Here is a 72,089-nt window from a genome sequence, read left to right as displayed (position 1 = left end):
TTCTTCCCAGTCTGCCTCCTGCTCACAAAAATTTAGAGGTCCAAATGTTCATTTAAGTTTTGGATTCTCTCTGTCCCCTTGAGTCCAACTTAGTAAAAGTTCTAAAACTTTGTAGGTTTCTTACATAATACTTCAAATCCACTCCATTAGGCAAAACCATACCCATGGATCTCTTCTGTACATAGTCTTCTCCACCTTGACTACTTTGGATGCTCTTGTAGGACAACACTCTCAAGATTGTTAGAGTTCCTATTGTTAGAATCCAGAGAGTATCTGTCAGGTACAGACTTAAGACTCTTAAGCCCCTGTCCAGGTGAAAGTATCTACAGGGCACTGCCTTAGATTTTGTAAGGACAGAATGAAGGCTTTTACAGTCACATCCGTGGCTACATTTTAACCTTTGCCCTAAAACCCTTCTTAACTTTAAGTTCAGTTTTCTGGCTAAACAGATGGTCATGGGCCCTCTACATATCCTCCAAATTTTAGTAGAAAACTAAATAGTTTGTTCTTTAGTTCATCTCTCTCCATTAGCAGTTTATCATAGACAGGGAACAGATGCCAAGTAGCCTTTTCAATACTCTACCTGGAAATCCCTTTAGCTAAGTTATCAAGTTCATTAGCTATATTCCCTATTTTCCACATTATCACAGGGATGGCTGCAGTGTCTTTCTAAAGATATCAGAGAAACTATGTTTGCCCTGTAGGTATAGTAAAAATTGTTCTGGAACTATAACACTGACATGGTGTCAGTGCCCCCAAATGAAATTCCAGCACATTTTCCCCTGGTTATGTAATCAGGTATGGATGCCAGACATCCTTAAAGATCAAATCTAGATAGCAGAGATTTAAATAATCACTAAATTTCTCATGGAATTATAGATGGCTTTAAACTTTTCCTTGAATTCAAAATTATAAAATATATTGACCTTTTCATTGGCCACCTGATTAAGAAAGGATACCTCAGAGTGACTATGGAATCTATTGTGCATATAGGTACTACTGTATGAGGAGTTTAGATCTAATCATTGAACATATCATTGTTCTTTGTCTTCCAGTTTACTTTTAACTGTGATTTGTTGGGTTTAGCCAGCTCAGCTTTTTTTTTTTTTTTTTTTTTTTTTTTTTTGCTGTATACGGGCTTCTCACTGTTGTGATCTCTCCCATTGCGGAGCACAGGCTCCGACGCGCAGGCTCAGCAGCCATGGCCCACGGGCCCAGCTGCTCCGCGGCATGTGGGATCCTCCCGGATCCGGGCATGAACCCGTGTCCCCTGCATCGGCAGGCAGACTCTCAACCACTGCGCCACCAGGGAAGCCTCAGCTCAGCTTTTTAATTCATGCTAGACTCTTATAAAAATATTCCCCCCTCATTTATTCTGTATTTTAACTAACACAAACATCTTTCCAATATTCTTCTAATCAACCTCGTGTTACTTCTCTCACATTGCTGGCTTTATTCTATTTTTGAACAAAAAGTATTTGACTCTGCCCTTAGCTACCCTTTGCATACGCTTAACTTAAAACTTTCAGTCACTTATGGTCATCACTTAAAAACAAACTTCATTATCGATAAGAAACTCATCCAGTTTAAAAGTGCAAAACACTTTTCTGCTTCATTTTATTATGGGGGCACATGCTTCTGGTTAGGCTCCAGGACTGATTTTTATAACCATGAGAAACTGTACATTAAAAAAAAAAATCTGTCAATAAGATTCAATGACGTGGGGCCTCCCTGGTGGCGCAGTGGTTGAGAGTCCGCCTGCCGATGCAGGGGATACGGGTTCGTGCCCCGGTCTGGGAGGATCCCATATGCCGCGGAGCGGCTGGGCCCGTGAGCCATGGCCGCTGGGCCTGCGCATCCGGAGCCTGTGCTCCGCAACGGGAGAGGCCACAACAGTGAGAGGCCCGCATACCGCAAAAAAAAAAAAAGAGAAAAAAAAAAAAAAGATTCAATGACGTGGTTAACAAATTACTTACTCTCCAAATATAAGTGTGTTCCCACTTCATGAGAAAGACAAAGGAAAAATGAGAATGAAAGAAGTGAGAAGAAGAGAGAAGTATAAGAGAAATGAGAATTTTGAGAGTAAGAGAAATAAGAATGAAACTACAGTCACCAATCTTATGTTAGTAGGTGACCACAGAGTAGCATGAGTGAGAAGTCAATTTTAGGACACTCCTTTTTGCACATAAAAATGGTGCTGGCATGGACAAAACAAATATCTTGTAGGAAAGTCAGTCATTGGAAAGAATAGATTGCTGTAATCACCTATTAGCTTGCTTCCCTGCCTCCATTCTTTAGTCCTACTGTCCCACTATAGCTGATGGTAGTGTGATCCTCATTATACAAAGACCATGCATGCCATTCTCCTGGTAAAAATACATCATAACTCCCCAACTATCCTCAAGAAAATATCTAAAGGGTTTATTAAGACTTTGGGGGTCTGCATAATCTACTCCCCAGCCCCCTCCACTGCCACTTCCTCTCCAGTCTGATCTTGAACTACCTGGCTTTTTGAACTCCACACTCCTAATCCTGTCCCAAAAAAGCAAAAGTGACCTATTTTCAGTTCACTTAAAACATGTTCATGCTTTCTTCTTTGGTGCTTTGGCATAAGCTGTTCTCTTAGCCTGGAAGCCTGCCGTCTACCTCCCGTACCTGTACTCATGCCCTTTCACTTTGTTAACCCCATCTCTTCTATCACGTCCATGTGTGAACACCGTACCTGATCTTCCACCCTGTCATACTCTATTGCTATTGCCATTTTCACTGTCTATAGCCCCAATAATTAGATTCCTCTGATTAGAGTACTATGATCTTAACTGTCTGTTCACTACTATATAATACCAGGCACAGAAAATGTTCTCAATGCATATTTTCTGACTGAATGGATGGATAAATGAAAAAAAAAAGTCAATGAAAGAATAAAAGCTTGGGGGAAAGAACGTACTACTGGTAAGACATAATTACAAACAAGGGTAAAATTTAAACTAAAAAAATATATTGAAAACATATTTCCTAAGATGACCTCATTTTTTAGTAACTATGACACATTTTTAATTTATAGCTAAGTAGTATGAAATACATTTTCTGTTAAATTTTATATAAATATTGTCTACCTTAGTGAACACTTTCAAGTCTTGAACTCGGGACTTGGTGATCCTGCAATTGCCAGTGATATCACCTGATACAGTCACAGCCCTGCATAGAGTAAGTACTCAATACTCGTTTCAACATTTAAAAGTAATCTGTTATATGTGTATCTAAAGGCTTGCTATTTGTTTGTATACATAGAATATAGGCTCTTCTAGCTCCATTTATGTTTATGCTTGATGACCTCTTAGATTTATAAAGTACATATTATATTCTCTGAGTTGTCACAAAAAGAAATACATGCTATCAGACTTTGGTTGTAGAATGTGTTACCTCAGGACTTCCATTAGGTCACTGGAGTTTGAGCAGCTGTTAATCATAGTTATGATGGCAGTGACTGTGTTTTTTTCTCTATATTCCTAATAGCTAGCACAGTGCCTGGCACTGAGCATATGCCCAATGTTTAATAAATGAAAGAATTCCCTGGGGGTAAGGACATTCTAATAAAATGGACACTTTTTACCCAAATAACACAATAGCAAAATTGAAGATATAGGCTTATACTGCACTAAAAATTGATTACAATAACCTCCTGATTGGTATTCCTGCTTCTACTATTATTGTCCAACACACACCCCAACTCCCATCATTTGTTCGCAAAGTGGCCAGGGGGATTTTTGAAAAAAGATCTATTATACCCCAGCCCTTTGTCATACAAAACTCTCCAAAGACCTCTCATCACACACCCGGGTGTCTGCAGGTTCCTTCATGATCTGACCCCTCTGAACTCAACTCTTTTGCATACCTAAGTCACTCCTTTCTTTTATTCAAAGTGCATATTATAGACTAAAACACAATGATATTTTAATCTGTATTTATTGCCTTTCTTCCCCACTACTACGTACACTCCATGACAAAAGGACCTTGTCTGACTTGGCGAATGCTGTGTCCTTAATACCTGGAAGCAACTGGCACATAGTAAGCATTCAAGAAATATATGTTAAATCAGTGAATGAATAATTCAAAGCATACAACTGAAATGCAGGTATTTGAAGTGATAACATACATGCTTACGCTCAATACAGATAAGAAAATTGGGAAAACCCTGCCTATTATAATATTAGGCAAATAGGATATCATTACACACGATATTTATGATTTCTCATAAGTACAGTAAAATACTAATATTAGAAATTTTGTTGCATTTACTAAAACAAAACAACTATACTTGTTTAAATGATCTTAACTATATGAGTGGTGGAGGACAGTCACTACACGTAAACAAAATAGACAAGTGAAATGTAATCTCATTCAACAGTAAACATTTGCATCAGTCCTCACATCCACAGGCTGTCATCGAGAGTAAACAATTTAGCCTTTTGGAGCCTTAGTTTTTTCATATGCAAAAGGAAAGTAATAGAAGTATCTTTCCCCATAGAATGGTTCAGTAGATTAAATGAGATAATGCATTTTAAATTGATTGGCGCATAAAGCCTAGAACATACTCAGTGAACAATAAACATTAAGTATCAGCATCATCAGTATTATTATACTAATCAATAAATATTGCAAACAATAAATACTGTTTGCCAGTGAGATATTCTGTGATTAAAAAATTAACTATTTATGAAATTTCATTACGATGAAGTTAGTAGGGATATAACACTTTTTTTTTTTTTAGTATACATGGACTTTTTTTGTTTAGGTATTGATAAACATGAATGGAAAAATAATGGACTTTAAAAACATTTTTGTTAAACAGTATTTTTCATGAAATACAGTTTGTTGCAATTAGGTTTGTCATTTATTTAAATCATAAACCATTAACAGCCACAAGTTAAGAGTATATGATTAAAGCAGAATAAATTCGAATAAAATTTCTTAGCATGAAGTTGCATTGTTTATGAAATTGGCTCCAAGAATATTAAAATATATATTTAATATGTTAAGTATAATTCATGTTAACTAGTTATTTGTATACCCGAAGTTACTTATCGGTCATACTCAGTATTCCCTTCAGAGGCCAAAGGTCAAAAATCTTCCAGATTTAATGCAAAATGTCAGAAAGAGGATGTGCATTATAATATGGCTAAATATATAATTATTGATAAGGAACTTTAGTCTATGCCGAAAACAACCTCTTGACTGAAGCTGTGGAAAACTGAAGCAGCTTCTCATTTGGTGGTAATTAACCAATTAAACGATAAATACAATTTTCAGTGGGAAAGGATTATTTTAACTCAAAAAATTTGCCTTGCTTTTTGTTGAAAGAATTTTATGCATTCTCCACTAAAAGTGATAATAAATTTAATTGTCAATAATACAAATGGGAATAACAATAATAAAAGTACAGTTAATATGTACATAGTAGTTTCTAGTGTAAAATATTTTCATATTATTTCAGGTATAATTATCAAATAAGTAGTCATATTTTTCCAAAAGATAATCTTGAAAGGAAAAACTATCACTCTAGGATATGTGAATGCTAACTGTCAAACTGATATAGCTTAAGGATGATGGAGGGCATGATCCAGACTGAGATCACTGTTATCAAATGTTCAGAAGAAGACATGAAGTATTCTTTTAATTTAAATGTCAAGGCATCCCAATTCAAATTTTTTTAAAAGTGAGAAAAATAAACCTATAATAAGATAGAAAAAAAATTCAATATGCCTCAGGAATACTCAGTAGTAACTCAGGAAAATCTGGAGAAAAAATTAAGCAATTTTCTTAGTGGTTATTAAAATGTACGCTAATTCTAAAACTCCAGGAGATTGGACCTGCTTAGAATAAATACATAAAACAACTGAAAGGAATAGAAAGCTCAGAAGTAGAAACAAGTATATGGTAAAGATGAATTTTCAAATCAAATAGGAAATTAAGATTCTTCAATAAATAGTATTTGGCAACTAATTATCCATTTAGGAAAACAAAATTAAAAAATAAAATAAAATTAGGTACCCCTTCGCTGCTAAGTTTTATATCAAAATTAATTCTAGAAATATAAAAAATGACAACAGAAATTTTAATAAGAGTTCATAGTAAAGTCTCATGCCTGTTGAAATGCATTTTGAGGATGGCAGAGATTTTCATGCTCACAGTACCTATACAAGTAGCCAGTAAGCACATCATTAGTCATTAGGGAAATACAAATTAAAATCACAGTGAGATACCACTTCACAAACACTAAGATGGCTAGAATAAAAAGGATGAATAATAACAAATGCTGGCAAGAATGTGTAAAACTTGGAGCCCTCATACACTGTTGGTAGGAATGTAAAATGGTGCAGCCAATGAAAAAAGCAGTTTTCAGCCATTCTTCAGAAAGTTAAAGATGGAATTAACATATGACCCAACAATTCCACTTGTGGAATCCAAAATATACATCCATACAAAAACTTGTATACAAATGTTCATTAATAGAAAAAAGTGAAAACACTCCAAATGTCTGGATAAACAAAAAATGGCATATTTATGCAGTGGATCATAATTTAGTCATAAAAACTAATGAAAATACAGCATACAATAGAGATGAACCTTGAAAAGATTATGCTAAGTGAAAGAAGATAAACACAAAAGAGCACATACTGTATGATCACATTTATATGAAATACCCAGAATAAGCAAATCGATAGAGACAGAAGTAGATTGGGGGTTGTCAGTGGGTGGCGTAGGGGAGATGAGGGAGGGGCTAGTAATGAGTATGGGGTTTTACATGGGGGTGATGTACCGTTCTGAAATGAGACAGTGTTGGTTGCACAACTCCATGAATAAACTAAAACCCACTAAACTGCACACTGCAAAAGAGTAGATTTTATGTTATTTGTTTTATATTTCAATTTTTTTAATTGAGAATGATGTCATGGTCTTTTTCATGAACAGGAGGTAGCTAGTGGAATTTAAAAGCTGTTTGGTTCCAAGGAAAATAAACAAGATTGAAGTTCAATAATCATGCTTTCTAATTTCTCTCTCTTCATCTGAGCCTTCTTAAAAAGGAACTACTCTAAGTGAATAGGGTCATTAGGGAAAACTGTGCAATTAACACCCTGGATAAAGGCACTCAGCTAAAGAGGCAAGAGGTAGCTCATATGCAAACCACTGACCACTCACTAAACTGTTGGCTCTGGCATGTTGGTTTCACCTGCCCAAAGTAAGGGTGCTGTTTTCTAATTTGCATAAAGGTGCTATATGGCTTGGCATTAACACTAATAAAAACAATGGAGAAAAGGAGATATCTGCTATTTCAATATCATTCAAATTTATAGTTCAATGTTAAGAGAACTATTATAATTATGAAAATTGCATGGCAATCTCAGGCAAGTCATCCTAAAAAAAAAAATTTTTTTTTTTGGCTGCACTCGTGGCTTGTGGGATCTTAGTTCCTCGACCAGAGATTGAACCCAGGGCCAGGGCAGTGAAAGAGCCAAGTCCTAACCACTGGATCGCCAGGGAACTCCCCATCCTGAAAACAGTTGATGCAAATATATGCATGTCCTTCTATAATACCATATTTAGCACTAATTCATTAAAATTAATTATGTTAATGAAATAGGTCAGAAAAAATGGCAAAGGAAACTAAGTGGATATATTAACAGGTATCAAAGATAATCTGCTTTCAGCATTCTTGAAATGTTTGCTACAAGTAATATCCATTTCTGTATAAAGTAATATCCATTTCCTGTAAATACATAGAAAAATTAAATATGTAATAATTTATAAATTATAAGTTGGGCATGTGCACAGAAGTGATAGGATGTTCCAGGAGACAAAATACATTGCAAAGTATCAAGTAATAAAATATATTTTAGGTACAATAGTTGATGAAATATGTCTGGCATGTCTTACACAATCTTTAGATTAAGACTAAAAATTTACCACTTTAGCCATTCATAATGAATTTCATCTTTATACAAATTGTATTTAGTTAATACACACTAGTATTGGTATTCTCACTTTTTCATCTTTAAGTAAAATCAGGGGTGAAATGTGAAAACAACATTCAACAATTATTCAACAATTTTACTAGTGTGTCAGTGACCCACATAAAATGATGTCAACTAAAATCGAACTGCTGGCTGCCGATCCTTGGAACAGGCCAAAACACTTACATGTTTTCTACAGAAGTTACCATGGGTTATAAAAAACAACTTGGGGTGTCAATCTGTAATGTATAAAAGAGTGAATTATTCAACTGTCAAAGCAAATATTACCCTCTAAATATTTTCTGATCCATATACAACGAAAAACAAAACTACAACTTTGCATAGATAACTTCTGTTGAAACTGGAGTAGGGACAAAATTTGTTCTACAGTTACATTCTGATAAGTATTTGAGAGATTTATGAACTTCAAAAAAGTTGATTCAATGTTAAAATTATGATGTGGATTCAGGGTAGTAAAGAAAAAAATAAGGCTGCGTTATTTAATTGAACAAGCCCCAAATAAAAAACATTACAAAGGTCTAATTGCCATATATATACTAACAAAATCACTGCTACTTAACAGTCCTGACACACTGGCAGTTGGATTTTTTTTTTTTTTTTTTTTGCGGTACGCGGGCCTCTCACTGTTGTGGCCTCTCCCGTTGCGCAGCACAGGCTCCGGACGCGCAGGCTCAGCGGCCATGGCTCACGGGCCCAGCCGCTCTGCGGCATGTGGGATCTTCCCGGACCGGGGCACGAACCCGTGTCCCCTGCATCGGCAGGCGGACTCTCAACCACTGCGCCACCAGGGAAGCCCCAGTTGAATATTTTTATTTTTATTTTTTGGTACGCGGGCCTCTCACTGTTGTGGCCTCTCCCGTTGCGCAGCACAGGCTCCGGACGCGCAGGCTCAGCGGCCATGGCTCACGGGCCCAGCCGCTCCGCGGCATGTGGGATCTTCCCGGACCGGGGCACGAACCCGTGTCCCCTGCATCGGCAGGCGGACTCTCAACCACTGCGCCACCAGGGAAGCCCCAGTTGGATATTTTTATTTTTATTTTTTGGTACGCGGGCCTCTCACTGTTGTGGCCTCTCCCGTTGCGCAGCACAGGCTCCGGACGCGCAGGCTCAGTAGCCATGGCTCACAGGCCCAGCCGCTCCGCGGCATGTGGGACCTTCCCGGACCGGGGCATGAACCCGTATCCCCTGCATCAGCAGGCGGACTCTCAACCACTGCGCCACCAGGGAAGCTCCAGTTGGATATTTTTAAAGCAAATATTGTGTGTAAAAAAAAAAAGATAATAGGATAATTACTTTCCTAAAACATAACTTTAATTAATTATTCTACCTGCAAATTTAAAAATTCATTACATGCCATCTTCTCCATTTCAATTTTGCATCAACAAGATGTAACTGGTAACAACCAAAGTAGAAAGTTTACATGGTGTCCTCACACAACCCTAACCAAAAGCTGTTAGTGTTAAAAGCGAGAACACTTGAATCTTAGAGTTGGGTGCTCTGATTTTTATGTATGCCAAAGTATCTTGGCATGGTTGCTTTAGTTTCCATAGAGAACAGAAATGTATTCTTTTGGGAAAATATTTTTCCTACTTTCCCACAATTTGTATTGCCAAGCAAGGAATGTCAACAATCACCATTTTTCTGGCATTTAATAATGGTGACTAACTAATACAATGAGTGTTTTTTGAAACTAAGATGTTATTTGAAAAGGAATATTTTTAGTATAGCAATATTAATAGCCTGTGAAGTTTTTTTCATCCAGTTTCCAGCATTTGAACAGATGATGTTACCAACAATAAGGAGAGAAATTAGAAATTAGTGTAAGACATTGTGATAACTAACTGAATAATCTAGAAATACGAATGTGGTTTGAGTATACTTCTGGTCAAATAAGAGAAAATATTTCAATATCTATTTATGAAAAATATCTTATAAGTTTCTATATGATTTGCATTAGAGGCAACTTAGAATTACTTAAAGAAAGCACCATAAGGAAATAATTCCAAAAGAGAAATAAGCATGAACTAAAAAAGAGTGTTATACTGACATGTAACGTACACATACGGAACCTTGATGGCACACTGTCCCATGATGTCTATGGACAATAATTCCGAAATTCTGTCAAATGCAGACAGACGTAATTCTGGAGAATATTTTTAGATACATTTTGAAAAAATAATTCTCCTGTTCAAATAAAAAGGCAAGGATTGCACTTTAAAAATTAAACACATTTCAGATTACTACAGTAATTCACAATTACTGTAATATACTTTTAATGTGCCATATGCATTGTAAATCTTCTAGAAAAAGGTACAGTAAGAAGCATTTCCCAAATATATAATAAAAACAATTTAGGATACTTGTGTTCTACAAGCATATTAAAAAAAAAATTCCCTTAAAATGTCCGCTTCTGAAAATGATGATAGTTCTCATTTTACAGAAGAAAAACTAAAATACAAAGGATAACTATTCCATTTATGAATGAGCAAATTATGAAAATGAATCATAATTTAAAGGTTTATTATCTTCTTATAAGAAATATAAAATACTTATCTGGGCTAAGATACATACTTCTTGAATATTATGTAATTTTAACTTTCCCTCTCTTACGAACCCTTAAAATTTAGACATAAAATCATAAAAAGTGCAAATGAAAACAACAAACTTCAATATAAAGGGGAAGCTTTATATTAGCCACCAAAAAAGGAATACTATTAACCAAAAAGGTTAAGTATTTCAGATGTCATTTGAAGTCCTTTAGGATTTAAATATGTTAGATAATTTCAATACCTTACCTAGGATTTCTGTGAATTCCCAAGGACTTAAACTCTCCTGGTCATTTCTTTTTTTTTTTCCCCATCATTTAACACTGATAAGGAGCACAGAACAAAATTTTTAAAATTGCTGCTCACCACAAGGAAATTGTATGTCTTGTAAAGTTGAAGGGACAAAAGGAAGGTACAATATGGTGCCAGTCTGCAAACAACTTAAAATAGATTATTGGACACATCTACTTTTTTTTTTTTTTTTTTTTTTTTCTGTACGCGGGCCTCTCACTGTTGTGGCCTCTCCCGTTGCGGAGCACAGGCTCCGGACGCACAGGCTCAGCGGCCATGGCTCACAGGCCCAGCCGCTCCGCGGCATATGGGATCCTCCCAGACCGGGGCACGAACCCGTATCCCCTGCATCGGCAGGCGGACTCTCAACCACTGCGCCACCAGGGAGGCCCTGGACACATCTACTTTGTAAGGTTCTTAGACCATACCCACCACTTCAAATACCTCACTGCCATACCTCTCTGAGAACATATCTCAACACTTGCTTTATACGATCCCCTTCTATTTTTCTGCTCAACTCCTATTAACTTCCAATTCAGAGTTGGTCCTTGAAAGCCAACAACAGAGGGCCTCATTTTAATATGACTTTTTTTTATAGTAGTTTTAGGTTCACAGGAAAATGGAGTGGAGAGTACAGAGATTTCTCATTATACCTCCTACCCCTACACATGCCCAGCCTCCCTCATTATTAACATCCCTCATCAGAGCAGTATCAATACATTTGCTGCAATTGATAAGCCTACATTGAAATGTCATTACCTCCCAAATCCATAGTTTATACAGGTTTCAATCTTGGTGTTGTTCACTCTATATGTTTTGACAACTGTATAATAATATGCATCCACCATTATAGTATCACATAGAGTAGTTTCACTGCCCTAAAATCCTGTATGCACCACCTATACATCCCTCCATATCCCCCAACCCCAAGGGCCTCATTTTTATGACCAAATACATCCATTACATATGTTCCTAAATAAAGACAGTCTACTCCTTGTACAAATGCACTTCTAATATTATTAGAGTAAATCCTGAAGTAGACAACATACCAAATGTAACTAACATTAGATAAAACATAAGATATAAAACATAAGATACACCCCCCACCACTCCAAACACATAACAATTATATAAAATTGTAATTTAAATGATTTGCAGATTTCTATTACTTCCAAATACAATGGATTAACAAGGACCAAACATAATCCTACCACAAAACACAAGTATAAAATGAGAAAAAAGATATGTCAACTGCTTTCTGATACTAGATAAAAGATGGAGCAGGACTGTGATTTCTGAGAGTTGTAGGTATCTTCCATTATACATGAAATAAAATAACATTATTTGGAGATAGACTGCAGTAAGTTAATGTTTTCTACCTAATAAACCAATATTAAACATATGATAGGGTCATAAAACTACCCAGTTAATACAAAAGAAGGCAGTAAAAGAGCAGAGAAGAAACAACGAATGGATGGAAAACAGAAAATTGGTAAATTTAAATCTAATACTACTGGGACTTCCCTGGTGGCGCAGTGGTTGAGAATCTGCCTGCAAATGCGGGGGACACAGGTTTGAGCACTGGTCCAGGAAGATCTCATATGCCATACAGCAACTAAGCCCGTGCGCCACAACTACTGAAGCCTGCACACTTAGAACCCATGCTCTGCAGTAAGAGAAGCCACCGCAATGAGAAGCCCGTGCACCGCAACGAAGAGTGCCCCCCGCACTGCAACTAGAGAAAGCCCGTGCAGAGCAACGAACACCCACGCAGCCAAAAATAAATAAACAAATAAATTAAATCTAATGCCACTCTTTAAGTGTAAATTGCTAAGATACTTTCATTAAAATGCATAAATTTAGTAGGCAAAAAATATCAAAACCCAACCAAGTGCTTCCAACAAGAAACCCATTTTAAGTTAAAATTTAAATAACTTAAAAGTAAAAGGATGGGAAAAGATAACAGTACAATAAGCCTAAGAAAGTATGAACAGCTAGAATATCAGAAAAGCAGACTTAAAAAAGGAATAGCACTAGGATAAAAAGAAACATTTTATAAAGGGTTAGCTCAGCAAGACCATGTAACAACTGTAAATGAATATGCAACCAATAAGACATTTTCAAAAGAACAAAAACTGACTAAACTGAAAGGAAAAATAAACTAATCCAAAATTGTATTTTAAATTTTAACACTCTCAGTAATGGATAGATAAGTAGACAATAAATAAATAAATAACAAGATTATTGAACATTTGAACAACACAAACAGTTGATCTAATTGATATTTATAGAACAATCTACTCAGCAGTAGCATAAAAATATTCTTATCTCAAGTTCATATGGAAATTTCACCAAGATAGAACACGTACGGGACATTGAAACATCTCTCAACATATTTAAAAAGATTAAAATAATACACATAACAATCTGCCCGAAACATAATTAATTTAGAAACCAAGACTACAAAATATCTGGAAAACTGGCAAACTTTGGAAATTAATCACTATCTTTTTAAGTAGCCCACAGTCAAAGGAGAAATAATGTGAAAAGTCAAAAAATATTTCAAAATGAATAAATATTAATATGAAAAATGTGTAGTATGTGTTTTAAGTAGTGCTTCCTTAGAAATTTAAACTTTATTTTTTAAAACATTTCAAATAAATACCCAAAGTTTTCACTTTAACAAACTAGAAAAAGAAGTGAAATAAAACTTAAAGTAAATAGGAGGAAATAATAAAATGAAAGCAGAAACAATAAAATGGAACACCAAAAAATGATAAGGAGAGTTAATGAAACCATAAGCTGGTCCATTATAATAATCAACAAATTTGATAAACCTCTAGATGGAATTTTTAAAATACACAAAGAAGACACTAATTACAAATGACAGGAATAAAATGAGGGCAATATTATAACTTCTAGACATCTTACAATGACAATAAAGGAATATTATGAAACACTTTATGCCAATACATCTGTGACTTAAGTAAAATGAACAAACTCCTTGAAGGACAAAATGTACCATGTCTATAATTTGGAAAACTCAATATGGGTAAGATCTGTTCTCCTCATTTAAGTACAGGTTAAATACAATCCCGATCAAAATCACAGCAGTTTTTAAAATACTTCGTAGATATCGATAAAGTGATTCTAAAAATTATACGAAAAGGAAAAAAAATTGAATAGCCAAACAATTCTGAAAAAGAACAAAATTATAGGTCTCATAATATCAAGTAGTGAAGACTATGTGATAGTGGAAAAAGGAAAGGTTCAGTGGGTGGAAAATAAGAGAGATCCTACAAATAGACCATACGAATACTGTCAGCTGATATCTGACAAAGCTGCAAAGGCAAGTCAATGGTGAATGAATAGACATTACAGCAAATGTTGCTGAAAGAGCTGAACAATCATATTTTAAAATTTTTATTATTTTTAATATATAATTAAAATGGTATGACTACAGGTAAACTACACGTATCAGATAAGCAGAGGAAAAAATAAAATACACCAAAATATCCTATAATCCTAACTCCCATCGGTTTTAACATTTTGGAATATATTCCTTCAGATTTCCTCTCCATGAAATATTGATGTATGTATGTATGTATGCACATTCTTATCTTTATATAGGGGTATCTATCTACTATCCATCTATCCATGTATCTATTTTTATATTCATTCATCCACCTATATGTCCTTTATCCATCCATCCATCCATGTACTTATCTTTACCATGTATTTACTATGTATAAATGTTTACTATATATATAGTAGAAACATATAAATTACTCTATATAGTTTAATATATAGTAAATACATATGTATATATTTAGGTAATGTGTTTTCATATCAGTAAATATACATCTTAGCATTGTTTTAATGGCTGTGTAAATTTTTTTATTGATATATTTTTCATTAAATTTGTATACATTTAAGGTGCACAACACAATGATGTGATAGACATGTATTAGTAAAATGATTATGACTGCCAAGCTAATTAACATACCATCTACTCACATAGTTATCATTTTTGTGTATAATGAGTGCACCTGAAATTTGTTCTTTTAGCATACTGCCAGTGTTCAATGCAGTATTCAGCATAGTCCTCATGACTGTATATTAGATTCCTAGACTTCTTTATCCTACATAACTGCAACTTTGTACCCTTTGACCAACACCTCTCCATTTCCACCCCTCCCTCCAGGCCCTGGCAACCACTTTTTTTATCCTCTTCTTCTATGAGTTCGACATTTTTTTTAAATTAAGTGATACCATGCAATATTTGTCTTTGTCTGACTTATTTCACTTAGCATAATGCTCTACAAGTTCATTCATGTCACATATGACTGGATTTCCTTTTTTAAAACTGAGGCATAATTGGCTATAACATTATATTACCTTCAGGTGTACAACATAATGATTTGATATTTATATATATTCTGAAATGATCACTACAGTAAGTCTAGTTAACGTCTATCACCATATATATTTACAAATTTTTTTTCCCTTGTGATGAGAACTTTTAAGATCTACTCTCTTAGCAATCTTCAAATATGCAATACATGCATGCTGTACCTCACATCTCTGTGACTTACTCATTTTACAAATGGAAGCTTGTAACCCTTCACCTATTTCGTCCACCCCCTGCCTCTAGCAACCACCAGTATTTCCTTGTTTTTAGTATAATATTTCACTGTGTTTATATACCACAATTTCTTTATCCATTCATCCACTGACAGACATTTAAATTGTTTCTATGTCTTGACTATTGTGAATAATGCTGCAATGAACATAGGAGTACAGATAGCAAGAGAATGGTTTTGTTTCCTTTGGATATATATCAGGAAATGGGACTGCTGGATTGTATGATAGTTCTCTTTTTAATTAATTTAATTAATTAAATTTATTGAGGAACCTCCATATTGTTTTCCATCGTGGCTATACCAACTTACATTCCCACCAACAATGCCCAAGGGTTCCTTTTCCCCACATTCTCACCAGCATTTATCTTTTGTCTTTTTGATAACAGCCATCCTAGACAGTTGTGAGATATCTCATTATGATTTTGATTTGCATTTCCCTGATTATTAGTGATGGTGAATACCTTTTCATGTGCCTATTAGCCATTTACATGTCTTCTTTGGAAAAATGTCTCATTTTTCAACTGGTTTGTTTTCTTGTTGTTGAGTTCCTTAAATATTTTGGATAGTAACCCCTTATCAGATGTATTTTTTACAAGTATTTTCTCCCATTCCATAGACTGTCTCCTCACTCACTGATATTTTTTCTTGGCTATGCAGAAGGTTTTTAGTTTGATGCAGTCCCACTTGTCTATTTTTGCTTTTGTAGCCTGTACTTTTGGGAGGTATAGATTTCTATTGTTTGTTTTAAAATTGCAAATATTCTATTTCATGGTCTAGAACAAAATCAAACAATATATCCTAATTTATAGTAAAATGTTAAATAATCCCTTTACACAGTCTCATGACCTAAGGGTAACGATTACTAACACTCGGTTATTTATTTTTCTAGACCCTATATGATATTTAGGAAAACACACATATATGCTTATATGCATGTATACTGTGTCAGAAAATTGCAATATGTAAAGTTTAAATGTATACATAATTTAGTATTATAAAAGTGAAATAGCACTTTCTCTTTCAATTTTCCTAAGCCCAATTTAAAGTTCTACCAATGATTTTATCCCAATTTTCTTAAACGATTTTTGTCTACTGAACTCTATAGCAGTAACTGGTGACATCACTTGTTTTTCCTTTTGGGGTATGTGGCCTTACAATGTTTTTTGTTTGTTTTGTTTTTGATGCACAGGACTTGCTTCTTCAACGACATTCTTTATTTTTTGAGGACAAAAATGTTTCATAGCTTAACAATTAGTAAAAGACATTGAAAATTAATTGTAAGCTTTCAAGAACATTTATTAATGGCACTAGGAAGTGTTTTTAAATTTAAACTCGCATAAAAATGTAAAGTAACTTTTTTCATAAATTGGTCACAAATCAATGTGAATATAGGAGTATTGGATGATAGCATAATTATTGAAACAATGGATAACTACTTACTGGCCATCTACCTACTTATTTCTAGCCAACAAAATATATGTGTTTCATATAAAAGGTATGTTAGCTGGAAACAATGGGAAAATTTTGCAAATATTTAAGAAAGAGTTTAACACAGAGCATCAAATCAGCCAAAGATCAGTCAAAGTCAGCCAACAATCATTTTAATCAGTCATTCATCAGTTTAAAAATTTTAACTCATTCACACAGTTAACTTTTCCCAGCAAGGAAAAATTTTTCTTTTTTTTAAACAAGAAATGGCTTACCCTATCCTATAGGAAAATTTAATCAAGGTAACTTTGGAAGGAGGTTGAAGCAGTGTGAATTTGAATCTTTCAGCACATAAAATGGTAGAATAAAATTCAGAGTACATTTCTAGTCATCACAGCTTATTTCATTTCTGTCCCTACACAAACACAGGTCGTGAGTTTTCTTTTATGACAGATACATAAGATTCCTAGCATGACAACAGTTCCCAGTCACTCTAATGAGGTGTTTGATATCAGGGAAAACTGAAAACTAGAGACAAAATGGAAAGAAAAAAGATTCTGACATCCTTATGGCTAGATGCTGGACAGTCTCATCTGAATAGAGGAGACACGTTCCCTAAAAGATTACTTGGATACAACCTCAAATTATGGAGAATTCTTCAATGAACAATATAAAAGCCCTATTTCTTTAACAACCAGCTATACAGAAAGAGTAAAAACAACAACAATAATGAAAAACAATGAAAGGAAAATAATAATTTTAAATCGTCTAGAAGACAATGTATTTTATCATTTTACCATCTCTGTCTCCCATAATGATGTTATTCTTAACAACTGAAACTAAAGAAATGGTCTGTAATAAAAAAACACCAGGTTCAGCAGGAACATTTAATTGATTTTCATCCTTGCAAATGTATTTTCAACAGTCTTGTGATTCAGAGATACAATTAGAATGCTTATCTTTCATTCTTTCAAAAAGAAGGTCATATTTCTGGCAGAGAGGAACTGTAATGATTTTGCTTTTAATTTTTTTATTTTTTGTATCTATAGTATGTTTCACCTCCTACTGACATCTAATTGAAAATAAGACTCTTTTTGGAATGCATTATGAGCCAGAAAATTGGTTGGAATATGGATCTTCATTGATAATTGCTTCATTCAAGAATGGTCAAAACTTTGTATCTATATAAAAACATCTTTGATATGAAAAATTCACTGCAGAATGCCACTTAGAAAATTAATACATGCTGTGGAAGGAATTTATGCAAGATGGTTAAGATGATAATCTTGTAGTATCTCATTATTTTGTTAATTCTATATCTATGGCTTCTCTGTAAGATTCTTCTCAAAGTTAAAAACACAACATATTAAAATTGAATTCTTCCCTCTATGCATAAATATGAAAAAGCTTCAGAAAATGAATAACTTTCATACTACATAAAATACATTTCCTCACATAGACTGCTCATAAATTGAAGAGAGCCAAAGACAATTCTTTCTAGTAACTTCTAAACTGCCCTTGATATGCCCTTCAGCCCTTGATATGCTAAAAAAAATACTAATTGATTTTAAAGAGAAAAGTAAAGGTTCTTGAAGACAAATAATTAAAACAACAGATTTTTACAAAAGCATCACATCCAGAGAGAACCTAAACTTGTATCAAACTAAATAATCAAGAGAGTGTGTGAGATTATAAATGTTTTTTTTTTAGTACTATAAGGAAAATTTTTACCTTTAACAGAATCTCTTCATGAACTAAGGTGAGAAATTCAAAAAGAAAGACAAGAGAACTAGGGCATGGTATGTATATTGGGGAATGCAGTAAAGTACCAGAATGTTGGAGTTTAGATGGAGAACAAAAGAAAATTACAGGAGATACGTATTTGGAAGATGAAAAAAAGAAAGTATTCAATTGTATATCATGTATGTTGGAGCATTTTGGGTGAAACTAACTTTATGACTAGGTGGTAGATTGTCTCATTTCAACAGATGGGTCACATTCCTCTAGTGAGCATTTGATTAATAGTGGGGACAAGGAAAAGGGCTAATATCACCAATTCTGTTGGATTGTGCAATAAATCTGAGGAAGGTGAATAGAAAGTAAAGACTTTAAAGGAAGAAAGTAAAGATTTTAAAGGAAGAAACAGGGCTTCCCTGGTGGCGCAGTGGTTAAGAGTCCGTCTGCCGATGCAGGGGACATGGGTTCGTGCCCTGGTTCGGGAAGATCCCACATGCCGCGGAGTGGCTGGGCCCGTGAGCCATGGTCGCTGAGCCTGCTCGTCCAGAGCCTGTGCTCCGCAACGGGAGAGGCCACAACAGTGAGAGGCCCGCGTACCCCCCCCCCCAAAAAAAAAAAAAAAGGAAGGAACAAAATGGTCAATCACATATATTTTTGCCTATATGAAAACATAAAAGAATTACTTGGTAAAATTTTAGATTAATAAAAGATTTTAACAAGATTGCTAGAAATATGAGTTATATAAATATAAACTGCATCTCCATACAATACAATAAATACTAGAAAATGATACTTTAGAATATATTTTTAATTTCACAAAGCATATGTGTGTTGCTGTGTAATTGAGAGTAGCAAATATATACTTATGAAAATATATATTCTTACAAAATACACATCTGTTTATTTATTTACACATGCTATATATAATATTATATATTATGCATTATATATCATATATATTATATATCATATAATATACAAGAGTTGTTGATTTTGGCCTGAGGTGGAATAGGAATGGGGACAAACAGGTCACCTAATGGATTCAGACTTTCAAAAGTATGGGGTGCACAAACCAGCTTTACAATAAATGCTAAAGGAACTTCTCTAGGCAGGAAACACAAGAGAAGGAAAACACCTACAAAAACAAACCCAAAACAATTAAGAAAATGGTAATGGGAACATACATACAATTACCTTAAATGTAAATGAATTAAATGCCCCAACCAAAAGACATAGACTGGCTCAACGGATACAAAAACTAGACCCATATGTATGCTGTCTACAAGAGCCTCACTTCAGACCTAAGGACACATACAGACTGAAAGTGAGGGGATGGAAAAAGGTACTCCATGCAAATGGAAATCAGAAGAAAGCTGGAGTAGCAATTCTCATATCAGACAAAATAGACTTTAAAACAAAGATTATTACAAGAGATGAAGAAAGACACTACATAATGATCAAGGGATCAATCCAACAAAAAGATATAACAAACACCCAACATAGTAGCACCTCAATACATAATAAGGCAAATGCTAACAGCCATAAAAGGGGAAATACACAGTAACACAATAACAGTAGGGGACTTTAACACCTGACTTTCATCAATGGACAGACCATCCAAAATGAAAATAAATAAGGAAACACAAGCTTTAAATGACACATTAAACAAGATGGACTTAATTGTTATATATAGGACATTCCACCCAAAACAACAGAATACACTTACTTCTCAAGTGATCATGGAACATTCTCCAGGACAGATCATATCTTGGATCACAAATCAAGTCTTGGTAAATTTAAGAAAATTGAAATTGTATCAAGTATCTTTTCTGACCAAAACGTTATGAGACTAGGTATCAATTACAGGAAAAAAATCTGTAAAAAAATACAAACACATAGAGGCTAAACAATACACTACTAAATAACCAAGAGATCACTGAAGAAATCAAAGAGGAAATTAAAAAATACCTAGAAACAAATGACAATGAAAACATAACGACCCAAAACCTATGGGATGCAGCAAAAGCAGTTCTAAGAGGGAGGTTTATAGCAATACAATCCTACCTTAAGAAACAAGAAACATCTCAAATAAACAACCTAACCTTACACTTAAAGCAATTAGAGAAAGAACAAAAAACCCCAAAGTTAGCAGAAGGAAAGGAATCATAAAGATCAGAGCAGAACTAAATGAAATAGAAACAAAGAAAACAATAGCAAAGATCAATAAAACTAAAAGCTGGTTCTTTGAGAAGATAAACAAAATTGATAAACCATTAGCCAGACTCATCAAAAAAAAAAAGGGAGATGACTCAAATCAATAGAATTAGAAATGAAAAAGGAGAAGTAACAACTGACGCTCCAGAAATACAAAGAATCATGAGAGATTACTACAAGCAACTCTATCCCAATAAAATGGACAATCTGGAAGAAATGGACAAATTCTTAGAAAAGCACAACCTACTGAGACTGAAGCAGGAAGAAATAGAAAATATGAACAGACCAATCAAAAGCACTAAAATTGAAACTGTGATTAAAAATCTTCCAACAAACAAAAGCACAGGACCAGATGGCTTCACAGGCAAATTCTATCAAGCATTTAGAGAACAGCTAACACCTATCCTTCTCAAACTTCCAAAATATAGCAGAGGGAGGAACACTCCCAAACTCATTCTATTAGGCCACCATCACCCTGATACCAAAAACAGATAAAGATGTCACAAAAAAGGAAAACTACAGACCAATATCACTGATGAACACAGATGTAAATATCCTCAACAAAATACTAGCAAACAGAACCCAACAGCACATTAAAAGGATCATACACCATGATCAAGTGGGTTTTATCCCAGAAATGCAAGGATTCTTCAATATACACAAATCAATCAATGTGATACACCATTTTAACAAACTGAAGGATAAAAACCATATGATCATCTCAACCAAAGCAGAAAAAGCTTTTACAATATTCAACAGCCATTTATGAAAAAAACTCTCCAGAAAGTAGGCATAGATGGACCTTACCTCAACATAATAAAGGGCATATATGTTAAACCCACAGCCAACATCGTTCTCAATGGTGAAAAACTGAAACCATTTCCTCTAAAATCAGGAACAAGACAAGGATGCCCACTCTCACCATTATTATTCGACATACTTTTGGAAGTTTTAGCCATAGCAATCAGAGAAAAAAAAAAGAAAGAAAAGGAATCCAAATTGGAAAAGAAGAAATAAAGCTGCAGTGTTTGCAGATGACATGCTACTATACATAGAGAATCCTGAAGATGCTACCAGAAAACTACTAGAGCTAATCAATGAATTTGGTAAAGTAGCAGGATACAAAATTAATGCACAGTAATCTCTTGCATTCCTATATAATAACAATGAAAAATCTGAAAGAGAAATTAAGGAAACACTCCCACTCACCATTGCAAAAAAAGAATAAAATACCTAGGAATAAACCTACCTAAGGAGACCAAAAGCCTGTATGCAGAAAACTATAAGACACTGATGAAAGAAATTAAAGATGATATAAACAGATGGAGAGATACACCATGTTCTTGGATTGGAAGAATCAATATTGTGAAAATGACTATACTATCCAAAGCAATCTACAGATCAAATGCAATCCCTATCAAACTACCAATGGCATTTTTCACAGAACTACAACAAAAAATTTCACAATTTGTATGGAAACACAAAAGACTCCGAATACACAATGCAATCTTGAGAAAGAAAAACAGAGCTGAAGGAATCAGGTTCCCTGACTTCAGACTATACTACAAAGCTACAGTAATCAAGACAGTATGGTACTGGCACAAAAAAAGAAATATAGATCAATGGAACAGGATAGAAAGGCCAGAGATAAACCCACGCACATATGGTCACCTTATCTTTGATAAAGGAGACAAGAATATACAATAGAGAAAAGACAGACTCTTCAATAAGTGGTGCTGAGAAACCTGGACAGCTTCATGTAAAAGAATGAAATTAGAACACTTCCTAACACCATCTCTAAATAGATTAAAGACCTAAATGTAAGGCCAGACACTATAAAACTCTTAAAGGAAAACATAGGAAGAACACTCTAAGACATAAATCACAGAAAGATTCTATTTGATTCACCTCCTAGAGAAATGGAAATAAAAACAAACAAAAAAAACCAAATGGGTCCTAATGAAACTTAAAAGATTTTGCACACCAAAGGAATCCATAAACAAGACAAAAAGACAACCCTCAGAATGGGAGAAAATATTTGCAAACAAAACAGCTGACAAAGGATTAAAGCCCAAAATATACAAGTAGCTCAATGTCAAAAATACAAACAACCCAGTCCAAAAATGGGCAGAAGATCTAAACAGACATTTCTACAAAGAAGATATACAGATTGCCAAAAAACACATTAAAGGATGCTCAGCATCACTAATCATTAGAGAATTGCAAATCAAAACTACAATGAGGTATCACCTCACACAGGTTAGAATGACCGTCATCAAAAAATCTACAAAACAATAAATGCTGGTGAGGGTGTGGAGAAAAGGGAACCCTCTTGCACTGCTGGTGGGAAGGTAAATTGATACAGCCACTATGCTGAACAGTATGGAGGTTCCTTAAAAATCTAAAAATAGAACTACCATATTACCCAGCAATCCCACTACTGGGCATATACCCTGAAAAAACCATAATTCAAAAAGAGTCATGAACCACAATGTTCACTGCAGCACTATTTACAATAACCAGGACATGGAAGCAACCTAAGTGTCCATCGACAGATGAATGGATAAAGAAGATGTGGCACATATATACAATTGAATATTACGCAGCCATAAAAAGAAATGAAACTGAGTTATCTGTAGTGAGGTGGATGGACCTACAGTCTGTCATACAGAGTGAAGTAAGTCAGAAAGTGAAAAGAAAGAATGTATGCTAACACATATATATGGACTCTAAAAAAAAAAAAACTGGTTATAATGAACCTAGGGGCAGGAGAGAAAGACACAGCTGTAGAGAATGGACTAGAGGACTTGGGGAGGGGGAATGGTAAGCTGGGACGAAGTGAGAGAGTAGCATTGACACATATACACTATCAAATGTAAAATAGATAGCTAGCGGGAATCAGGTACATGCACACGGAGATCAACTCAGTGCTTTGTGACCACCTAGAGGAGTGGGATAGGGAGGGTGGGAGGGAGATGCAGGAGGGAGGGAATATAGGGATATATGTATACATATAGCTGATTCACTTAGTCACACAGCAGAAACTAACACAACATTGTAAAGCAATTATACTCCAATAAAGATGTTAAAGAAAAAAAAAGTAGGTGGTGCAGGCCTGCCATGATTTCAGTTTGGTTAGAAATGATTTCCTATACACACTACTATCTATAAGATTGATAACTAATAAGGACCTACTGCATAGCACAGTGAATGCTACTCAATACTCTGTAATGACCTATATGGGAAAAGAATCTAAAGAAGAGTTGATATATGTGTATCTATTACAGATTCACTTTGCTGTACAGCAGAAACTAACACAACACTGTAAGTCAACTATACACCAATGAAAATTAATTTTAAAATAAATAAATCTATTGACAAAAAAAAGAAGTGATTTCCTAGATAAAAGGTTTTTCTGAGTGTATCATTAAGGCAAGACAAACTATATATAACTGAATAAACGACAGAGATGATTCTTCTTACCACTATGGCTGCTCTGTTGCTGTTCTCTTCTGTGTGTGTGTGTGTTTTTTTAATCTGAGATTCACTTTGATTAACAGAAAACTAAGAGTATAACCAAAATACTACCTCATAAGAAACTTGAGACGGAAATAGGAATGTTCAATAGAATAAATAACAAGAAGCTTACATTAGTAATTAGGCCATCTAGATTCTAATCTCTGTATTGGTTATCTATAATATTGAAAGGTCTATGGCCAGCATTTAAATAGTATATGGATGCTAGTTCATCTTTCAAAAGCAGGCAGAGGTATTTTAATTGAATCTGGCTAATATTTTGAGAAGACTACAGCAAAGTAAGAGTCAAACATGGAGATAAAAATACAAGGTTATTGTGAATAATCCACTGAAGATGATGGTACTCAGCCCAGAGTGAAGGCAGTAGAGACAGCAAGAAATGGTCAGAATCTGGAGGTAGTGGAGACAATGGATCTTGGCTGGATTGAATATGGATGTGAGAGAAAAAGAGAAGTTAAAGGTAGCTCTAAAAGTTTTGACCTGAGCCACTGGAAGGATGGTGTTATCAACAGAATGGCAGCTGAGAGCAAGACTGCCTAATGCCAACCGATTGCATAATTTAGAACCTTGGCTCTGCCACACACCATGTGATTTTGGACAAGTTACTTAACTTTTTTGTGCCACCTTTTCCTTATAGGTGAAAAGGAGTTGGTCATATTATTACTATATAAAGTTGTTGAATCAGTAAGTGAGAGAATTTATGTAAAGTATTTAGAACAGTAGGTGGTACATAATAAACCCTCAATAAATTATATTTTCTATTATTCTTTGAAATCCAGCCTGAGAATAAAGACTTTGGCTAATATCTTTATGTAGACAGAGAGGTAGTACTACAGTCAGATAGGAAGTTCTGATGTCACAGTCCACAGGCTAAGGATCACTACATTTGTGCAAAATCAAGCCATTGAATGTACTTCCTGCTTAATTAGATCCCATGTTTGCTCAACCAAATGAGTACTTGGCTGCCATGAAATTTGCCTCCAAATGGACTATGACTAATGGATACCAAAATGGATGGTTTAGTGGCAGCGTTTAGTCTCAATCAATGTATCTAACATGGAATCTTTTGAGTTTCCACTCCTGTGTTTAAAAACAAAATAGGTTAAATTGTTGCATGATGGTGGACTCCAGTTGGACAAACTTGGTTTCCGTTTATGTCTTCACCACTCACTCACTGTGTGACATTCAGTTCCCTCATTTATGAATGGACATAAGAGTGTTAATAATCCCATGGAATTATTCAGTGGACTAAATGGAATGATGAATGTAAATCACATCATAGTGCTAAGGGTATAGTAATTGCTCAGTAAGTGTTAACTTTTATTATAATGATGATAAAATTCTGATGATGATAAATGGAGTCAAGCTGCACAGTCATTTATGAATTGGTAATCAAAAAATGACAAAAGGTTATTTGCTATAACATTCTCTAAGTTCTACTAACTTTTAAAAGTTCAACAAATAGAGAACATTATTCATGAGTGTTTAATAATGGAATCAGGTGCCACAACCCTCACATAGATAAAATATTTTAGGTTTTTATATGGCTCCCAGACAACACACCTCCTGTTACTTTTTCCCCATTCTTTTTCTAAGAAGAATAACATATTAAGTTTTATGTATATGTTAGAATCCTTTAGGACTACTTAATCTCTTTTTGAAGCACTGTAGAAAGTAATGAGATCCCCAAAGAAAGCCTGAGGGCCTCTAAATAACCAGAAAGGAACAGCTAATCTCTTACAACCAAGCCTTGTAAAATAGCAATTTGTTCATTAATGACAGAAATAAAGCATTTTCACTGGAGGATTAATCCTCATCTTCCATAAAACAAAATCACCTTCTGCTTACATGTGAAAAGAAACACAGACTGAGCTATAGTTAGTGGAGTATATCTTGCATAATACACCAGCATTAACAGTGCTGTTTTAAAAAAAAAAAAAGAAAGAAGGAAAGAAAATCTCATTAGCACCTTATATTATGGAGCATTTAAGGTAATCAGCAAAGGAAGGGGGTCTTTCGGTGCAATTAGTGGCTGTTAAATTTAGAGAAAATTAGAGGGGCTATTCTCTTTCCAGTTCCCAGTCAACTTTGCATCAAACGGGCTAAATTTTTTAAGGGCTGGTTCATTAAGAAACAATCAAAGCAGCTGTAGTTCTCCATGTTAAAATAAGAGCCAGCATATTTTATGCCTCTAGGCAACCCAGTGGGACACTAAGGGGATGTTTCCCAGCATAGCAATATTTTTCTTTTTTTTTTACCCCTGAATGCCTGCAGGACTAGGTTCCTGAAACAGTAAATATTTGTATCATACTTTGTACTTGAATTATACTTTCTTTATTTTTTCTCACTTTATACACTTCATATTTGTGCAAGACTTTATATTTTACAAAGAGGCCTACAATCATTTCCTTGGGCTACTACTTACAACAATCAAATGGGGAAATTAAGTGCTGTATTAAACCTGTTTTAAAGATGGAGGGCTTCCCTTGTGGTGCAGTGGTTGAGAATCTGCCTGCCAATGCAGGGGACATGGGTTCGAGCCCTGGGCTGGGAAGATCCCACATGCCGCGGAGCCACTAAGCCCGTGAGCCACAACCACTGAGCCTGCGTGCCACAACTACCAAAGCCCATGCACCTAGAGCCCGTGCTCTGCAACAAGAGAAGCCACCGCAATGAGAAGCTTGCACACCACAACAAAGAGTAGCCCCTGCTCGCTGCAACTAGAGAAAGCCCACGCGCAGCAATGAAGACCCAACACAGCCAAAAATAAATAAATAAAATAAATAAATTTATAAAAAAGGATGGAAATGCCTAAATCTATCCAACTATTTATTTATCTCCCTACATACCTATCTACCCATCTATCATCTATATTTATCTAATATTTATCATCTATCAATATCTATCCAACCATCCATCCATCCATTTTTTACATCTATCTATCTATCAATATCTATCTACCTATCAATCTATCTATGACATTAGGTTACTTGTGAAATTATGTAGAGGAACAATTTGATTTTCAAGATCCATTTGTTAAATCTACTATACAAAGTTCCCTGAACCTTACAAAGTGGAAAAGTTGTGAGATAAAGATTATAAGGTATTGGGTTTCACTCTCTAAAAGGTTTTCATTATTCTTTTCATGATCTCCCAGTCTATTTTTAAACACTATATATAAAGAAATTAAATGCTGAGCTTCAGTCCAAGATGGTGGGATAGGAGGATCCTAAACTCACCACTTCCCCTGGACACAGTGAATGTGTTCATACACATTGAGAAATTCTCTCTGAAAGAAACCCAGAAACTAACTGAGTGACTCTTACACTTTGGATGAACAAGAAAATATCCATCCACATTGGGGAGGTCTTGGTACATGTTCAACTATTGGGAGTGACTAAACAAAGAGTGTGGCTTGAATAATCACAAAGATTTTGAGAGACAACAAAGAGCTCGGGCCAGGAAGGATGATAAGTTTCATTTCCTACACAAGACCGCTCCATCAAGACTGGGAAGGTGGCTGCTTTATCTACTGAACAGAAGCCAACAGAGGGACAAAAGGAGAATGAGTAAATACAGGAATATGTTGCAAACAAAACAAGATAAAATTCCAGAAACAGACCTTAATGAAACAGAGATAAGTGATTTACCTGGTAAAGAGTTCAAAATAATGGTTATAAAAATGCTCACCAAAGTCAGTAGAAAAATGGGTGAATAAGGGGAGAATTTCAACAAAGAGAGAGAAAAATATAAGAAAGTACTCAACAGAAATCATAGAGCTGAATAATACAATAACTGAGCTAAAAAAAACTTAAAATAGAGGGTTCCTCAGCAGACTAGTTGAAGCAGAAGAAAGGATCAGTGAAATTGAAAGCACGGCAGTAGAATGAGTCCAATCAGAGTAGCAAAAAGAAAAAAATAATGAAAAAGAGATAAGATAGCTTAAAGGACTTATGAGACACAATCAAATGAACCAATATTAAAATTATAGGGGTCACCAAGAGAAAGTTCCAGCATGTTTATTTAAAGATGTAGTGGTTAAAATCTTCCTTAACCTGGAGCTAGAAACAGACATCCTGATCCAGCAAGCTAAGAGAATGACAAAGAAGATAGACTGAAAGAGAACACACAGAGACATATTACAATGAAATCGTCAGAAGTTAAAGATTAGGAGAGAGGGCTTCCCTGGTGGCGCAGTGGTTGAGAGTCCGCCTGCCGATGCAGGGGACACGGGTTCGTGCCCCAGTCCGGGAGGATCCCACATGCCGCAGAGCAGCTGGGCCCGTGAGCCATGGCCACTGAGCCTGCGCGTCCGGAGCCTGTGCTCCGCAACGGAAGAGGCCACAGCAGTGAGAGGCCCATGTACCGCAAAAAAAAAAAAAAAAAAAAAGATTAGGAGAGAATCTTAAAAGAAGAGAAAAAAAAATCATTACATACAAGGGAATGCCCATAAGACTCTCAGCAAATATTTCACCAGAAATTTTGCAGTCCAGAAGGGAGTGGCATAATATGGCACTTTAGTGGCAAAGTGCTAAAAAAAAAAAAACCCAAAACAAAAAACTGCCAAACAAGAACACTCTATCCAGAAAAGTTGTCCTTCAGAATTGAAAGAGAGAAGTTTTCCAGACAAGCTTTTGCTTATGTGAAAAACTCTTTAGCTCTCATCATCACTGTAATAGAATTATAAGAAATGTCAAAGGGACTTCTTAAGCTGAAACCAAAGGATGCTAATTAGTAACAGGAAAACATATGAAAGTATGAATCTCATAGGTATAAATAAATATGTAGTTAAATTCAGAAACCTTGAATCTTGTAATGGTAGTGAATAAATCACTTATTAATTTACCATAAAGGTTAAATAACAAAAGAAGTAAAAATAACTATAACTACAATAATTTGTTAATAGATACATAAGGTAAAAATATCTAAATTGAAACATCAACAACATAAAAACATGTGGGAAGAGGAGAATAAGATTCAGCATGCATTGAAAGATAAATTATCGTTAGTTTAAAGTAGACTGTTTTAAATACAATATGTTTTATGAGAGTCTTATTCTAACCACAAAGCAAAACCTATACCAGATACACTAAAGATCAAGAGAAAGGAACCTAAGAATATCACCAAAGGAAGATTATCAAATGAAAAAGGAAGAAAGCAAGAGAGGAAGAAAAAGAAAGAAAAATAAAAGGAATTACAAAACAACCAGAAAAAAAAATTAACAAAATGCTAATAGTAAGTCCACACCTGTCAACAATTACTTTAAATGGAAATGGACTATATTCTCCAGTCAAAAGACAGAGTGGCTGAATGGTTAAAACAAAAGACCCATCTATGTGCTGCCCACAAGAGACTCACTTCAGCTGTAAAGAAACAGATGGAAAGTGAAGGGGTAGAAAAAGATATTCCATGAAAATGGAAACTAAAAGAAAGCAGAGGCAGCTCTACTTATATCAGACAAAATAGACTTTAAGTCAAAACCTAAATAAGAGACCAGAAGATCATTATAATGACAAAGGGGTCAAGTAAACAAAAGGATATAGCATTTGTAAATATTTATACATCTAACATAGGAGGGCTTAAATAAACTAAGCGAAGGGAGAAATAGAGTAACAGAAGACTTTTTCCCAAAACAAACATACAAATGGCCAACAGTTACATAAAATGTGACTCAACAACACTAATTATCAGGGAAACACAAATCAAAACCACAAGTTGTTGTTTCACACCTGGTGGAACAGCTATCATCAAAGAACAAGAAATAACAAGTGTTGGTTACGGTGTGGAAAAATAGGAACCCTTTTGCACTGTTGGTGGGAATGTAAATTAGTGCAGACACTGTGGAAAAAGAATGGAGGTTTCTTAAGAATTAAAATAAAACTACCATATGATCCAGTAATCACATTTCTGGGTATATATCCAGAGGAAATTAAAAACAGGATATCAAGGAAACATCTGCACTGCCATGTTCACTGCAGCATTATCCATAACAGCTAATATATGGAAACAAACTAAGTGTCCATCAACAGGTGAATGGATAAAGAATATGTGAGTTATATATCATATCACTTATACACACACATACACACACACACGCACACCCACAAATGAACATTACTCAGCCAGGATAAAAGAAGGAAATCCTTTTGTTTGTGACAATGTGGATAGACCTTGAGGGCATTATACTAAGTGAAATAAGGGAGAAAAAGACAAATTCTGCATGATATCACTTACATGTGGTATCTACAGAAGCAGGGTGGTTGTTAGGGGTAGAGGGTAGAGGGTAGAGGAAATGATTGAAGGTGGTCAGAAGTACAAACTTTCAACTATAAGATGAATAAGTTCTGAGGATCTAATGTAAAACATAGTGACTACAGTTGATAATAGTGTATGGTATATTTAAAACTCACTAAGATAGTAGATCTTAAATATTCTTATCAAAAAAAAAGAAGCATAAATATGTGAGGTGAACAATGTGCTTGATAATTAACTAGAAGGAGGAAATTCTTTCACAATGTAAATGTATATAAAATCACCATGATGGGGGGCTTCCCTGGTGGTGCAGTGGTTGAGACTCTGCCTGCCAATGCAGGAGACACGGGTTCATGCCCCGGTCTGGGAAGATCCCACATGCCACGAAGCGGCTGGGCCCGTGAGCCATGGCCACTGAGCCTATGCATCCGGAGCCTGTGCTCCGCAACAGGAGAGGCCACAACAGTGAGAGGCCCGCGTACAGCAAAAAAAAAAAAATGACCATGATGTATACTTTAAATATCATACAATTTTATATGCCAATGATAGATACCTCAATAAAGCTGAAATAAAAAGAAAATAAATTATATGCTCCTCTTGTCCTTTCATGTTGAGCCATATAAAACAATTGCTTTAATTGAAAGATATAATTTCAGCTTTCTAAACCCTTGTCTCTGAAATCATATAAGTTGAAATGTAGTCACATATGTGTAACTGATGTATGAACTGTAAATTACTTAAATATAATCTTATATTTTATCTGTGCAGATTATTATTGATAACTAGCTGTTTGGCTTTCCACACATGAAACATAAATGCTGTACAGGCATTTTGGGGAAGAGGCAAGCAGGTTCATGGGAGGCCATATAGACTATTTCTAATAATTATAGGATTTGGTTAAAACCAAATTTATTGATTCTGAAAATTAGAAGCTTGGGCTGAGAAAGTACAATCATAGTAACATTTATTATTGCTCGTGAAGTTATAGACAAAGAATTCTGTAGACTGAACAGAACTAAGTATACTGGGCCTTAAAAGTTTGAAAAAAACTGACCATCTCCAAAAAAGAAACTGACACTCAAATAAACTGACACATTTATAAATGTATAGATATTAGCATAGTGATTATTGCAACTTCATATTACAATCTAAAATATATCACCGACATTTTGAAGATTTAAGAAAGCCATACCGTACAGGTTTCCCAAGAAAACAACAAAACTAAAAATTCATACAATGAGAAATAGACCTTGAAGACTTCTAAAATAGCATGACATAAAAGGCAACTGGAAGGCAAATGTTAGCATTTCCAATGAATTATTCAACATATATAGTACTGGGACAATTGACTTCCATTTGTATAATAATAAACTTAGATCACTCCTCATACTGTAACACTACTTTAAAAAACATGAAAAGAGAAACACAGAAATATTCTAAAATTATTTTAAAAAATAATCTTAGGGCCTCCCTGGTGGCGCAGTGGTTGAGAGTCCGCCTGCCGATGCAGGGGATACGGGTTCGTGCCCCGGTCTGGGAGGATCCCATATGCCGCGGAGCGGCTGGGCCCGTGAGCCATGGCCGCTGGGCCTGCGCGTCCGGAGCCTGTGCTCCGCAGCGGGGGAGGCCACAACAGTGAGAGGCCCGCATACCGCAAAAAAAAAAAAAAAAAAAAAAAAAAAAAAATAATAATAATCTTAGCTTGCAGTTTGTGCTCATAGGGCAGCTAAAACTCCTGTAGAAAATCTACCGTTTCTCTGGCAGAAGGAAGAAACAAAACAAAATATAACATAGTTGAGAGAAACCATAGCCACTGGAGAGTAGGGGGAAATAATGGTAAGGAGAGGGCCAGAGATGTGGAGTTCTAAACCTTGCATATAGGTCTGCACAGTTCTGGACTTGACCCTGGTCTCTGGATGTGCAGTGATAACACAAAGCAGCACAGGTAAAGATAAAATAATTTAACCAAAATTGGAGCTAATGCCCAAGAGACAGAATTTGGAATTTATTCTTCTGTATGTTGTTAATCAAGAACCCAATTTTATCTTTTTCTTTTTTTTTTTTAAATGGCTATCCAGTTGTCCCCACACCATTTACTAAGAAGATTATGTTTACCTCTTTGATTTGACATGCCACCTCTATCATTTACCATATTTCTATATGTATGTGGATCTATTTCTGGGGTTTCTGTTCTACTCCACTTGTCATCTGTCTATTCGGGCTTCAGTACCACTCTGTCTTTATTATGAAACTTTACAGTATGTTTTAAAGTTTTACAGGACTACTACCCCTTTGGAATTTCTTTTTTCTTTTTCAGTAATTTCCTGGCTCTTTTTGCATTTTATTTTTCCATATAAAGTTTAGTAACAACTCCTTTAGTTCTATAAAAACGTCTGCTGGTATTTTTATTAGCATCACCCTAAATAAATGAATTAACATAGAAGAACTAACATACTGATGATATTGAGCCATCTTAATTACAAACAGGCAATGTCTACTCATTTGTTCAAATCTAATATTGTGTTGTTCAGAAGTATTTTAAACATTTCCTTGTAAAGGCTTTGCACATTTCTTATTAAGTTTATCCCTAAGCATTTGACCATCTTTGTTGTTACTGTAAATGGGCTTTTTCTCTACCGTTACATCTAATAACTAGTTATTATAAGAAGGCTATTGAGTTCTATATATTAATTTTATGCCATATTACCTGCCTGAATTATTTCATTGATTGATTTACTTTTATTGCTGGATCACTATGGTTTTTCAGATATACTAATATATCATCTGACAGTAGCTATAGTTTTTCTTCTTAATTAATAATCATACAACTCTAACCACGGTCCATTTATTTGCATTGGGTCATATCTCTAAGACAATGTTGAATGGTTATGGAATTATTGGACATCTTTGCCTTGATCCTAATTTTAAAAGTTCATCTAACTATTTTTTGATTAAGTGAGATCCTGGCTTTAGGACTAAGATTATGTTGTATTATGTTAATAGTTTCTGTCAACCACTATATTCCTGAGTGCTTTTTTTAGGAATAAGTGTTATATTTGTATGATAATTTTCAACATCTATGCAGATCACTATGATTTTTTCCTTAAATAAAACTATTAAAACCATGTATGATCGTACTGAATTCCCTAACAGTGTATTAAATTTAAACTTTTAGGATAAATCTCTTTTGTTAATGATATATTATTAGCTTAATGTAGCAGTGGATTCTTTTTTAAAAGATTTTATTTAGTACTTTTGCATCTATATTCAAAAATGATACACATCTGTTGTTTTCTTTTTTGTACTGGTTTTGTCAAATTTAGATAATAATGTTATACTTGCTTCAAAAAAAGAAATTAGGAAAGTTTCCTTTATTTTGAAACTCTGAACAATTTACAGCATAATGAGGTATAGTAGGTTTGGTGGAATTTCTCTGTGAAAACATTTGGTATTCATTTTGTGCAGTAATAGGGTTCTCCAGAGAAACAGAACCCCAATAAGGTGTGTGTGTGTGTGTGTGTGTGTGTGTGTATGTATGTATGTATATATAGATATATGTAGAGAAAGAGAGAAAGATAGGGGGAGAGAGATTATAATAATTGTGAAGACTGGCATCTCAGGCTCTCATGTTGAAGACTCAAGGAAGAGTTGACGCTGCAGTTTAAGTACAAAGGCCATTGCTGGCAGAATTGTCTTTCTCTTTCTTTGCTGGTGGAGGTGGGTGGGAGAAGGTCAGCTTTTTTTCTGTGAAGAACTTTAACTGATTGGATAAAGCCCACCTACAGTATGGAGGGTAATTCACTTTACTCAAAGTCCACTTATGTAAATGTTAATCTCATCTAAAAAATACTTTTACAGAAACATCTAGAATAATGTTTGACTGAATATCTGGTACTGTGACCTAGTTGAGTTGATATGCAAAATTAACTATCACAGTCTTTTTTGGTGGAATAGTTTCTTGGTAACATTTTTTTCTTCCTTGGAAGGTGGTATGTTCAAACTTCATATCTATGGTGGGGTCAAACTAGGTTTTCAAATGTATTTATGTACAAATTTACAAAGTGTTTTCTTATGACTTTTTTTTAAAATGTCTTTTGTTTCAATGGTTATTTCCCTAGCATCTTTATACATTTGATTTTTCTCCTTTTTTCTAATTGATCAAATTGTTGTTTAATTAATTTTCCCTGTAAATTAGGGTTTTGATTCAGGAATTAAATCTACTATGGGGAATTCCCTGGTGGTCCAGTGGTTAGGGCTCTGCACTCTCACTGCCGAGGGCACTGGTTCAATCCCTGGTCAGGGAACTAATATCCCACAAGCTGTGCGGTATGGCCAAAAAAAAAAAAAAAAAAAAAATCTACTATGTTCTACTATGTTTCTAATCTCTATACCATTTATTTCTAATTTTATCTTTATTATTTCATACTTCATAATGTCTTTTGACTTACTTTGCTGATTTTCTAGGTTTTCTGTACCTGGACTTTACTTCATTTATTTTCACTCTTTTATATTTATTGATTCAAGTGTTTATACTATGAGTCTTCCTCAGATCACTGCCTTAATCATATTCCATACATTTGTATATAAAGGCTTCTATTTATTATAATTTTAGGCAATTCTTTAAGGTTTTTATTTCCTCTTCCACAAACGTTTAATAGGAAGAGAAAGGAACTGTTGATTTATTATGCTATAAATCTCTAGTTTCATTTAATTTTATTAAATTAGAGCATATCCTTTGTAGTATGTTTACATTATTCAGTTTATTAGGATTTTTGTAACGGTATTATGAGGAGGGTATACAATATCATATATTTCCTTAAGATCCATGTTCTTGATTATATTGATTAAATCTTCTAGATTCTAACTTATTTTTTGTCCAGGATATCTCTTGGATTGAGACTGGAAAATTAAAGTAACCCATCATTAGTGTACTTCAATCTATGCTTTATCTTCTATAGTTTTGCTTCAAAAGATAATCACTGATATTTGGCACACAGATATTCACTTCATTGTGAATTGTGGCTTTTTAGCACTACAAAATTCTTTATCATGTTTAATGCTTTTAGGACTGACTTGTACTTTGATTTAAGGATTACAACACCTGCTTTCTTATCGATTCCATTTGTCTAGAATACTTTTTTCCAATTATTTATTTTTAGCCTTACTGAATTACTTTGTTTAGGTGTATCTCTAACATGCAGTTGTTTTTTCTTTGTGAACCAAGCTGAAAATCTTTTTTTTTAATTTTTTTTTTAATGGTTAGGTTAAGTACAAAACTATAATTCCATTTTCTGGACTTTGAGTAATTTATAAGAACCCCTGTTTACTGATTTCCTCTTCTTCTAGGAGTAAAGTTCCTTTGTGTTTTTATCATTTTGTGGTGAGAGGAGGTGTTAAGTATCCACCAATATCTTGGTTGTCTGTTATCTCACAGGATTCTAAATTTTCCCCCTTTGCTGTGCTTTTCAGCTTCATCACGTAACTGATAAGGGGGCCTTTTCTTTTTCTTTTTTTTTTTTTTTGACTATTCTCCTCTAGCTGCCCCTTTAAAAATTGGCACTCAAATCACACATATCAGAGTCTCTTTGTAGTTAATGTTTTTCCACTTCACATCCTGTCCATGATACCATCACTTTTTATATCACATTCTACACTTCTTACATTTGCCATTTCCCACTTGGAATGTTAAACTTCATCACAAGCACAAAAACCAAACTGCAGTATGTCTGCCTGTCCCACTCCATCATTTTGTTGTTTTATCATATACAGGCATACCTTGGAGATACTGAGGGTCTGGTTCCAGACCCCACAGTAAAGTGAGTCACACAACTTTTTTTGGTTTCCAGTGCATATAAAAGTTATGTTTACACTATACTGTAGTCTATTAAATGTGCAATAGCATTATGTCCAAAAAAAATCAACATAGGAAATGTAGATGGCCCACAGGCACATGAAAAGATGCTCAACATTGCTAATCATCACAGAAATGCAAATCAAAACTACAATAAGATATCACCTCACACCTGTCAAGATGGCTATCATCAAAAAAACACAAATAACAAATGTTGACAAGGATGTGGAGAAAAAAGAACCCTCGTACACTGTTGGTGGGAATGTAAATTGGTGCAGCCACTGTGAAAAACAGTATGGAAGTGTCTCAAAAAAACTAAAAATAGAACTACCATATGACCCAGCAATTCCACTCCTGGGTATATAAAAAACTGAAAACACTAATTTGAAAAGATGCATGCACCCCAATGTTCATTATTTACAATTGCCAAGATATGGAAGCAACCTAAGTGTCCATCAAGAGATGAATGGATAAAGAAGATGCAATATATATATATATATATATATATATATATATATATATATAATAGAATATTACTTAGCCATAAAAAAGAATAAAATTTTGCCATTTGCAACAACATGGATGCACCTGGAAGGTATTAGGCTAAATGAAATAAGTCAGAGAAAAAGAAAGACAAATACTGTCAGATATTATTGACATATGGAATCTAAAAAAAAAAAACAACACCTTAATTAAAAAAAACTTTATCACTAAAAAATGCTAGCCATCCCTTGGACCTTCGACAAGTCATAACAATAACTTCATAGGTCACTGATCACAGATCACAATAACAAACATAATTTAATAATAATGAGAACATCTGAAATATTGTGAGGATTACCAAAATGTGACAGAGACAGGAAGTGAGCAAATTCTATTGAAAAACTGGCACCCATACTTGCTTGATGCAGGGTTGGCACAAACTTTCAATTTGTAAAAAAAACGTAGTATATTCAAAGCACGATAAAACAAGGTATTCCTATATTTTGTTTCTATGTATATTATAAAAGCCACCTTTTGATTTTATTACTTTGGCTTTAAACAGCTTGTTGTTTTTTAGGGAAACTTATAAGTCAGAAAAATAGTAAAATGTTTTCTTTTACATTTCCTTGTGCTCCTTATTGCTTATAATACAGCTTTCCATCTGTTAACATTTGCTTTCAGCTTGAAGAATATCCTTTTGCATTTCTTGTAGTGCATTTCTGTTAGCAATTAATTCTCTCAGCACTTGTCCATCTCAAAATGTATTTTTTCAGTCTTGTTTCTGAACCATAATATTGCTGAGTATAGACTGCTGGGTTTAGAGATTTGTTTTTTGGGTTTTTTCCCCAAGCCTTAAAAGTTCATTACATTTTCATCTGGTATAAACTGTTTATGATGAGAGGTCAGACATCATTTTTCACTTTCTTCTCCAGTATGTAATGTGTTTTTATTCCCTTCCTGCTTTCAAGATTTTCTGTTTTTCTTTGGTTTCAGCAGACTCTGGCATTGAAATTCTTCTACTGGGGCTGGTAATAAGTATCATACAACCCATGTGTGTAGGTGTGGATTAAAGTGTATTTATAAAGCTTCCACTTATATATGCTTGATTTTGTGCTTTGTTAGACAATCTGCGAAAATCTCAAGCTGTCTCCCGAGCTTTAGGCTGAACCCAGTCTCTGAGCTCTGTCTCCCCATGGAGCTAGTGAGAGCTTAGCTTGGCTTTCATCTTGGCAAAGAACTAGAGTAAGCCTTACTCTATAGTATGGTCCTTTCTACTAACTCAGACTTTCTGATGTCTCAGCTGGATGCTCAAGGTGCTAAAGAGGTACTGAAGTGGACTCTCCATTCTGGTTCGGTTGGAACACCAAGGTCTCAAGCAGTACTAGTTTTCTAGTGTCTCATCCCCATAATGGCTGGTTAGCTTTGGGTAGCTAGCTTGCATATGGGCAGTCCATTCTTGAGCCAAGTACTCATAGGACCCCAGAGCAGCTCTGGAGACCCCCCTTTTTGAATCCCTTTCTGTTATGGTTCCCCTGCTGAGCCCCAAATTCTGATCTCTGCCTCAGCACATTCAAAACACTGCACACAGCTTGGACTCCAGCTTGATGCCTTATGTTCAGGAAATTGTCCTGACCAAAGAGCCCGGGCAATCATGGGGCTGATCTCATGAGCTTTACTTCTTTCAGAAATCACATACTTGCATGGATAACTGTCTAGTGTTGAAGGCAGCTGTTTTGTATATCTTATCCGATTTGTTTGTTTGTTTACAGACAGGTTAGACTACCATCAGTTACTCTGCCATACTCATAATAGAAGTCCCTCATTTTACTTTATATAAACCTACATAAGTTATGTCAATTTTGGAAACAATGTTCTTTAGGTCCACGAAACTTCTAGAGGACTTTTGTTGGCCAGAGTTTGTAAGTCAACTATTATTTCTGAAGGTTGGCTCTGTTCTAGGTATGGGGCCAAGTTTGAGATAAAGAGATAAAAGCAGCAAAAAACAGTTACAGTCCCTAATCTGTGGCCTATAGACATGCAGGGATGCCAGAAAATTAAAAAAAAAAACAATTTAATATTTAGAAATGTGGAAACCAGTGGGAAGGCAGAATACACAGCATTCAGGCAAAAAAAGAGGACCTAACTTAATTCTATAGTAGTCAGTGATACTTTCAGAGGAATTACATTAGAGATACTGATATGTAAATTATAAGTAGGAAGTAGCTAGTCTGAGTGGTAGGAGTGTTCCACACAGGAACATAAGGTATGCCCTAAGGCAGATGAGAGCAAAGGTATTTTCAACAAGGACTTTAGAAAAATTGAACTAAAAGGAGCAAGGTGGAGAATGGATAAAAGAAACGGAAGATATAAGCTGGAACCAGATGATCAAGGCCAATCATATCGTTGTTATCTGACCTTCCAGACTTCCCATTCCCATCCTCTTTAGCTTTCTCACTTCAAAGTGTTGTTTTGAGGACTAAATGTGTTTACTTAATTCTGCAAGATGAGCCTTAGTAAATCTGAGTTTTCCTATTAATACTTAATTCGAAAATCATGGGTCCCAGCGAAGGACCTGATTTTTCAAAGCTGTCTCTTGCACAAACACATAAGGAGGATGACATCGTATCAGGTATAAGTTTAAGAGTTGGAAGCATGATAAACTTTCCCATCTGCTTCTCCATCTCTAATCTTCTAGAAGAGTATTTATCTAAATCAGATCTATAAAATTGTATTCCTGATACACTGGCATGAACAGGAAATGTTTTTCAGGAGTCTAATATATAATCCAGGAAGGTATATCTTTGCATCATTTACATACTCCATGTGCTTCCTATCTAAATTTCTACAGAACCAAACACTGCTTGTTTCTCTGCTTCCATGCCCAACTTTTCCCAGACCCTAAGCCTTGTAATCCTCACATATAAGTTCAAATGCAATTCCTATTTTCTGGGAACAATTTCTAACCACAATCAGGATTGTTCCTGACTATATGTCCCCACATCCTGTTGGTTCTGCTTCTCAAGAAAATCCTCACTAATACAACCTTCTTTTCAAGAGTTTTGGCAAAGGTTTTAGACTAATGATGAATGAGCTATTATAGTTCACATGCCCATCCTGAAACAAGGGCTAGAGCCAGGCAGGTAGGTGACTCAAACTGGTCGGCATTAGGTCATCTGTTAACTTTTACAACTGGGTAAGGGATCAAACTGAACTACATGGGCTGATAATGTGTGGTCATCTAAAAGGTAATACATTCAAATAGAAAAGTGAGCATATGAAAACCACAAATACCTACTCTACTAAAATTACCTTATTTTGTGATTCTGCATCCTAGATATTCTCCCAGCATTACAAAACATAGCACTTTCTGCAATGACAAATTTAAGCAAAATCTGGTATCTAAAAATGTACATATTTGAAAAATAGAGTAGATAGACATTCAGCAATATATTAGGATACATATGAACATGAACAGTTACCTAATTACATGCCATAGAGGTCTAGAATTTATAAATTTATAAAGTATCTGAGTATGTATACAATGGAGGTGGAGACTGAATCAAGTACATGAGAAATAATCTAATTCTATTTTTAAAAAATTATACCAAGCTTTGGAAAAACTGAGTACATAGTTTTCCTAGTTCTAATATATATGTCATATTACTCTATAAAAGTCATTTTAATTATTCTTAGTGTATTAATTTGCAAATTGAGAAATATAATACCTGCTCTTCCCACCTGTAGAGTTGTTGAGGAGATTCAAGAATACATGTTAAATCACTTTGAAAACCATAAAATCCTATGCAAATGTTAGGCTGTATATATTCTGGAAGAAAAGTTCTTGACCCCTGTGTTATTATTAATCTAAGAAGACTCAACAGAGCACAGAAGTATAGTTTTAGCAGATATAAATGATGATTTAGCCTGTTGAGTACAAGTTATATAGCATGTCAACGGCACTCTATGGAAGCTGTTTTTATGAATATAATACTGGGAATATCAATTAGCTGTCATGAAAATTTCCTCAAAGGGACTGAAAGTCATCTACAAAACAACTGGTAATTCTTCTCTGACTGCATGTTATTTTCATCTACAAACAACTGTTTGTGATAAAAATCATCATAGATTTTTCCATTTTTTAAAAAAAACATATTCATAGTTAGATACATTTCTTTTAAAAACCCCAAATATTTAGTAGACAAGGAATTATTAGAACTAGAGAAATGGACTCAATGCATAGGCAAGTGAAGGAAAAAAGAGGGCAGAAATCATTGAATTCAAGAATTAACTTGCAGAAAATAGTCTGATAATAAATTATTCATTTACATAATAATTATTCTTTTAACAGTCTCTTTACCCTGATTGCTACTAAAGTTTTCCACAGATGGTACTCATCACAATATACTCTCCTATATTTAGACCACCAAAAACAAATGCAATGTGCCTTATTTAATTTAAAATGTAACATACTAATACACTAGCTATAGTGTCTAACTAAATCACATGGGGTTATGTATTTTATATTTGAGGATTTAAAATATCAATATTGTTTTTGAGAAAGGAAAAAAAGCTTAAAAAGAAAAACAAATATGGCTGAGTGGGAAAAAAAAAAACTAGCCTATAAAAATAAGAAGTAAAAAGAGAAAAAAGACACAGATAGCAAAGGCATTTAAAAATACATTTTCATGTTGTTTATAAAGATGTACAATTTCTGAATCCATAGGCTTTTACATTTGTTTATTTTGTTTTGTTTTGTTTTGGTTTTGACCATTAATATATTTCCCTACCTCATCTTGTAGTAGTTTGGAAATAATCCATCCTTGTCTTGTGGGATGAATGAATTTCAATAATGGAAGAAACTAACACTATTTTCAAACTTGATCTCAGCAAGGGTGAATATGCTGCAGCTGCATTTCCATGTCATAATTAATTCCTGTTGGAAAACTTCATTACCAGGAGTTGGAAGGCTAATGTAGAGGGCTGGGTTTCCTGAGGCTAGCTTCAGTCTGGAGTATGTACAGCTGTGGAATTCCAGGAAGTAGGGAAGCTGTTCAGAAAACGATGGAGCGAGCGTATGTAACACCAGAGAGAACAGTTTGGCAGTTCAACATAGGGGTTTGTAGTCTCCAATCTGAGTTATAAGCAAAATGAGAGGAAAAAGAAGTATATCTTTCTCCTTTGGCGTTAACATTTTCTTGGCTATTCATTAAATATCTCGTTTACATGTTTGCGTGGGGATGAGGACTGTAGTGGTTTGTTGTTGATGTTAATCTTGTAGACACCTCATATATTTTTATCCATTCTAGCCGTATTTTTCTTTAGTCAAACATAGGTTTTATTATAAGATGTTAATTCACTATGCAGATGTGCCTCGCTTTAATAAAAAATGTGGTCTCAGAGGCAACATCTCAGAATACCTAATCCTCAATATTGATTTCATCTCAACAGAAACCAATATAACTCATAAAAGGATCAGATTAAAGAAACAAGAGAACTATACTATACCCATGGACAATTAGGACAATTATAATTTTTATTTCGGATAATCTTTCCCCTGTTAAAAATTTGAGTTTGGAATGAAAGTTGTAAGTGTCCTCTGCTTCAGGTGTGCACAGCAAAGCCAAATTCTTCATGCTCCTTCTGCATTCTGGTTTCCTCTAATGATATGCCAGGTTATTTATTTGGATTAGCCCTCCAGCTCAAAACAATGAAAAAAATATGTTAAAGTATTTCTGAAAATTAACTTAATATCTATAAACGTAAATTCCCTGGCCATTTTTCCCCCTGCATGAAAGCCTATATCCAGAAACATGCAAGAATTATCAGAGCACTAAATATGCTTATGCCCTGAGGCTATTTCCAATCCTTGACATTTATACTTTAGAGGGAAGGAAAGGCTTAACAGGTCTGTGACTCAGCCCCTCCAGACTCCAGTATTCCCAAAGGAATGAATAATCTCAACCAGTCTCCTCATATACATACTTTAATATTCACCAGCAGAAGTATTTAAGGAGTCATTATCTTTTAAAAAAATGCTTTTTAGAAGGACATGGCCAGTATCTCTAAATTGTGTATTATAAATAAATCTTAAATTATGAGGCATTGCTGGGTACAAGGTTAGTAGTAGTCACATAAATTGAGAAGTCCCAAAACTAAGTGAGCTTCCTTTGTGCACAATTTTCTCACACATTGTTGAAAACTCATCTGTTAATCCAAAACAGAAACAGGTTCTAAGAAGTACAGGGTAGGAACAGCTGGAAATGTCAATAAAAATAGGAAGTACAAAATAGGCTAATAGGGATAGTCAGTAAAATATGAAAAATGTTCTTATTGATAAGACATGGAAATATAAATTTAAAATGCCGCACAAATTAGAGGAAAATATTTTAAAAACAGAATTGCTTGACATGTAGGTAAGTGCACAGGAGAAATAATTGTGATTATTGTAGAATTGAGAAAACACATAAAAATTATGATATTGTTAAATATCGGGGTGGTTCTCACATGGAAGAAGAGAGATATACGTATGGGATGGATGACAGCATAAAGAACACTTTGGGTTAGAAGGATAGACTGGAACTATAATTATCACTATGAATTAATGATAAATAACACACACGTGTGTTTGCCAGTACATATGTTTAAGGACAACATTGAAAACACAGCCTAAAATATATAGTATATATTTCCTAATTCTATCTAACACAAGAACCCCCCCCCCACAAACAGTGACACTTGTAGCTCCAAAAATTCATGATAAGGTTTTGATTTTCAAAACCATTTTCCACTGAAAAAAATCAGGACTCCCTGGAGAGATATATCTGATTCTAGTGCTGATGCAGATATATTACACGGTGAGCCTAGACTATTTACTTGCGCTGGAAAGTAGGGAAATGCTTAACAAATTATAGACATGTTAAAATGATACAGGGAGAACCTGTAAAGGGTACCACGGAACAAATGCAGAACAACTGAACATCAATAGATTAATGGTTTGTGGCATATTTTAAAACCTACTTTTCATACAGTAAAATTCACTCTACAGCTACAAGGACTGGTGGATTTTCAGAGCTGTACAGGTATTGCCATTATCTGTGGGAGCACAGTTACTCTAGTGAGACTGCTGGGGACTGGCTAGTGCTCAGAAGTGTGTTAATCAGAGAAGCCCACCCTTGATTCGCTGCTTGGTTGAATTGAAAAGCATATTTAAATGCTTGTTTAAAGCCAGTTCTTGTGGCTGCTTGTTATGGTGACACTGGTTTTGGTAAAGTGAATAATATCCATGGATAATACCCATATAGGCTTTTACATGATAATTTAGAAAAATGAGATATATCTAAATGTGCTACATATTACATATAACATGTGCATGTAATATGAAATTCTCTGCACTTTGATGCTGGTGAAAAACAATACAAAATTTATAGGTAGAGCTTGACTCTTTTTATCTATAAAACAAATGTCTGTACATAGATAACACACACTTAGGAACTTATTTATTTGGATTAGCCCTCCAGCTCAAAACAATGAAAAAAATGTTAAAGTATTTCTGAAAATTAACTTAATATCTATAAACGTAAATTCCCTGGCCACACTTAGAGTTAGGAACAACTCTTCCTGTATTACCTTGGAAATTAAAAAGGAAAAACAACAAAATGTCTGAATAATGTATAACTTCATAAGGAAATTTCACACAAAAGTGGAAACAATGGAAAATAAAAAGTTCTTCAAGATCTCCTCTTACAAAAACAACTTAATTAGTGGGGTTTTCCCTTTTCTCTCTGGTCATATATATCTAGGCAGTCCTGCACATAGTAGGTATTTAGCTAAATTATTTGTTTCATATCTCTATCTATCTTGAACACAAATGAAATAATATAAAACTCAAAGTCTGTCAGAAAGTTATTAGTGCTGCCACAGGCAAAGCCCATTAACAAGTCCCAGGGAATAAAAATAGAATCTGGGTAATAAAATAGAGTCTAACCTTTTTTTTTTTCCTTTGTGCTTGGTCTGGTTTCACTGGCTCACAGCGGGCCGCACCTGGCACCTCAGACGAGTTTCTGGCGCGAAACGGCTGCGCCAACGCCGCGTCTGGCAGGCTGGGAAATGTGCCGCACCCAAGACTGCAATTCAAGATGGCGGCAGCGGGCCGTGCGCAGAGATGCTGCGCACGACACCTCAATTCAACACGGCAACACGTACTGTGCGCAGAAGCGCTGTGCGCGACGCTGCAATTCAAGATGGCGGCAGCGGGCTGTGGGCAGAGATGCTGCACGCGACACCTGAATTCAAGACAGCAACCCGTACTGTGCGCAGAAGTGCTGTGTGCCCCGGCACTTCGATCTGCAGTGAGTACCTTGAGTAGCTCCGTAGCTGCCTCTGACCCACCCCGCGGGAATTCCACCCTATCCCTTCTGAGGAGAATCCCTTAAAGCAGCCGCACCCTCAGCCTGTCAGGGAGAGCATGTACTCTAGAGCGCAAGCCCGCACCTCTCCTCCTCTCCCTTCTTTAATCAAATAATAAAGCTTCCGTTTGCTTCTGAACCTAACTCGGTCTCCTTATATTGGTTCCGACGATGTACTCTACTGTTCCTTGACCGTGCCTTACTTTTAACTGTGTGCTAGATAGAAAAACAAATGTAAAGAAATACCAGTATCCACGTATTATCTCTTGTTATGCTTTAATATGCCTATCTCTTCTTCCCATCCTTTAGACCCAGGACAGAAAAGGAAAATGAAAGAGAAAGGTAAGAAAATAAGAATCTTTTGGTATTCTCATACTTGGCTTCACTCCTTGGCTGTTAGTAAAGGAAGGGGATCTCTGTTGTACAGTTGGTATTATCATACCCCAAAATGTGAAGTTATATTTTTATAAGGATTTTTTTCAACCCACAAAGCCTTGTTAAAGCTGTTGAGGAATCAGTTGTAGTTCACTAATAGGGGTGAGTGACTGAGAACATTTCAGCCATGGAATCCTCAGCCTGTGATTGTAGTAGTCCTACATTTCTCAGTTGTTTTACTGAATTATTTTTCCTACCTGTCCAAATTCTGGGCACTTTGATAGATGATTATTACCTCGAACTACAGAAAAATTTCCCCTATACACCTATAGGTTTAAACTTAATTTTAACTTTGGAATATTTTTTAGCCAGCACCCTTTTTACCCATCGTAAGTGTTTTAGAGATCAACTTATATTCTTTTCTATATGTTCTTAATAAACACAGAACTGCCAACTTTAAGTACACATAAACACTGATATATTCTCATAAAAAATATTTTCTCAGTACTACTGAACCAAAAGCAGTTTATTACAACTGTCATTCATCCGTGATTAGGGCTGGGGCTGGAATGTATGGATTTTACTACAAAGCTACTCTATACAATATTACTTATCAGGTTGATATCATTAAATTAAAAGGGACTTTTTGAGCACAGACATATAGGTTTATGTAATCTACATACTGTTGGAGAAACTCCTTTTAAAAATAATAACAACACAACTGGGTATACATACATAACTTATACCCCTTCATCTTTGGTGGTTCATGGGTGTTTGTTCAAAGCTACATAGCCCAGGACATGTATCTAGTAATATGCCCTCTGGCATCAGAAAGCAAAGTGGGAGATGTTTCAGTGAGGGACATCTAGACACAACATTTTCTACTAAAAATATTTCATGTGTTTGGACAATGTTGACTACTTCATTTCTCTGTGAGTGTACACAATCAGAAATCATTGTTTTTATGAGAAGTTGATAAGGATGAGAGTTTGGAAAATGTAAATTCTGATGACATTATTCCACCAGCAGGAATGCATATAAAAAAAGAGCCCTTTGGCTTCCCTGGTGGCGCAGTGGTTGGGAGTCCGCCTGCCGATGCGGGGGATGTGGGTTCGTGCCCCGGTCCGGGAGGATCCCACCTGCCGTGAAGCGGCTGGGCCCGGTGGGCCGTGGCCGCTGGGCCTGCGCGTCCGGAGCCTGTGCTCCGCGGCAGGAGGGGCCACAGCAGTGAGAGGCCTGCGTACCGCAAAAAAAAACCAAAATAGCTCTTTACTAGCGTATTTAAGTTTGGCTAAATTGCTATTAAGTATTCAAATCAATAAAAAGTCCTTCTCTTTTACTCTTCTCAATAAAAGTTTTTATATTTTCATTTTTATACTATAATCTTATATTTTATATAATCTTTATATTACATATATAAGGGTAAGAATGTATAGTATTTATCACTTCATCTGAAAAAACATGGAACTGCTAAAAAACTTTAAGTTATTCAAAGAATTTCACTTCTGAAATAGAAGTTATCAGTTCTTACAATCTTTTATTATCATGGCTAAGCTTTAATAGAAAATTGGTAAATACTCTTTTCTTGAGTTGGTATTATATTTCATATTTAATAAAGCTAATTCTTGGGACTTTAAAAACGTACACTATATAATTAGATGTTTATTTCTTGGTGATAATGCACTGTTTTCCTCATGTTTTTTAAAGGTCTATTTGTAAAACAAAGCACAAGAATGTCATGTGGTTTTTCATACAAAGCTAAGAACTGGGCTCAGGGCAAGGCTTTTTCATTGTTACTTGAAAACCCTTAAAATATTGAAATGTCTACAAAAGCAATAAAATCACAGGATTATATGGTGATATTTAATTTTTGTACAAGTTAAATATCACTGATAATTAACTGTTAGAAGTTTATTTTGAAGTGACATTTTCTTGGATTACTAGACCTTTACAGCATAATTGAAGGTTTTTCATTGTAATAGTGCCCTATTGCTGATATGAAAGCTCTTTAAAATTATTCTACTTTATAAATTATTGTATATATATAATAACATGTAAGGCATTTATTTTTGCTGTCTTATTATGAAATAGTTTTCCCAAGAGTTTAGGTAATGATGTTTTCTTTTTTTGGATAGCATAACAGAATAGTGGGGGGAATGAGTGTTGTAAACTTAAAAAAAAATAAAATAAAATCTCACTCATTCTTAAATAGGCCAAATAATCAATAATCATAATAGTATTTATAAAACAATAATATTTGTCTCTGCTGTAATAGACTGGCCCCTATGAAGAAACTGTGATGATGTCTCCTTCGAAAGATGATTTCCTTTCACCAGGCCTTCTCATTCCCTAACTGGCTGCTGTCACACATTCCTATTGCCAGAAATTTCTTTATGAAGGCATTCATTTTGGATTAGTTGGAAGGATTAAGATATGAAAAAATACCATAGAAGCTATGGCATTGCTGTATTATAGTGATGGGTGGAAACAGATCAATATTCGGATAGGAGGAGAAACCTCTGTTAGGAAGGTGCTTAAAATATACACTGCCTGGAAATGAGGCAGAGACGCAGAGGGAAAGAGACAAGAAGACCCAAATTTATTATTTCACCATTTTGAATGACTAATATAAATGTCTTATTTATATTTTCCCATAGAAGACATTATCAGAGATAAAAAAACTGTGAATGGAAGGGGATTTACTTCCCTCAGCATTACCTTTGTTCCTTGACTCTAAGACACAAAATTTTTTTTTCACTTAAAATTTATGAAATTGGGATATATTTTATATTTTATTATAACATTCACAAGAGTGTCTCACATTTGATAAATATGCTAAAATATATATCATATATATAAATATGATAAAAATATAGATATATATACAATTTATTTTAGTGTCAGGTTTGTAAAGTATAATTAGTAAAATTGAAATAACTTTTAACTCAAGAGAACCTCCCAATACTATACACTTGAACTTCACACTTCCTGAAGTGGGAAACAGAAGACTTTATACGTATCATAAAACAAAGAGGGAAAAAAAGATTAAAAATACTAAAATAGGATTATGAGACATCCCAAATAAGAGTGAGGAGTTCTAACATATGTTTAATAGAAATCGTGGTTTAATAGAAATCGTGGTAGAAGAGAGACAATGAGATTTATATACTATTTGGGAAGAAAATGCCTGAGAATTTTCCAGAACAGAAAGCCCTCAAAGACTCACAGAATCCAGAAAATCCAAAACGGGATGGATTTTTAAAAATCGCCTAGAAAATCTCATTTACAACTGTGAAAACTGAAAGACAAATAGAAAATCATAAAAGTACCTGGAGAAAAATACACATTACTTTCAAAATAACAGTTATGCTAAAAGCTTTTCCTCAAAAACAGCAATGGGAAAGAGAAGATAATAGTAAGAATGGGATGAAAGGAAATAACTACCAGTGCAGTCTGGTTGCAGACTGGATGACACAGAGTCACTTTCCCTGCTCCTCCCCTCTAAATACAACTGAATACCCTGGAAATAATTCAACAATCACAAAAGGACTCTGAAAGTGGGAAAAAGAAGACACACTAAGACCCTTAGGTTTGAGAAACCACAGCAACATTCTATTGCCTGAGTTTTTTGTTTTTGTTTTATCTCATATAATGACAGTTTGGTCTCTTCCTTGACACGTTTTTGCCTTTATTTTTTTAATTTTTATTTTTTTCACATCTTTATTGGAGTATAGTTGCTTTACAATGTTGTGTTAGTTTCTACTGTATAACAAGTAAATCAGGAGTATGTATACATATATCCCCTCCCTCTTGCATCTCCCTCCCACCCCTCTAGGTGGTCCCAAAGCACCAAGCTGATCTCCCTGTGCTACGTGGCTGCTTCCCACTATCTATCTGTTTTACACTTGGTAGTGTATATATGTCAATGCCACTCTCTCACTTCGTCCCACTCTACCCTTCCTCCTCCCCGTGTCCTCAAGTCCATTCTCTACGTCTGCATCGTTATTCCTCTCCTGCCTCTAGGTCCATTAGAACCATTTTTTTCCTTTAGATTCCATATATGTGTGTTAGCATACGGTGTTTGTTTTTCTCTTTCTGACTTACTTCACTCTGTAAGTCAGTCTCTAGATCCATCCACCTCACTACAAATAACTCAGTTTTGTTTCTTTTTATGGCTGACTAACAGTGCATTGTATATATGTGCCACATCTTCTTTATCCATTCATCTGTCGATGGATACTTAGGTAGCTTCCATGTCCTTCCATGGCTATGGTAAATAGTGCTGCAGTGAACATTGTGGTACATGACTCTTTGAATTATGGTTTTCTCAGGGTATATGCCCAGTAGTGGGATTGCTGGGTCATATGGTAGTTCTATTTTTCAATTTTTAAGGAACCTTTATACTGTTCTGCATAGTGACTGTATCAATTGACATTCCCACCAAAAGTGCAAGAGGGTTCCCTTTTCTCCACACCTTCTCCAGCATTTATTGTTTGTAGATTTTTTGATGACGGTCATTCTGACCGGTGTGAGGTGATACCTCATTGTAGTTTTGATTTGCATTTCTCTAATGATTAGTGATGCTGCACATCCTTTGATGTGTTTGTTGGCAATCTGTATATCTTCTTTGGAGAAATGTCTATTTAGATCTTCGGACAATTTTTGGATTGGATTGTTTCTATGTTTGAGATTGAGCTGTATGAGCTACTTGTATATTTTGGGCTTTAATCCTTTGTCAGCTGTTTTCGTTTGCAAATATTTTCTCCCATTCTGAGGGTTGTCATTTTGTCTTGTGTATGGATTCCTTTGCTGTGCAAAAGCTTTTAAGCTTCATTAGGTCCCATTTGTTTTTTTGTTTGTTTGTTTTGTTTTTTTTAACATTTTTATTGGAGTATAATTGCTTTACAATGTTGTGTTAGTTTCTGCTGTATAAGAAAGTGAATCAGCTCTACATATACATATATCTCCATATCCCCTCCCTCTTGCGTCTCCCTCCCACGCTCCCTATCCCACCCATCTAGGTGGTCACAAAACACCGAGCTGATCTCCCTCTGCTATGTGGCTGCTTCCCACTAGCTTTCTATTTTACATTTCGTAGTGTATATATGGCCATGCCACTCTCTCACTTCGTTCCAGCTTACACTCCCCCCTCCACATGTCCTCAACTCCATTCTCTACGTCTGCGTCTTTATTCCTGTCCTGCCCCTAGGTTCTTCAGAACCTTTTTTTTTTTTAGATTCCATATATATGTTAGCATACAGTATTTGTTTTTCTGACTTACTTCACTCTGTAAGTCAGTATCTAGATCCATCCACCTCACCACAAATAACTCAGTTTTGTTTCTTTTTATGGCTGACTAACAGTGCATTGTATATATGTGCCACATCTTCTTTATCCATTCATCCATCGATGGACACTTAGGTTGCTTCCATGTCCTGGCTATAGTAAATAGTGCTGCAGTGAACATTGTGGTACATGACTCTTTTTGAATTATGGTTCTCTCAGGGTGTATGCCCAGTAGTGGGATTTCTGGGTCATATGGTAGTCGTGTTTTTAGTTTATTTTTTATTTATTTATTTATTTATTTATTTTGCAGTACGCAGGCCTCTCACTGTTGTGGCCTCTCCCGCTGCGGAGCACAGGCTCCAGACGCGCAGGCTCAGCGGCCATGGCTCACGGGCCCAGCCGCTCCGCGGCATGTGGGATCCTCCCGGACCAGGGCATGAACCCGCATCCCCTGCACCGGCAGGCGGACTCTCAACCACTGCGCCACCAGGGAAGCCCCTGTGTTTTTAGTTTTTTAAGGAACCCTCATACTGTTCTCCATAGAGGCTGTATCAATTTACATTCCCACCAACAGTGCAAGAGGGTTCCCTTTTCTCCACACCCTCTCCAGCATTTATTGTTTCTAGATTTTTTGATGATGGCCATTCTGACTGGTGTGAGGTGATACCTCAAGGTAGTTTTGATTTGCATTTCTTTAATGATTAGTGATGTTGAGCATCCTTTCATGCGTTTGTTGGCAATCTGTATATCTTTGGAGAAATGTCTATTTAGGTCTTCTGCACATTTTTGGATTGGGTTGTTTGTTTTTTTTCTGATATTGAGTTGCATGAGCTGCTTGTAAATTTTGGAGATTAATCCTTTGTCAGTTGCTTCATTTGCAAATATTTTCTCCCATTTTGAGGGTTTTCTCTTTGTCTTGTTTATGGTTTTCTAAGCTGTGCAAAGGCTTTCAAGTTTCATTAGGTCCCATTTATTTATTTTTATTTCCATTTCTCTAGGAGGTGGGTCAAAGACGGTCTTGGTGCTATTTATGTCATAGAGTGTTCTGCCTATGTTTTCCTCTAAGAGTTTTCTAGTGTCTGGCCTTACATTTAGATCGTTAATCCATTTTGAGTTTATTTTTGTGTATGGTGTTAGGGAGTGTTCTAATTTCATTCTTTTACATGTAGCTGTCCAGTTTCCCCAGCACCACTTATTGAAGAGGCTGTCTTTTCTCCATTGTATATTCTTGCCTCCTTTATCAAAGATAAGGTGACCATATGTGTGTGGGTTTATCTCTGGGCTTTCTATCCTGTTCCATTGATCTATATTTCTGTTTTTGTGCCAGTACCATACTGTCTTGATTACTGTAGCTTTGTAGTATAGTGTGAAGCCAGGGAGCCTGATTCCTCCAGCTCCATTTTTCTTTCTCAAGATTGCTTCGGCTATGCTGGGTCTTTTGTGTTTCCATTCAAATTGTAAAATTTTTTGTCCTGGTTCTGTGAAAAATGCCATTGGTAGTTTGACAGGGATTGCCTTGAATCTGTAGATTGCTTTGGGTAGTATAGTCATTTTCATAATATAATAATATGTCAGAAACTCAGATTTACATGAAGAATATAATACTATTGGAAAAGAGAAGAAATAAATGAAGAAATAAACTTTTGTTTCTAATTTTTAATTGATCTAAAGCTGTTTCAAGTCATAATAATAACAATATACTGTTGTGGAGATAGCATATGCATAAGTGAAATGAAGAAAAGCAGTGTCGTAATGGATGGAAGTAACTGGGATACTCTGTTTAAAGCTCTATTTGTGAAACATTAACGGTGTTACAATATTTTAAAGTGAATTTAGTTTAGTTAAAAATTCACTTTGGAAACTCTAGGGCAAACACTAACAAATTTTTAAAAAGGATAATTGATATACAAAGAGAGGAGATTAAATGGAACCATATAAAATGCTCAGTTAAAACCAGAGAAAGCAGAAAAGGACAGAAAAAGGTAACATGAAACAAATGTAATGAATGAAAACAGTTACAAAGATGATAGATATAAAAGCCAAATATATCTATAATCATTTTAAATATGAGTGTCTAAATATAACAAAAGACACATATTATCAGAGTGGAATAAAAAACAAACCCAAGTACAAGTTGTCTACAAGAAAATATACTTTAATTGAATATAAAGTTACAGATTAGAATTTCTTTTTCTTCAAAATTTTGATGCTGTAGTTCCATTGACTTTTGATTTACTTCAGTAGGTACACAGATTTTCTATTCAGATGGCATGATCACAAGAAAACTGATGCCAATGTAATTTTTGTTCCTTTGTTTCTTTCTCTTTAGAGTATTTTAGAGGTTTTCTCTTTGATTTGTATGCTTACATTTCACTACAATGTGTCATTTTTAGCAATTCTTTTTTGGCTCTCTCAACCTTTTAAAGCTGTTGTTACTTACGTCTTTAGTATAATAGTTTTCAAATATTTCCTGTCTTCCATTTATTCTCTTCACTACTTTGAGCCCCCTGGATAAAACATTATTTTTACTTTAATTTATTGTATTATTTAACTTGTCTTCTCTTCTTTCCATCTTTTTATATCTTCCTGATGTGTTTTTTAAGAATTTGCACAATTATGTGGTTGTTTCTTATTCTGTGAATACTTTCACTCTGTTATAAAACCCATCGTGTATTTATTTCATATATATGTACATATTTTACATTTATGCTCTTTATACCCATTTTACTTTAATTTATTTCAATTTGGTACTGCTTAATTTTTTAATGTCTCTTATCTTTTTGAGAATATTTATTATGCTATTTTAGATTCTCATTTGTTTGTTTTTTCCATTTATTCCGGTTACATTGGCATAGGCAATTCCACTGTGATCTTTGTTTCATAGTACATAGATCCTACACTTATATTGTAAACTATCTTCATGAACTTTTGTTCCTTTAGGACCATGAGCTTCCCTTGTCATGTTTCCACCCTCGAGTTTAGAGGATGCAAGTGGTAGAAGTGGGGATGCCTCAAGGCAGACTTTCATGTTGTCATAAATCAATCAATTTCTACTCACCCACTTAGTGGCTGAGCCACCTTCTTCGACCGAGGAATGGCTCTTGTGCCTCTTCCCAAGACATAACTCTTTAATCTGGCTGTTGGCACCATTCATTGTATCCAGTCCGCAAGTCAGAACTGAGGAAGAATGCAAGAGGGGACTCTCAGGGCAGTCGATCCATCCCTGCTCATTGCTGTGAACTCCCCACTCCATCCAGTTCTGGATGGTACTGCTCTGGGGTTGCTCCTTAATTTTAGGTTGTGCTTCTGCCCTCCTCCTCCCTAATGGCAAAGAAGCAGGCAATTATCTGCTCACGGCAAAGTGGGAGAGTGACAGGGTGCACGCAGAATGATTCTCTTCAGCTTGTTTGGACCAATCTACTGACTCAACATGAGTCACATTTTTGTTTGTGTGTTAGTTACTAAGCATGGCTGTCAGCTCCATCACCCTCTGTACATCACCTTTGGTTTTCATCTTAAACAGGAAGTCATTTATCTCCTCTTTTTTACACATTTCTTATTTATCTTTCAGATCATTGTTTCCTTTTTTCTTCTAACATTCTTTTATATATATATTTTTTTCTATGTATATATTATATATATATATATTTTTTAACCACTTTGATGAATATGGTGGTTATTGCAAACAATTGACTGGATGATACTTTATTTTGCTCTTTCTTCTGTGGGTGGAAGCCGAACCACTGAAAAGAATGATTAAAATAAAACTTATAGTGTGTTACAATGTGCTCTAAAGAGCAAAGTCATAATAATTAGCTATCTGTATGTCCTGAGAATTCTGGATTAATTGCCAGACTTTCAAACTTTTGTTTTCAAATTCCATCTGTCTCTTTTATCACACCCAGCTAGTTCAGTGGATACAGAGTTCTCATTCAGATGGTAAGCTCATAAATCCTCTATCAGTTTACATTAAATAATTTCCTCTCACATGGCTCCTCTCTTTAAAGCATTTTATAAATGCTAGTTAATTGTCAGGCCCTCAGGAATTGTTCAGTATTATCAATTTCACCATACACATTAAGAAACCAACATTCAATGAGGTTAAAATGCTTTAATAAAGACCTCACAGTAGTCAGTAGCAGACGGCATAACAGAAATCCCTCAAATTTTCATTTTTTAGCTCACATTTTAAAAACTAATATCTATCTCAGTGATTGGAAAAGCATTATAAGTTTCTTTTATCACAGAATCCTCAGAAATTGGCAATGTGCAAGCTTACTGACTAATATCTTGGCATCCTGTTTGCAACTGGGATCTAACTAGACCACATAATCAAACACTTCATTTGAAGAAAAATTCTCACACACAACAACTGACTTGCTCTAAGGCCAGTCATCATGTTATTGTACCCAAGCTCCATCACCTCTGTCACTATCCTTGAATTTTATTGATTTTTGAGACCAATTGTTTTTCACATACAAGACTTAAAGTCCTGTACCTGGATATAAGTATGACTTTTTAGTAACCCGTGTATCTGAACATGGTCTTAGGTCATGGGACAAACTGCTTCTGTCTCTTACAGCCATTTATCCAGTCTCTCTGGGGGAAAAAAAGAATCATAGTTATTCTAAGCTAGGGCTGTGGAACATTTTTTAAAGAATAGCCAGCACAATAAGTGTGTTTAGGGGCTCTTAAAACAGTTTTCACCCAGAAATGGTAGACTGGATATCACATTTCTTTATCCTTCTATCTCTATCACTGTAGGTGAAAACTTGCTTTAGTACTTTTATTTAACAACCTCTGTATGTTTATTTTAACAAGGAATTTTTAAAGAAGCTAGTTATGTTTACTTTCGCTTTTGGCAATAGTTTCAAAGGCTTTGTTTTGTGAGGCCCACAACCAATTCACACATTTCTATAATTCAGTATCATCATAACATTATTCCTAATAAAATCAGAATAAATACTTATTAACACTCAAAGCAGTAATTGCTTTGAATCTCACATGCATAATGATTCTAATCCACCACTGTAAGAAGGTCAACTAATATAATAAGGAGGAAAGAGATAGAAAATTATAATGTGAAAATACTGAGAACACAGATTAAGGAACACAACACCAAATTAGGGATGTTACAAATAGTCTCACAATGAAAGAATAAAAGATATTGTGATGTAAAGATTCTGAGAGAGAATGCTGCATGGGTATATTAGAGGCCCAGAATGCTTTTAGGACAATAAGACTTCTTCAGAAAATATGTTAGAATTTGTGTATGAACTGGCCCTGCAGTGATGTATTTCCTAAAACTGAGTATAGCAACCCTTTCAACAATTGTTCGAGTTTTATAGGAGGAGAATGTGTGCTGAAAAATACTCATACACTTTTGAGAATCTGATTTACTTCATCGTTCTGATGACAATCACATTATTATAACATGTTTTTGTCCTTTATACAATATACATCAGTGACACTTAGGACTAGTTGTAGGACTAAATCAGTGGTTCTTTGCCTGCATCCATCCATTTCTCCATTCACCCATCTACAAACTGCAGACAACATGACCAGTGAGGTACTAAATCCCGTGGAAATAATAAAATGTATGATCCCTTTTAGAGTTAAAGCCTTTAGAGTTTAACAGTGAAGAGAAAAATCATGTAGAGATAGCCAGTATTAAGTACATATTAAACCCCAAGACACAGATGAGACATACACAGCTCAGAGAAGGAAAACAGCAGAAAATTCCTCATGGAGGAGGTAGAATGGAGCTGGTTTTCTACTAACGAGAATGAATGAGAGGCAGGGCACAGTTTGGAAACATGTTACAGAGAACACATCCCATATAGAATGGAGAGAATGGGTAGATAAGAACAAGAGTTTAAAATAAATCTTTTCTCTCTCATTCCAGTGTCTTTGAACATGCTGTTCATTCTAGTCTGTTACTTTTCCTGCCTGTGTAGTCCTATGAAAACATCTACTTAATATCTCTCACTGTATATTGCCTGTTTACTTGCTAGTTTCTAACAATAATATGAGTTCTTTATTATTAAGGGGTTATGATTTTAATATTTGTATCCCCAAAATCTAGCAGAGTACTTAATAGCAATTACTTTTCTCTTTTTTTTTGAATTGTATATAATTTTCTTTTTCTTTTTCTTTTTATTGGAATACAGTTGATTTACAATGTTGTGTTTGTTTCAGGTGTACAGCAAAGTGATTCAGTTATAAAACTGGGTATAGACATGATTTAGATAGCTACTCTCACCACTTCTATTTAGTGTTGTACTGGAAGTCACATTAAGTATTATAAGCCAAGGAGAAAAAAAAAATGAAAAGCATACAGAATGGAAAGAAGTGCTATAAACTGAATAGCATCACCTTAAAGGATATGTTGAAGTCCCAATACTCTGTACCACAACATGTGACCTTATTTGAAAATAAGGTCATTGCAGACTTAATCAGTAAAGATGAGATCATACTGGAGTTGCGTGGGCCACTATTCCAATATGACTGACGTCCTTATAAGAAGATGGCCATATGAAGACACACATGCAGGGATTACACCTCATAAAGACGTAGGATTGGAGTGATGCATCTACAAGCCAAGGAATGCCTGGGGTCACCAGAAGCTGGAGATAAGCCTGGAACAGATTCTCCCTCAAAGCCTTCAGAAGGAACAAACCCTGTTGAAACTTTTATTTGGTGCTTCTAGCCTCTAGAACTAAGGTAAGGTAATAAATTTACATTTTTTAAGCCTCCTGGTTTGTGGGATGTTATTACAGTTCTAGGAAACTAATACAAAGAGTAAAGCTATACTTAAGTGATAACTTAGGCAGAAAATACTAAGGAATCTACCAAAACTTCTGGAAAAAAAAAAGTGAGTCTAGTAAACTAGCAGGATACATAGACAATTTGCAAAAATGCTTTGTATTTCTACATACTTGTAATGAACTATCAGAAATTGAAATTTTAAAATGCAATTTACAATAACACTCATAACTATTAAAAACATAAAGGTGAATTTATGGGAGATGCAATACTAAAGTATCAAATCCATATATCAAAGCCATCCCAATCAAAATGCCAGCAGGCTTTTTTGTTGTTGTTCTTTTGAAGAAATTGACAACCAGTTTCTCAAGGTGTATTGAAATTCAAAGGACTTATAATAGAAAAAAAATGAAGGAATGAAGTTGGCAGATTTAAATTACTCAACTTCAAGATTTACTATAAAGTGGCAATAAACATGACAGTGTGATATGATCATAAAGATAGATGTATAGATCAATGGGACAGAACAGAAAATCCAGAAACAGACCCACACATATATTTGATTTCAACAAAAGTAGCAAGGCAGTTCAATAAGGAAGGGGAGTAATCTTTCAATGAATCATGCTAGAAAAAATGAGTAATTGTATATAAATAAACAAACAAACAAATACACCTTATATAAAGAGGGAGGAATTATTTGCAAGGCACGTATTGATAAAACTTCTTTCTAGAACTCTTCTATCTCAATTATATTTCTGTGTACTACCAGTGTCAAGAAGTATGAACGGACACTTCAGCAAAAAGGATAAATGCAAGGCAAATATCACAGAGAACATGCTTAGCATCATTAGTCATTAGAAAAATGCAAATTAAAGTCACAGCGAGGTATCTCAACACACTGGAATGGCAAAAATTTTAGACTTAAAGTAACAAGTGTTGGTGAGAATGCAGAGTAACTGCAATACAAACTCCTGGTGTGAATGCACTTTGGAACACAGTTTGGAACTTTACTGTAAAGTTAAACATGCATTTACCATATGCCACAGCAATGTTACTCCAGGGATGAAAATATATGTCCATCAAACACTCATACATGAATGTTCAGTGCCACTTTGTAACAGCCCAAACTGGAAGGTTTCCAAATGTCCACCTGCTGATGAGTGACAAAACAACAACAACAACAACTGTAGTATATGCACATAAGGAAATATTATTATCAATAAAAAGGAGGGAACAATGGATACAAGTGACAATATGGATTCATCACAACAACACTGAATAAAGGAGGCAGACGATGTAGACCACATCCTGTATGAGCCATTCATATGCAGTTCTTGAAAAGCAAAACTATACTGATCATTAGAGGAGTGGGTGATTGACTATAAAAGAGTATAAGAACAGTTTGGGGGGTGATATTGTGATTCTGGTGGATGTTGTGAGACTCTATACACCTGTCAAAACTCATGAAATGGTACACTTAAAATTAGTGAATTTTATAGTCCAGAAACTATACCTCAATAAAGCTGACCAAAATAATTAAAAACACAATTTTTGTTATTTATTTTCTCATTTTAAATGAATATTCATTTTCATAAACTATTTGTATTCATATTTTTGTATTTTTTTTCTTAAAGATTGACCTCTTAATGTATAAACATCTATGTGCTGAGAATTTAGTCAAATGACAAAGAGGAAAATTTCCTGCCTTTACTGAGGCAGTATAGTATGGTAAACACCAACCATATAATTATATAAACAGATTTTATAATGTCAGGTAGTGATAGGTCCTATAAAGAAAAATGAAGTAGTGTAATATGCTTCTTCCGATCAGAGAAAGCCTGTTTGAAAAGAGAACTAAAAGTAAATGAAATATCAAGCCATGAAAAGATATAAAGGAGCTGTAAATGCACATTACTAAGTGAAAGAAGCCAATCAGAAAAGGCTACACACTCTATGATTCCAACAGTATAACATTTCGGAAAAGACAAAATGATGGACATAGTAAAAGATCAGTGGTTGCCAGGGGTTGAAGGAAGAAAAGAGAGAGAAATAGGCAGAAAACAGAAAATTTTTCAGGGCAGTGAAAATACTACACATGATACTGTAATGATGGATACATGTCATTATACATTTGTCCAAACCCATAGAATGTACAACACTCAAAATGAGCCATAATATAAGCCATGGACTTTGGGTGATGACTGTGTGTCAATGTATAGAGTTTCATCAGTTGCAACAAATACACCACTCTAGTGGGGGGATGCTGATAATGAGGGAGGCGGTGTTTGTGTGTAGGGTAGGGAGTATGCAGAAAATCTCTGTACTGTCCTCTTAATTTTGCTGTGAACCTAAAACTGTTCTAAAAAAATAAGCATTTGTTATGGTAAGACCCTGAGAATTGTTAAGTAGCCTAAACTTGAGAAAGATGACTACTAAGAATTATTGAGGTGGGGATAAGGGTCTTTTCTAGGTAGAGGAGGCTCTTGAGCAAATCTTGGGACTTGAGAAAGTATAGATTTATTCTGGCCAAATGTAATGTGTGAAAGAAATGAACGAGACACAGCAGTAAGAAAAGAGGATAAGAAATTTAGCATTTGGGTATCCCCTAATTGTGCAGCTAAGTTGCTATTTTATTTATTTTTTTGGTGATGGCTCAAATACTGCTTAATTTTCTGGATTTCCCTATAACATTTGAGATATACATTCTGCTGTGATGGATGGATGGATGGATGGATGGATGGATGGATGGATGGATGGATAGATAGACAGACAGGGATGACACTGCATTTCAACTCCTGGAAAGGCACTTAATTTGCTCTATATTAAATTTATTTTCCTTAATTATATAATGTTGCCATTTGATTTTGTATTTTGGAGAAGCGATGCTTTCAAATTCACACTGGCATGTTTTTCTTCTAAAAGGATTTTCTTCTTTTCTATTCTGTTGTAATTTTGCATGCAAGCAGATGTAACTTAGATTCTGATTAAAACTGCACACAACTTTGCTATTTTCTTTTGAACTTTTTAGCATTATTTGTGTTAACTGCTTACTCATGTGAAGAGAACGATTTTCCAATGAAAAAAATTATGTTTAAAAGTTATTGATTTTTAAGCAATAAAAAATATACATATTTAAAATATAAAAATACAGAAGCAGAATCCATTGTAAATAAATGTCCTATCACTCCCTTTATTCTTTCCAATTCTTACTGCCTGTGTGAATAACCATTGTAATTAATAGTTGAAAAAGATAATATTATATGTACTTCATTAGGTCATAATATCTGTTTCAACGATATATTGTGGACATCCTTCAGTATTAGTACATTCTACCCCACTATTCTATTCCATGACATGATGCTCAGTACCTTCTTTAAACATTTTCCAAATTTGAACAGCTTTTGTTGGTTCTTACATATAAATTTGCAATGTGTATCTTCATACACATTTTTTGTACATTAATGGATAAATTAGGTAAATGTAGAATTGAATTAAAATGTATGCACAGTCCTTCCAAAAGGTTTACATAATATATGATTCTATTATCAGTATATAAGACTCCACTTTCCACTGTACTCTGATAAACACAAGTTTTTATCAACCTTTAAAAATGTTTTTTCAGTAGGTAGGCAGTATATAGCATCTTATTTTTAGATTTATTTATTGTTCTTAGACTACTGGTGGGATTGATCTGTTGATAAGCTCTTTGTATTTCTTCTTCTGTGTATTCTCTGCTCATATTTCCTGGTTTTACTGCTGGGCTATTTGAATGTGGCTTTTTCACTTGTAAGGCTCATTTTTATCTTAGAGACATCAGCCTTTTGACAGATGCACCTGATGTAAATCTTTTCCTCTAGTACATTTTTACTTAAAGTCATTTGTAAAGTAATTTATATTACTTTGTATAATTATTAAATTATGCCTATATGCCATATATTTTACATATAATTATATGGTGTGTTCTCACCCATTAAAACTGGTACATGTTTATAGGCCAACTTAAAAAGAAAAGGAGAAAATATCATGGGAAAGTTAAGAACTCCATCTTGGAAGTCAAGCAAATCTAGGGAGCATTTCAGCTTTGCCATAAATTAGCTGTGTGACTTAAGTAAATTACTTGTATTTTCTGAGTCTCATTTTACCATTTGTAAAAATGGAAACAGGAATACCTCCTCATTTAGGTTGCTGTGAAAAATATATTAAATAAGAAAACAAGGTGTATCAGTGTGCTTTCTATGTGGGTACACGCTTGTTTTAAAATGAACGAATTTCTGTAATTTTTATCCCACTTAGGTGCAATGCCTTTCTATATTTACATTTTGGCATAACCAAGTAACTTTAGAACAATTCTCTTATCAGAGATCACAATCTCTGATATAAGGGAATGAAATAGCTTCAAATTAACTTTAAACTGTAGTTTTAGAAACATGCCCCTAATTTAAAACTTTTTTATAAAACTAGTATAATTGTACTTTAAATTCTCAAACTAGTATTTCAAAAATTTAGCCTAGTTGCTTAAGCAAAATTTTAAAATTATCTAATAGGAAATATTAACAGAGATGAAAAGTATCATTTATCTTACATCAAACTGTGACTGTTAGGAGTATTACGTTGGGAAGGATTCTGAAGCTACATCTTAGCTCAAGAGGGACTAGATCAGTGGTTAATGACACTACAGGAAAAGGACTTTGGTATTCTATTGCTTTGGAGTTGCTACCCATGAACATAAAAAAAAATAATTGTGAAATTTTATTTCATGTGTCACCATCTGAATTGTTTTCCCCAATGAAAAGGCAAGCATTTTATAATTTCTTAGTTAGATTAGCAGTGGCCAAGGGGGTTGAACTGTCAGCTTTTTCCACTTACTGATACATATTCTTTGTTTATTAACAAAAATGTTCCACTTCTCACCATATTTCATTTCAGAAGTCTGAGCCAGATTAATTTTATCCTAGTAGTAAAACATAAATATGAACAGAGAATATACATGACTTTAAGTAATGAAAAACTAGACTAATATGTTACTGCATCGTATCAGCTTGCATGATCCCAATGTTTTCTGCATTAAGATAATTGTATGCATACAGTGTCATTAAAATAGGAGTTTAATGAATCATTCCTAAAAAATATTAATAAAAGTCTAGCTTAAACAGTAAGACATGTTTTTTTGACAATAGAGGCAAATAAAAACCTATGTTCCAAGTGTTCTATTGCATAATATCAAATAACTTAGGTTCTTTTCTAAGGAGGTGTTTGTCATAGAACAATACATCCACAGTTTTTCAGAGCATGAACAATAAGTATCTGTGCTATGGAACATAGAGGGAGCTGTTGGCAAAGGTATGGTAAAGCCATCAGAAAATATACAGTGAAATTTTACATTGAAATACAATATTTTTGAAACTTTATTTCCAAGGCATGAATTGATAGGTAAAATATGAGATAAAATATGACTGAAGTCAATATGTTTAGAAGGAGAGTGTAACAGAAATTATCTTTTGTTTCTTTTATTAAAGATTTTCATTAAAAACAAAAAAAATGGTTCTTTTGCTATCCAAAATGAGAGAACCTTTAAAAGAAGGAAGGGAAATATATCTTACACTTTGTTGCTTTCACTTACTGTTGTGCCCACAATAATGACTCTGGGATTTACTTAAAATGGCAAATTCTGTCCTATTCCTCATATTTACATTGTATACTTATCGAGAGAAAAATGTAAATTGGTCTCAGGGTGTTTACCTTCATTTTACTCCAAAGTTACAATTTAATAATTCAGGTGATGTGATACAGGCAAAGCATATTTGCTAAGGTCAGTATCACGGTGATTCATGACAATATAATTGCCACAAAAATTCATTACACATATAAAACAGAGAAACATTTGGTTGATGACAGGTACTGAAGACAAACAACATACTAAAGTAATTGAACATAGAATCTGAATTTGCACCACCTGGTTAGTTGTGAATTTAAACCAACATGAATGATAGTGTTTCCTAAGAATATGCACTGTCAATTAGTATTTGAATGTGAACTGTAAAGTGGATTAACATTGTTAAAAATGATTAAAGAAGACAATTTAGGCACTACAAACAAACTTTAACACTTCACGAAGCAGTCTCCATTCTAAGAACTGCAAAATGTGGCAGAAGGCAGGAAAGCTTTCATAGATAAAGAATAAAGAACGACGAAGAGAAAAATGGAACATATCTGATTGGCTGGGGCCGTATAGTCAACCTTGTTTGGGGTGAGAAGGCCCAGAGCTGGCATGGCATTTGAGGATTGGCTGGCTGGATATACTGTGTAAACTGAAACATTTACAGGGACACAAAAATGGTCTAAGTTTCAGTTTGCTGATGTGGCATCCCAGGCAGGAGTGGTTCCATTTTGAGCCTAGAAAATTTTTAACCATCCCCCCTCTTTTGATCATGCTCTTGACCATTCAAGATGTCAGTGTTAGTGTGACTCTCAGTTACCACTGCCTCTTCAGGTCTGAGTGTAGCCTCTCAAGAGACAATGTCAGATTCATATGATTGGAGCTAGTTACATTCTTCTGTTTTCTTTTGTCATTCCAGTAAGAGAGAGACCATCTATCCAATAGTCAACAGCTGTTCACATGCATTTAAAATCTTTAGAAAGAATGCAGCATATCAGGGAGATGATAATAATTAATAGCAGCAAAACAATGCCCTTGGTTTGGGGAGCACTCCTGAGCCATGGTCACCATGACCCAAACCAGCTAGAATCAAATAAGTCAAGAAATGATCCTGAAGAGGAGGATACTTCTTTAAGCCAGTTGCTCTGTTTATATATTTTGTGTAACTGTGTCTCCATTTCCCTAGAAGTGTTTATCCAATGAGCTTGTTCCAGAGAAACTGAGACATTGGAAATCAGGGAGAATTTTGTGACAGGCAGAAAGAAATACAGGAACACCAGCATAGTAGCAAATCCAAAGGAGGATGAATTATCCTCCTTTGCAATGGCCTGAGATATGTGACCCAGGCAAGGAAAAAGGTGGACAAAAGAATTGTAAAGACCTTCATGGTGTAAGAATTAGGAAAAAGATGGTCAGAGAGAGAAGGAGAAATGGAAAAATTTCTTGATCCAGTGTCTTGGGAGGAAGCAATCTACCTTGATGTTGGCTACTTCTCTCCCTAGTCAGTTTGGTTTTGAGATCTGCATTTACACAGAACAAGATACGAGAAACCTTCAGTTGTGAAAAATGCATGCAAGATTTTTGATAATTTGGCAGCATGTCAGTGGTCAAGGGTACTTGGTAGGGCCCTTTTCATGAATCTCACTTTTGCAAAAGTATCAGAGTAAAACAATAACTGTCTGTAAATGGCGGAAGACTTAAAAATGCCCATGGTTAAGGGTCTGAGGAGAGTTCATTATAATAGAATTGACAAGGAAAAGTGGTTGTTTCTGTGACATATAACATTTTACAATAATAAATGGAATTTGATAACACTATATCAGGACATGTCAGATTTTTAGGAATTGTATACAATTTCTGGAACACTTATATTAATAATATATACCCATACAAATATAACCTAAAGAATTTTAGCATCACTTATTTGACAACACTTCCCATGTAATTTAGCATATCAAATAAGCCTAATCAATTTAACAATTTTCTTTTTAAAAGGAGAGAAAACAAATCTTTTGAGATGTTCCAGGAGCCCTCTCAAAAATCCCAAATTTACTTTGGGATCAAAAAGACTTCATTTAGAATTTGATTTTGGGGAAGTTTGTCAAAAATATCCATTTAACTCAAAGTGACAAAGACTTCAAAGGCAAATGCAGAAAGTTACATGGTTGTAAACAAACTTAGCTCTTTGAGAAGAAAACTAGGTTTTCATAAGTACTCAAAGGCTTGATAAAGACAACATGAAGCAGAGTAAATTATTTTGGTGAGATAGAAGTCTTTGTTTTTGAGGTAATCTGCCTTGAAAGGCAAAGAAAAACCTTTGTTTATAATTTCTTATTAAGAGGAGACAGTAATCTAATAAAACTTTGTCCTTTTAACAAAAAGAAAACCAAATTCTAATTTTGCACCAATGTATTTCTGATTCGAAAACTCATTAAAAAACAAAACCAAACAAAACTTAAATCCATTCTGATCTTAGTCAGTTTGACCACACACAAAACTCCTTTCTCAAGATTCCTTTTCCACAAACCTTCTACAACTTTTTATATCAGAACATCAGAACACTATGCTGCACACCTAAAACTAATATACGATTGTAAATCAACTATACTTCAATTAAAAAAATAAGACATTTCATGAAGTGGACAGTCTCATTTGGAGAACTGTAGAATGGGGCAGAAGGCAGGAAGCTTTTATAGGATAAAGAATAAAGGACAAGAACAGAAAAATAAATGATTGGCTGGGGCCGTAGAGCCAACCTTGTTTGGGGTGAAACAGCCCAGAGTCGGCTTGATGTCTGGGGACTGGCTCACCAAATGTACTGCATTTGTGGTCAAGCAGAGCATTTAAATGGCATGAAAGTTATCCGAGTTTCGATTTGCTGACATGGCACTCTGTGCAGGACTGGCTCCATCTTGGGTCTTGGGCCTAGAAAGTTATTTCAACACCAGCTAATCATTTTTAATAGTTTCTGTTTTACCCCCTAAGTTTATTTTTGAAAAAAAAAAGTCAAACTCTTAAATATAGTCTGATTTCCTCTCATTATTAAACCTAACTTTTGCATTCTGCTCTCCTTTCTTAAAATAAATCCATATAAGTTCTGTTCATAGAGATATTCCTCAATCTTTAAGCTGCTTATTACTCTATTGCATGCATTTATATTTTATTTAACTCATCTCTTATAGTTGAGCATTGAGGTCATTTCCCAAACATTTTATTACAAAATTATTGCAATAAACAATCTTGTACATATATAGTTTTGTATTACGGAATGTTTGTCTCCAGTGTAAATGGTAGAAATTGTATTCTTGACTGAAAGGATAAATGTGTATGGCATTTTGTTATTTATTACAAAATTTCTCACCTTAATGTAACATTTCATACTCCATGAAAAAATATGAGAGTGATCTTTTGTTGACAAATTTCTTTCCCTTTCTTTCAACCACTTCCTTTTCTACAACTTGGTAGTAATTAAAAAGGTTGTTCTCATTCTAAAAACCATCACCATTTACTTCCAAGCCTTTCCAACAACATGAGAAGCAAATTGTATGTCATGTATTATTTAAAGTTTGTTTTTTAGAGCTATATTAGAAAGAGGATAAATGAACTCAGAGGCAGATTTCAGAAAAATTTTTCCTTTACCAGACAAAAATTTTTAAATCATCTACCAATGAGTATTTTCTCCTACTACATAGGAATTCACATCCTTGGTATTATGGTATGTAAATCCCTGTATCTTTGGCCATACTTAAAAAATAGATGGTAATAATCATGAGCTATTTGTAGAATCAGGATTTGAAGATAAATTTGAAAATGAGAAAAAAAAAGTATCCACCAGAAGCACACAACTTTCCTAAGGCCTTTGTGGAAAATGACCAAGCAGACACGTGTACCAAAATACACACTGCTAAAGAAATTCATTATCCACTGTATCTAAATGATAAAGAGTAAACAGGTGAGGCCCACATCAAGAAGCCTGTATGCTGGGACACTAACTGACTATGTTATGATGCAGCACTGAATTCCAGGGTAGACTAACAACCTGTTAAGCAGTGGTGCTTTCACACTTCCTAAAGGTCTCAGAAACTAGGGCTCAACATATTTCTGACATCCATCTCCTTGGACAGTTTCTTCTACACTTCTAAGTTGTTCTATCGAATTATAACAGAAAAGACAAGATCATTAATAATGAAATCCTAGCTGTTGACAGCCTGCCATTATTTAACCACTGCTTACAACAATGAACTTGCAGCAGTGGTCATAGACACACACTAAATAAATACTTATCTGCCTGCACTGGATAGGTCTTTTATTAGAACACTGATTTAACAGCTATTTCAAATTTTATTATATTTATTTTTCTAGTATTAGTTTACCAAAATAACTTTCTGCCCAAGATTGTGCCGACCCTTCCCCAGGGTGGCACAACAGTAAACCAAAACTTAGATAACTTTGATGTCCATGCAAATAAATGCCCCACTTGACCAGAAACACAGTATATTCAGTCAGCCAATCCCCCACCCAAGGCAAGTGTGGGTCTTTTCATTGCAGACAAGGTTGAATAAGTAGCCCCAGCCAACCAGATATTTTATATTTTTCTCTGCCTTGTTCTTCTTTTTTTATCCTATAAAAGCTTCTTGCCTTCTGCCCATTTTGTTCTCTAAGTGGAGACTGTTTCAGGACGTGTTAAGTTTGTAGCACCTCAGTCTTCTCCTTTAATAATTTTTAACAGTGGGGTGTGAGGCGTTGATACTGGTGGAGGGAGAGGGGATTGGGAGTAAGATTTCTCTGAGTAAACAAGTAAACCTGTCCATATTATAAAGTGTTGGCTTGTAAGCCAGGGTTTATATATAAAAAATAAAATTAAGTTAAAAAATGAAAATGCAAACCCTAGATATGAATACAAAAAAAATGAAGGAACATTGCTTTATTATAACATATAATCCCACAGGAAATACATATAATTTTTGAGCACAGTGCACAAATTACACAAATTTAGTTGGACATATTCTAAGGAAAAAATAAATAAATAAATTAGAATTTCCCTTAGTAGGTTTCTTGTCAATAGTAATTCTGTATTCTTGCATAAATTTTGGAATTGAGCAAATGAGTAAACACACTGACTGTTCAGAGCCAGGATTTTCACTGTGAATATATATGAGTGTGGAAGAAATGGGGAAGAGGAGGAGAAAACTCTGTAGTGCTGCTTTGAATGGGAGATTTCCATATAATCTTATAATTTTACATAATTCCTAGTTCTATTCAGTTAAATTGCCTAGAAGCATAAGACTTCAGTAAAATAAGCACAATTAGTTTTCAGATCTTGGTTTCCAAATACCATTCTCTACTTAAAGAAACCAGTGCCCCATGGACAAATGGCCGAGTCTAGGACAGGGCCAAAGAAAGCACAAGTTGAGCCTGTAACATCTTTAATGCTAGAAAGGAAGTGGGGAAAAATAAAAAGGAAAGAAGTTGATTGGACAAGTCAAGAGGAGAAATTTTCACAGGCCAAATTTAGACAAAAAGCACTGAAAAAAATTCTTATAACAGATTACAATACACAGAATATAAAAGAATCTGTAAGTCCACAGCAGTACTCAAAAAAATAAAAAAGGAAAAAGGAAAAAATAAGAAAGCAACATTTAGAGAAGGAGCTCTTCTTTACAGAAAAATGTTAGCTAATGCATCTAGAAGGAGTACTTGTAGAATTAAATAAAACAGTCTTTTGCAATCATGAATATCATCGATTAAAGCAAGGGTTGTCAAAGGATATTGAACTTTTTGGGTGAAGAACTACTGAGGGACAAAATAGTCACAGTCTCATTATATAACTCCATTAACTATGTACTTGTTAACAAAGACAAAAGAACTTTTCGCATGAGAGTTCTGGCAGTCCTCATCTTGATAATTATTGGGAAAACTGATATAATATGTCTTCTGGTATAAAGTAACAGAAAATATACACAGTGCCACTGATATAGTAACTGCCCCAAAATGTTTAACTTAAGTCCAATCATAAGAAAACCATTAACAAATCTGGATTGTGAAGTAGTAGAATGATGACTATGCCAAGTCATTGGTGTAACCATTCTACAATTATTTATTAAGCACCTAGTACATGCCAATTATCGTCTAGGCAGAGAGCTTACAGGAATGACATATATCTTCTCAGCGCTTAACACTTTACTTTAAAATATCTGGCAGGTAAAAGGTTGGTAAGAATAATCTTTAGATCACACAGTTAGAGAAGACGCCTCTGGTAAAATAATATTTGATTGAGTCAGATCCAAAATAAAGTGAATGGAGCCATATGACCCAAGTCAGGAGCTTGCTTGTGAGGAACAGTAAGCAAGTCAGCATAACTGCCACTGACTGAGGAAAGAGAAAAGTAGATGACGAGGTTGCCAGGAACCATTTTATGTAAGACAATTCCTTTACAACATGGGAAGGAATTTGGATTTTATTCTAGGTATAATGGAAAACAATTGGGCAAAACATGCTTGCCCACAAGAAATGTATATCTTGTAGATGAAAATTATTTGCTTGCTAATTTTTATCTTACTGAGAAGAGAAAATAAACTATTTACATCTCTTAAGAATTTATTTTATGTAGATTTATGCTAAATACCTCAGGAGTCAACTCTTTAACTCTTAAGCAATTGGAGATTATTAGAGAATGATGAAAGAATCTGGAAGAATTCTTAAATAAGACCCTTGTATTGGGACATAATTAGATGGAAGCTAGGGCACATTAATATGTGACTGTAAAATAATATATTGTTTGTAACCAATCCCGAACTTCTCAGAAGTCCCTTGTTGATTCATGTTATCACTTATACTCTCTCTGAAATTGTTAGAAACTTCTGCTGAGTCATTGTTCTATCAGTCCAATGTTAAGGTATTAAAAAAAAAACCTCCAAATTATATCACAGTAGAGAAAGTGTATATGGCAGCCTTGAATGAATGAAATGTAATAAACAGCCACCCACTACTATTTGAGGGAATAGAGGGGCAGGTCCTTTTCTGGCCATATTATACCAAGAACCTCATTTGCTAGTGTGGGGAATTTGGGAAATGCTGCCAGGGGAGGAACTGAAAAATCTCTGAAAATGCTTAATTTCATTTTCAATTTAAGTAGCTAGAACCTACTCAAAGACATAGTCCCTAGAGTGAAATTTTGCAGCTGAGAAATTCTTTCAAATCTTTCCCATTCTGCTGCTAAAGTTCCTTAAGCAGGAAATAGGCAGTTTGGTTCAGTTCTTGTTTTAGTCACATCTGAGGGAAGAAAATCCCTCCAATGCTCTCTCCTGTCCATCTTTACTAACGTCTCTATCACAGTCTCTAATGATGCTCTCTAAACCAGATGGATGTGCTTAGTCCACTTAGGAGTTTTTCTTAGGGCTAACATTGCCCTCAGTCCTCTTGTGGAATTTCACTGAAGTCAACGAGAACTACCTGACTGGATCAAGGTGGGATATATGGCCCCATGAGGTTACTATAAATTTAAACTCTGAAAAAAAACAAGAGGAATGAGGGAAAATGTGAAGAAATGACTTCAGCTGAAAATTGGAAGTGAATTGGGGATACCACATAGAGACTAAATGGGATATCAGATTCTATTTTTGAAGAAACAGCTAGGGAAATGAGTGTGGTCACATGTTAAATAAGACTGGTACAGAATCACAAACACCATTATGGACTAAAGCAGAAGGTCCTTCAAGACATAACATTTGAACAATGGTATGATTTAGAGTAAATTCAACATCAGACTTGTGGTATAGCCAGGTATTATATTTTTAAACCTCTCATCACTGTCATATCTTAGAACAAGAGAACAATAGACTACATTTGAATTTTTTCTGATCTGTTTCATCGTTCAAATTCCCAACCCATCAGAAAAAAAGTTCTGAGATTTCTTTTCCCTGTACAAGTTAATCAAACTTTCTGAGCCACTGATTTATCTTTCTGAAGAAATAGTTAACACTTTGCTTACTGGCAGGTATACTTTAAGTTTATTTTGATTTTTGTGACTGAGGAGTCTTCTTGCAATTCTTGGATGAAAGGTATCTGTAAAGTACTCTTAATTCTCTGGTTAGAACCTTTTCTAAATAAAGGTTGTTTCTGCATTTGTAAAGTGTGAGTTCTGCATAATGCCTCCTTGAATAAAATTACAATCATTTCAACAGTATAAAATTTTCAGGAAGAAAAATATGCTATAGAAAATTTCAACAATTATTGAATTTAGACTGCAGGTGGAGGCTATTGTTAATTTATCAGAACAGAGAATTGATGACCAAGAAACAAATAAAGCAACAGGCAAACAAACAAAAAGACAACTACAACTTGCTGCCTTCATTCCATTGAATCATAAAATTGAGAGTTAGTAGACATAATTTTCATACGGGACTAGATACTAGGATGTCACAGTTTCCCCATCACTCAATCATCCAGTCTAGAAGTGTGTAGTTTATGGCCTCTGAGATTTTATCCCTAACTCATTATACCCCTGATCTGATTTTTCTCGACTGAGTGTATGCAGAGTCTCCAACATCCCTGAGCTCTGGTGAGCATTAAAGTGAATCACAGACTT

Source organism: Mesoplodon mirus, assembly GCF_964341445.2.
Source record: "Mesoplodon mirus genome assembly, chromosome: 4".
Classification (NCBI taxonomy): Eukaryota; Metazoa; Chordata; class Mammalia; order Artiodactyla; family Ziphiidae; genus Mesoplodon; species Mesoplodon mirus.
Note: the sequence above shows the minus strand (reverse complement) of the source record.